Here is a 72,089-nt window from a genome sequence, read left to right as displayed (position 1 = left end):
ACTGATTTGGCTGATGCAACTAGAGTATATGTCAAAGCCTCTATATCTAGTGTTCGCTTCCTCATAGCTGAGAATGAGCGAATGGCAAAGGAACTACAGGTGGTCGAGCAGGAAGGAGACTTGGTGACAATGTCCACCCAAGCAGAACTGAAGAAAGAAACACTGGAGGAAGTGTTGTCCTTGGATAAGGTTATGCAAGCATTGCACTCCAAGTTTGGTACCATGCATCAAGTAGTCGTTCATCTTCATGGATGGCAGCATCCATGTGTGAGAAGAGCTCGCATCTTGAAGAACATACATGCTGTCATTGATAGCATGTGAGCATGGACGATGAAGTATAAAGGAGCCCCGCTTCATTTTCCAAAGATGATGAAGGCCAATGCAGTCGAGCTGCAAGCACGTATCTGGAGTCAGATCTGGAACTATGAGGACCTACCGCAACTCATCACTAGCATACAAGCTTCCCATGCATGAGTATTCAAGAGCATGGAGGTTGTTGTGCACACATATGTGATTCCATCACTTGGGACTCTCACCCAAGCAAAGACCAAGACATAGGTTCAACAAGAGCTTGACTTGTACTTTGACGAGTTGATGTGCATCACCACCAGTCCAGACTTTCCTATCAGTCTAGAAATCACGCGCAAGTATGTTGCTGGTACAGCCACATTGAAGACAATGATGTGCATGCTTTCAGATGAGTTGGAAAGAGGAGCCCAAGTAGTCTACCCGGATGCCATGGAAGTAAGGTTCAGGTTCCAAACGGATGTCACAGCAAAACACATGGACATTATCGGAGACTACCAATCTTGGCACCAATATGTTACTGTTGATCAGCATGAGGATGTCGAGCAGATAGACTTCTATAGTTGTCTAAGTCAGAGTGGTGTCTACCCTGACTCTACAATTGGTATCAAAGTTGTTTTGGCTTCAAGGGGATGCCTTTATTGCTGAGGGATTTCGCTCGAGCCTATGGTAGATCCTATTCAGAGGGAGATATACAAGATCGATTTTGGTGGTGAAAGAAGATGGCAAGTAGTGGAAAGATAGAGATCGAGAAATTTAATGGTCAAAATTTTGAGTTATGGAAACTCAAGATGGAGGATCTGTTGGTGGATAAACCAACGGGATGTCTGATGAAGAATGGAAGAAGTTGGATCAAAAGGCAAAGAGAAAAATATGATTGTGTTTCTAAGATTCAGTATTGTTGAATGTATCAGGGGAAGCTACGGTGAAGGCTTTGTGGGACAAGTTAGAGACTTTGTACCAATCTAAGTCTCTGGTGAATAAACCGTTCCTATGGAAAAAGTTGTATAACCTGAGGATGAAAGATGGAGACTCGGTGATAGAGCATCTGAATGTGTTTAATACTGTGGTAAGTCAATTATCCTCTGTTGATATTAGAATTTCAGATGAAGATAAGTGCATTAGTTTGTTGTGTTCTCTACCATATTCGTGGGATAGTCTGGATATTGCAATAGGTAGCAACACAACTGCCTTGTAGTTTGATGAAATAGTCTCATCCTTGCTGACGGAGGAGATGAGATGGAAAAATATGGAGAGCCAGAATGGCAATGCCTTGTTTGTACGGGGATGGTCCTAGAACAGAAACAAAAATAAGTCATTGAGTGGGAGATCTAAATCTAGAGGGAGATCTAATTCTCCAGGAAAACCTGTAAAGGTGGTGTGCTGGAAATGCGGAAAGGAAGGGAACTACAAAATGGACTGTAAATCTAAAGCTCTTGATAAAGGAAAGGGCTTTGATGATGCTCCTTCTGCAGATGCGAAAACCACCTCAGACGAAGGTGGGGATGTTTACTTGGCTTCTTCAAGTACACAGGTAGATTATGAGGCATGGTTGATTAACTTAGGTGCATCCTTTCACTTCACTCCCCATAGAGAGTGGGTCTGCGGGTATGAGAAATACGATGGTGGTGATGTCTTCTTAGGGGATGATAGGAAGGCTAGAATCATTGGTCATGGAAAATTCAAGTTGAATTTGCAAGGTGGAAGGCTTAGAACACTTCCGGGTGTTCTACATATTCCTGCATTGGCAAGAAATCTAATTTCTGTAAGAAAGCTGGATGATCCAGGTGTAAAAACAGTGTTCGAGAAGGATACCTGCAAGATGGTTTGGGGGGCACTGGTATTGATGTGGGGAGTTTGGATTGGAACTTCGTACAAACTGCAAGGTAGCACTATTGTTGATGGGTGCAACAGTTCTGTGGTTCTTGAAAGTGGAGCAGAAAATCTAGTGGTCTCTGGAGAGAAGACTATGTTGTGGCATCAAAGGCTTGGACATATTGGAGAGAAGGGCCTTCAAATACTTCATAGTAAAGGTATGGTAGAAGGTATGAGTAATAGCTCTCTGGATTTTGATTTCTGTGAAAATTGTGTATATGGAAAGCAGAATCAGGTGAGTTTCCCCTCTAGTGGTAAGAGGGCGAAATAGATATTAGAGCTTGTGCACAGTGATGTGTTTGGACCTATGAAGGTTCCATCACTGGGTAATTCTATGTACTATGTATCATTTATAGATGACTTCTCAAGGAATACATGGATATATTTCCTTAAGAAGAAATCTGAAGTCTTTGACAGGATTAACGAATTTAAGGCTCTGGTGAAAAACTAGACAAAGAAGAAGATAAAGGTGCTGAGGACAGAAAACTATGGAGAGTTTTACAGTAAGGAATTTGAAGAATTATGTAATAAGTGTGGTATAGCATGGCAGAAGACTACTCCATATACACCTCAGAAAAATGGAGTTGCAGAAAGAATGAACAAGACGTTGATAGAAAGGGCAAGAAGCATGCTCAATGGTGCCGAGTTAGGACAGGAATTCTGGGCAGAGGCGGTGGAGACAGCATGTTACCTCATCAGTAGATCACCTTCATCAGCATTGGAGGATAAGACTCGATAAGAGATATGGACTGGTAAGAAACCCTCTTTTTCACATCTGAGGGTATTTGGATGTGATGCATATGTACATGTTCCAAAGGAGAAACGAACCAAGTTGGATAGTAGATCTGAAAAGTGCATCTTTATTGGGTATAAGGATGGTTTAAAGGGTTATAAGCTTTGGAACTGAGTAACAAGGAAGGTTGTGTACAGCCGAGATGTGGTGTTCAGAGAGGTGAACGATGTTATTAAACATGAAGTTCCAATCAAAGGAACCTGAGAAGATAAAGTTTGAGCTAAATGAGGAAGAATCAGACGCTACAGTAGAGGAGGAATCAGAAGATGAAGAGCCACAAACTCTGGGTGTGAGAAGATTAGTTCGAGAAAGAAGGCAGCCAGAAAGGTATAATCCATCTTCTTTCTATTCACATTTTTCTTTATCTATTACTGATGATGATCCCAGAACTGTGAAGGAAGTAGTAGATTCAGAGGATGGAAAACTCTAGAAAGAGGCCATGGTTGATGAAATGGCATCTTTGCACAAAAATAAGGCTTGGGATCTGGTGGAGTTGTCGGCTAGAAGGAAACCCATTGGCAGCAAATGGGTGTTCAAGAAGAAGACAAATGCAGAAGGAAAGGTGGAGAAATTCAAAGATCGGTTGGTAGCAAAAGGTTATTCCCAGGTGCCAGGAATTGATTTTGGTGATATTTTTTCTCCTGTTGCTAAGGTAACTTCTATTAGATTACTTTTATATGTTGTTGTTGCTTTTGATTTTGAGGTAGAACAGATGGATGTGAAGACAACATTTCTTCATAAGGATCTGAAAGAGGAGATCTACATGAAGCAACCTGAAGGTTTTGCGGTGAAGGGTAATAAATAACTGGTATGCAAGTTAAAGAAGTCTTTGTATGGGTTAAAATAGTCACCAAGGATGTGGTATCAGAAATTTGATACATTTGTACGGGGATTTGGCTTCACTTGAAGCAAAGCAGATCACTGTGTGTATTTTAAATTAATTGGTGACCGTGTTATTTATCTGGTCTTGTATGTGGATGATATGTTGCTGGTTGGAAATGACAAAGAAATTATCCAGGATTTGAAGACCCATTTGTCCTCCAAATTCGACATGAAAGATCTTGGTGCTGCAAACTATATTTTGGGCATGGAAATTAAAAGAGATCGGACAAAGAGGAAGCTCTGGTTAAACCAGAGGAAGTATGTTGAGACAATATTGCAGAGGTTTAATATGCAGGATAGTAAACCGATGAAGGTTCCTATTCCTATAGGTGTAAAGTTATCTATTGAACAGTGTCCCAAGACACAAGAAGAGGAAGAGGGCATGTCTTGTGTTCCATATGCAAGTGCAGTCGGTAGCCTGATGTATGCGATGGTCTGTACTAGACCAGACATTGCACATGTAGTGGGAGTATTGAGCAAGTTTATGTCAAAACTAGGGAAGGAGCACTAGACAATAGTGAAGCGGGTTTTCAGGTATTTGCATGGCACTAGTGATTATGGTTTGTGCTACCAAGGAAGACTAGGATTGGGCAAAGTGTTGGATATTCGTGGCTTTGTTGATGTAGACTGGGCTAGAAATATGGATCAGAGAAGATCTACAAGTGGGTATGTGTTCAACCTATTTGGAGGTGTAGTCAATTGGATGAGTAAGAACCAATCTGTAGTGGCACTATCAAATACAAAGGTAGAATACATGGCAGCGACTCATGCAAGCAAGGAAGCAATTTGGTTGCAGATATTGTGTTCAAGTATGGGGTTAGTGCAGGGAGCTATAAGAATATACTGTGACAGCCAAAGTGCAATTTTCTTGGCAAATAACCCTGCATATCATTCAAATACAAAGCACATTGATGTTCAGTATCACTTTGTGAGGGATATGATAGAAGACAAAAAGGTGTTGCTGGTAAAGGTGGCCACTTTGAAAAATACTATAGATGCATGACAAAATCTATGAGCTCTGAGAAGTTCTCTTGGTGTAGAGAAACAATGGGCATTGCAGGGCTGGATAAATGACTAAGCTCTCTTGTGGCCCCCTGTGGAAAGAAAACAACAAGTGGGAGAATGTTGGGTTGTGTTATATTCTTTCCACGACTAGCCCACATAGTTAACCAGGGGGTTAGAAGGGGGGCAGAGCCCCCCCCTTCGTTGTGCCGATTGCGTAGTGGGGGGGGGGGGGGGGTCACAGGGGGTTTGAGGGGTTCAGGTAACCCCACTCTATGGGGTCTGGGGCAGCCCCCTAGAAAATTTTGGTTTTGGACCCTATGTTAGGTTGGACGGACCTACCTATGGTTTTTTGCATGATTTTTCGCACATGGTTTTGGATGTGTTGTTTTCGGTCCATGGTTTTGGACACGATGGTTTTTGGTCCATGGTATTGGATGCTTCGGCATGTATAAATATGTATTGTAACATTGAAAGGAACATAATGAAAAATCAAGATGGTAGTCTCGGTTTTTGGATCCAGGGGAAAATCTATGTGTATATGTGTTTTATATGTTATGCTCTCACATTGTTTATTTTATGTGTTCTAGAATCATATTCAGGTAATTTCTATACGGGGTTAAAACCTACAAGTTGGACAGAGGAGCCCAAGTAGTGTACCCGAAAGCCATGGAGGCAAGGTTCAGGTTCCAGACAAATATCACAGTGGAACACACGGACACTATCAAAGACTACCAATCTTGGCACCAATATGTTACTGTTGATCAACATGAGGATGTCGAGCAGTTAGACTTCTATAGTTGTCTAAGTCAGAGTGGTGTCTAGTTTGGCTTACTCAAGCCGTTGTTCACAAGGGTACATGTGCATTGTAATGTTGAGTCATGTCAAGTGTAAGTTAAGTCTCAACAATGAATGTAACAGTCATAGAGTAGGTGAAGAGTCATGAGGGTAGTTGAATGGTCACAAAGTGGAATGTCAAGGGTCACCCCACCCTTTGCTATAAATAGTCATTCATAACTCATTGTATATGCTTTTGGTTAGCCAAGCTTCTACTAAGACTATCTTGAAGAAGGCTTGGACAGTATTGTAACCTGCCTTGGCTTCTCCACTACAAGAAGTTAGTACATCTCTTTGGAGGAGCAGGCGGATGTGGTTGTAACATTCTACTGATGGGGCTAGCAGGTTTACATGGTGTATTGTATTATTGTGACTTACACTTCTTTATATAATAAAAGCCAACACATTTTCATGCATATGTTGTTATTGTAGTTGAAATGCTCTGGTTTCCTTAATGATATATGTTGTTTAACTTACATAATTGTATATGAACTGATTTGTATGCAATTATATGAATCTTGTTGTTAATGTGTTGCATATGTTGTTAATGTTGTCACCATCCATGTCAACTGCTCTACTAACATCAGATAGACCTTTATCTGAACCTTGTTATATCAACTGTCACACTCATCTCGGACCGATTCATGAGTGTTGTTCATGTTATCTTACCTTCTATGTTTTGACTGTCGCATCTGTGTTGACTTCTCTGCGAGAAGTTGTGCATGTCCTTTTTGTTGTGTATTCCTAATCGAGTTGGGACTGATCCCTTTCAACCTGGAACTCACCTTCACCATCCTCTCCCTTTGAAGTGTTGGAACCTCTCATACTCATTCATTGACTCACTGCATCAGTCACACCCTTGCCACTGACAGAGTTATCTTAGTTGTCTCTGTGCGACATCACGGTCAAGGCATTACCTTACGACCAACTACTGTGACTCCTACACCAAACGATCTGAGGTGTAATTGGGACTTCATACCGGGGAGATCCCCTTGACATGTTGGTGGGTCCAACACCGTCAACAGGCTTTAGAATAGTCAAAAACCCCTGTTTTGACTATTTTTTCTCTTCATTTGGTTAAAAAATGGTTGAGCAATGCCTCTTTCCTCCCTTTTTCCAAGTTCTACAGCTAATCATCCTAAAATTTGGCCAAAACCTAGCTCATGCACCCCAAACATGGAAACAATGCTCTAAAACTAGCACAATTCCTGCTTGGCAGGTAAATTTATAGGACAGATAAGGGTGCCCCCAATCCCAAAAAGTAAAGTCATGTGGTAGCCATATGACCACAAAAGGTGCCAAATTTTGGGGCTATTGTCTATCCCCCTTCGTTGGTGTGCCCTTGATCATATGCTCCTGCCTGTGACCTTGGCTCGGCCACTAGGGGTTGGCCCCTTTATATCCCCACGCTCCTGGCCATATGGTGACATGTGACTATGGCTAGGGCTAAAGCCCAACACCTTCCGAAATGGCACCTTTTCCCACGTTGTTGGTCACGTGGGGGTCTATATGACCCAGGGCTAGACCCCTTCAAACTGCATTACGCTCGGTCATGGTTGCTACTTATATGGCTCTGCGAGTCAGTTGTTTGTGTAGTGTTGTCGGGTTATGGCTATGTTAATGGCCGTGAGGCTAGGCTAGGCCCTAGCCCTCCACCCCCCGCACATGTTTCTATGGTGTAGGGGTGGCTAGGGGCTAGGGCTTATCCCAACCCCTCCCCCCCCCCACCCCCCGCCCCTTCTAAACGTGCCTTTATCAAAAAATTAAAACATGTTTTTGCAATTAGTTTTAACAGGTAACACACGTGGTGCAGTGGTAATGTAGATGGTTCGTTGAAATGAGGTCTTGAGTTCAATTCCTGGGAGGTACAATTCTTCACTCAACAAAATTAGGCCACCCTAATAAGGCCACATGGCAGCATTCGATAGGTCCACGTGGCACTCCCTCATTGGCCTACCTGTAACCAATCAAAACTTTCCATGTACATCAAACCTGTTGCACCATGTGTTGATTCACCATTTCCTAACAAAGTCCAGTCAACTTGTACAATCAGGGTCCAGTCAGCAGCACGGACTGTTGACTATGTAGCCCTGTACAACCAAAACCCAAAATTTTTAATTGTTTCCACAAACGAACAGAACTCATTTCCGAGAGCATACGACTTCCGTTTTTTGCAAAATGAATTGCGCTAGATTCCGAATGACGAGATCTACATGGTCATTCTAGTTTCAATCCATTCTGACAATTTTAAATTTTAAGCATAAAATTGATCCGACAGATCACCTTCTCCTTTGTGAAACTCATACAAGTTAACAACATTGAATATCAAAGAAATATCAAAATTCTCTAGTAACCCAAACTTATAAGAATTATCAGAAATCTTCTTTAGGTCTTTTCTCATCCATTTCCTGCATTTCCTCTACTAACTTGAATCAATGTTCCTTCTCCTTCTATCCTCTAGATTTAGAAAATTGGCTAAATCCACAACTCCCCTTAATTACATGCCATAAAAAAATCAAAATGCACTCTTTCCAACAAACATGTTATTAGAATCATTATAAGTGAATTCAACCTGGGCCAAAACCAAATTCCATTGTCCTATTTTTTCTCCACTCAAACTCCTCAACAAATTTCCAAGGATCTGGTTAACTACCATGGTATGTTCATCTATTTATGGATGGTATGCATAACTATACAATAACTTGGAGCTCATTTTCTTCCAAAGTACCCTCCAAAAATGTTCAAGGAATCTTCTATCTTTATTGGAAGTGAGACACTTTGGTAATCCATGTAATATCACAAATTATCAAAAGAAAAAATAGTCATTTCAATAGCATAATTGATTATCTCGCACGGTATTAAATGTGTTATCTTCAAAATCCTCTCTACTGCAACCATCAAAGAATCATGACCTCTCTATGTTTTTTACAATCCCAAAATGAATTCCATACTTACATCTTCCCATGGTCTCTCAGGTACTAGTAGTGGCATGTATATCCCTATGTTCTAACTCCTTCCTTTCATTGAATGAAAAATGTTACATCACTCATAAAATTTCTTAACATATTTTTTAATGTTGGGACAAAATTAGTTTTCATTTACTAACAATGTGGTCTTGCTAACACCCAAATTTCCACTGAAACCTCCACTATGGGGCTCTTTAACAAGACTCATCTGTAAAAAGCTTTATGGAATGTAGAAATTTTGATTCCTAAACAAGAATCCCTCTTGGATGTAGAAATCCAATATGAATTTATATCAATCCTCAAAGGTGCCTTTGGATGCCTTCCAAGCTTTTGCAAAATATGCATCCTCTTGATATAACTTCTTCATACATTCTAGGCTCACAACTTTAATTGACAAAGTTTTTTATATCATTATCCTTTGATTTGCACATTTGCAACCTTATTTTATTTTCTAGTTTTTTGCTTCGAAACAAACATCTAAATTTGCAAAAAGTCTATCCATTTGGAATGATTTTAATTAATCTTACCTTGAATATTGATGTACTATAGTGCTTTATGATCTAGTAAATAATACAAACTCCTTTTGCAGTAAGTAATGTCACCATTTATTCAAATCTTGTGTAATATAAAAGTACTCTTTGATCATAAACATAGTACTTATTCTTATCATCATTCAACTTCTCGCTAAGGAATGCAATTGGTCTTCCTTCTTAATTTAATATTGCTCCAATCGTTGAACCACTTGTATCATAGTCCACTTGAAACACTTTATTAAAATATGGCAGTGCCAAAACTGGTTCTTTTGCTACCTTCTTCTTCATGTTTTAAAATGATATCATGGTTATTGTTGTCCATTGGAATATCCATTTATTCATACTTTCCATTGGGCCTCAAATTCGACACCATTTTCATTGTCAGTAAAACCTTTTTTTTCCTTATCACAATCGTTCCTTTCATCACAATCACCACTCTTTCTAGTACTCTTTGCTACAAATATCATTCAAACGCACATAAGTTAACATTATTGGTTATCTAATCATTTTTAATGAATTAGAATGATTAAAGGTATTTGTTTTGTTAATAATCATGGATTTTTCCTAGTCAGTTCCTATAGCCTCTATGCAGATATAGAAACCAATCTCGAATTTTGCATATCCACATGGTTTTATTCCTAGCATCAATGAAAAGGTTTGAATTTTCTCATTTTGAACCTAGGTTAATTCTAGAGTTCTCTAGGCAAGTGGTCAATGGTAATGATAGCTCATTCTAGGAAAAATTGGGTCATCAAAGTTGGGTACGATTTTTTAGGAAACAAAGCAGTATTTGAAAAATATTAAACATGGCTTTTTCATAAAATCCTAAACTATGTTGTTTGTGAGGATTTCCTCTAGAAAATGCATAGTTTGGGAGATATCAAAGCTTCTTTGAAGGGTAAATTTCAAGTTATGTTTATGGCTCAGTCATGCCCAAATTAAGCAATTAGTTGGTAAATTGAACTAGACCAAGCTATTTTCACAGGATTTTCAGCTAAATTAATTCTATCTAACTAGATATCTAGCTGAGGATGTTAATCAATTAATCTTATGTCAGATTAACCAAGATTTGATGAGTGATTTTTGGGGAAATTGACCAAATTCGCCCTTTATCTTCCTTTTACAAATACTTGGGAAAAAGTTGATTAAAGGGGGAGAATTGGGTAGCTAAAGGAGAGAAAAAATTGTTGCTCTAATACAATGGGATGATCCTTAGAGGGGACCACTAAATTCACTCTCTACTCTATCATATCTTCATGTAATAGACTTTAGGTTTCAATAAAATTTGATGCCAATTTTTTATTTTGATGAAGCTTGTGATTCAATTTTCCTAAGGACAATGAGATGGTCGATTTCGGCCCACCAACCTGACATGTTTTCCTATTCTCTCTATTTATTCTATGATCTGGTATGTAGGTTTAATGCTATGAATTGATCTGATTTTATGGTGTGTGGAATGTCTCTATTATTTTGAGATTTAGGATTGAATGATCTAAATACTATAGGTACTTATTTTCTATTCGATTCACAGTAATATTCTTTTCATAAATGGAAAGGTGTGACTAGATCTCAAGCATACACATATTCCTACTTGTGATGTATCTTATGGTTTGATATTTTGGTGTTTCATATTATATGAATGGTATCTTATTATTTCGATATATGTTTTATTGTTTTGTATATTTTATCATGTATACAATATGAAATAGGGTCAAATTCCACAATGGAAAGCTCAAATGACCTAGATGATTCTTGCATTAAATTCCTCTTTTCAAGAGTACCAAAATCGATGTAAAGATCACCCAATTTGGTTAAGAGGAAGTTAAGTTTTGAATTATTTTATTCATACATGCATTATGGAATGGGTCGTCCCTAACCACATGGGTAATTGCTTAGGTTGGCCTTAACCCCAAGCGAACTCTCATAAAATACTATAAATAGAAGTGACCTCAAGCTCATTTCATCACATTGGTCAATCCATCTTATGTTCTTCTCTTTTGTCTTGGTTCGCATAGGTTCGACGGAAGGAGTTTCTGCAAGGGTCTAAAATCACAAGTGTAAGGTTCACTTTGACTTAGGGTTTTCTAATCCTTAGACACTAGCACAGAACTAGGCATTTTAGTCCCTAGACAATGGCATGCGGGCTTATGGGAGCGTCCAAAGAGCCCTCGATGTTGGCACATAGGCTTAAGGGAGCTTCCAAGGGTTTAAAGGCAGATCTGAAGGTGTCGGTCCCTGGATGCTCACATAGAGTAGTCCTGAGAGTGTCCAGGTCATCCTGGATGCACGTATGGCAACTAGAAGAGAGAGTTTGTAGGTTGTTTTAGAATATATGGTGTCTTTCTAAGAGCGTACGAACAACTATACACACTCTCACACGGTAGCGTAGAGAGAGCATCTAGAGAGTTTCAGAAGAAGCCAGACAGTTTTGTTGAGAGCGTCCAGGTTTTGATCTTGGGTTTATCAATTGGCTTCAGTTGGCTTCAATGATCTGGTATATATAGGTTTATCTATATTGTTATATAGATCTGTAGACCTTATTTATTAGTATCTGATGCAAACATTATATGTATTGGGCTCATTGTACTCTCCGTTGAAAACGTTTTATGACAATCTATTAAAGAAGAAGATTTGAAAGGGTTTCCCACTTGTGGGGTTTTTCCCTAGTCTTGGACCAATTTTTTGTCTCTTATGGTTGTGTTTTTGTCTTCTTTGTCACTACATATATTTTTCTTTCTTCAGTTATATTTATGATTGGTGCTACTACTAATAATTGAATAATTGTTAATGAAGAAGTAAATTGGGCTAAAGTAAATGATACAACATAGAACAATTAGAAAATTTAACATGGTATCAAATCTGAGGTGAAGGATAAGCCCAAAAGAAGACAAGCATTGAATCCCTCATTTTCAGAAAACAGATTTCCTGGTCAAGGTCAAGATGTCATCGTATACCTTCAAGAAGCATGAAAAGTTGGGTGATGCATCAAACTTTGTTGCATGGAAAGTCAGATTGGAGATCACAACTGACAACAATGATGTGTTGGAATACATTCAAGGAAGGATGCCTGATCCTCCAGAAAATGCTTTCGCTTCCCTCAACAACAGGTACAAGAAAGGTGATTCCAAAGAAAAGAAAATTATAGTTGATGGTTTACAAGATCATTTACTTGCCTATGTTGGGAATTTAAGAAAGTCCAAAGATATGTATGACAAGATAGTCAGCATGTATAAACAACTTGAATGAGATCATTATATTGAAATATCAACTCAAGGAAACCAAGATGAACAAAGGAAAAGTTTTTCAATCATACATTATGAGGATCTCTTGCCTTAGGGATCAATTCCATAGAGTTGGAGAAAATGTGTTTGACAGGGAGCTAGTAGTTGTGACTCTTAGAGATCTCCCTCCTATTTGGGAAATGTTCATTACTAGAATCAAAAATAGCGATGTCCTTCCTTCATTTAATGAAATTTTTGGCAAGCTCACTCAAGAAGAATCGAGGATGATAGCAAGAGGAAGGATTCAAAAGCATGAAGAGGGAGAGCTCACTGCATATATCACTTATGGCAAAAGGAATAAGGCAAAAGGAGGTCCATCAAAGAAACCTCTTTCTCAAAATACAAAAGGAATGAATGACATATCATTATCTCATATTGAATGCTTCAATTTCCACAATATAGGTTAGTATGCTTGTGATTTTCCTGAGAAGAGAAAAATGCCATGTTACAACACTAGAGGCAACTATAATAACAAAAGAAGAAAAGAAAATCAAAGAAATAACCATGATAGAAGATATGAAAGAAGAAGAAGAGACTCCTCAAGCAACCATGAAAAATATCATCCTCCTCAAAACAAGTCAAGGGCTCCCAGGTATGAAATTAATGTTGTAAATAAATCTGAATACATTCTTATTTCTGCTCTTACTAGTTCTTCTCCACCAGATTCGTGGGATGGTTGGTTAAAAGTGGGGCCACTCATAATTTCTCTAGATACAAGGATGTCCTATCTAATTTGGTAGAGAGGGAGACTAAGTTGAAGATCATTCTTGGAGATAACTCCACTCATCCCATGAAAGACTTTGGGTCCGTCAAATTTCAGCTGAATTTTGGGGAATCAGTTATGCTGCATGATGTTATGTATGTGCCAGGATTAATGAAGAATATGGTATCTATATCCACATTGGAAGATAAAGGGATGAGAATTTCCTTCATCAAAGGAAAGGTTTTGACTTAGTCTGTTGATTCACCTATGAGAGATGCATTGATATTAGGATCAATATTTGAAGGACTCTATAGAGTCACTGGAAGACCTATTCTAGCATTGTTTCATAATACCAGTCATCTAAGCGAGTTATGACACCGCAGGATGGCTCATCTACACTATGATGCACTTTTGAAGTTGAATAAATTGGTCTCAGGTATTCCCAATGTTCAAGCTCATCATGATGGAGTTTGTCCAGGTTGTGTTAGTGAAAATAAAACAAGGGGACCATTTCCCTCTAGTAAGAACAAGACAAATGACATCCTCCATCTCATACATTCCTATATATGTGGTCTGAAGCATATACATTATGTTGGTGGTCATCTCTACTACATCACCTTTATTAACAATTCATGGATATACTACCCTATGCACAAGGATGAATCCTTTGAAATATTCAAGGAATTCAAAGCCTTGATCAAAAATCAATCAGGAAATAGAATCACAGTCTTCAGGTCTGACAATGGAGGGAATACATGTCAAAATAATTCATATCATTTTGTACGAAAGAAGAAATCAAGAAGGAAATTATTGTGCCATATACTCCTGAACATAATGGCTTGGCTAAAAGGAAGAACAAGTCTATAGTAGAAGATTCCTATTCCATGCTTCATGATCAGAAGATTCCAAAGTTCCTTTGGGCCGAAGCTACATCTATTGATGTATATGTTTAAAATTGGGTGCTTCATCAAGCATTAGAAAACAAGACCCCAAAATAAATATTCACAGGTATCAAGCTTGATATTAGCCATCTTCATGTATTTGGATGCCTCGTATATTTTCATGTGCCGAAGGACAAAAGGAACAAATTGGAAGTTATAGGAAGAAAAGGTAGGTTTGTGGGTTATTGTGAAAATTCTAAAGCATATAGAATATATATTCATAGTCATAGGAAGGCCGAAACTAGCAGAGACATAACATTCGATGAAGATGCAGCTCTTGGAAAAGAAAGAGATCTTCCTCCACCTCCTCCTCCCAAGAAAGATAATGATGACTAGATATTCTAGATGGTCCTTGTGTACCTGAGTTTGACATTGATGATAATCCCACAAAGCCTATGGATCTGTTAGATCCTCCTCCAAGTGATCATCCTACTAGGAAGAGACCACTTTGGCTCCATGATACTTTACAGAATGCTGAAAGAAATGTTCCCATTCGTAGATCATTCAGAGAAAGAAGGCAACCATGCAGGTATTAAGGATATGTTTCAGCCACGAGCAGTATGATTCAAGCCGAACCATCCTCATTCGAAGAAGCTGTAAAAGAACAAGTTTGGAAGTATGTTATGGATGAGGAATAAGAATCGATTGTGAAAATTGATGTATGGGATGTTGTACCTAGATCGAATGGGAAGTCTATTGTGACTTCAAAGTGGTTATTCAAGATCAAAAATGGAATTGATGGCATCATTGAAAACTAAAACGAAATGTTTGTAGCTCAAGGATTCTCTCAGAAAGAGGAAGAAGATTATGATGATATATTTTCTCCCATGGCTCAATATACAACCATCTGTTCTATATTTTCCCTTGCTATGAGTCAGGGATGGACTCTTCATCAGATGGATGTAAAGACTGCATTCCTTCATGGCATGTTATAAGAAGAAGTATATTTCGAACAACCACAGGGATTTGAATTGGAATATCAAAGAACACGTGTTTGCAGGTTGAAGAAGGCATTGTATGGGTTGAAGCAAGCTCCCTGAGCTTGGTATGAACACATTGACAGTTACTTAGTGAAGTTGGGATTCGCAAGAAGCAATGTTGATCCCAACTTCTATTTCAAGGTAGTCCAAGGTTTGCCATTGATTTTGGTTTTATATGTTAATGATCTATTCTTGACAGGTAGTGAGCCTATGATGATTGAGTGTAAGAGGAATCTATCCTGTGAATTTGAGATGAAATACCTTGGTCTTATGGACTACTTTTTAGGCCTTGAGGTGTGGCAAACGTCTAGTGAGATTTTCATTTCACAAGGAAAATATGGTGTGAAGCTATTGGAAATATTTGGAATGTCTGAATGAAAATCCATGGTTACACCAATGGAAATGAACTTAAAGAATTTATGTGGATAAGTTGCAGGACCAGACTTGGAAAATCCATCCAAGTACAGACAACTAATTAGGGCTATGATGTTCCTTGTGAACACCCGTCCATACATATTATATGTAGTAAACACATTAAGTAAATTCATGACTAAGCGCCTCCATGCACATTGGATAGTTGCAAAACACATATTGAGATATTTTCAAGGTTCGATCACACTTAACCTGAGATATTCTATCAGATATATGTTCAACTTCATGGATACATTTATGTTGACTGGGCCAAAAATGTTATCGACAAAAAGAGTACATATGGATGTTTTTTGAGCCTTGGATCTTCCATGATATCCTAGATGAGAAGGAAACAAAAGTTTGTAGCATTGATCACCGCTGAAGCAGAGTACATTGCTACTAGCATGGCTAGATGCGAAGTATTTTGATTGCGAAAGCTCTTTGAAAATCTATTTAAGCAGGTCCTAAACACTACAGTGACATAATTTGATAACAAGATTGGGATCCATTTGGCAGAAAATATCATGTTCCATGAAAAGTCCAATCATATTGAGATTCGATATCACTTCATTTGAGACATGGTGCAGAGAGAAGCTGTCAAGCTCCATCACATATCAATGGATGAATAGATTGCAGATATTCTCACTAAGGCATTACCAAAAGGAAAGTTCTTGGTCTTCATAGATAAGCTTGGACCTATGGATGTGGCCCCTCTAGATAAGGGGCAGCACTAAACGCGGATATTGAGCCAATTCTTCCTACCCTGTTTGAGCTCATAGGGTGAGGAATCGAGATAGAGGGCTCTTAGGGTTTAGGGATATCTGGACAATAGGGTACTCCCCTATCTGTTACCCATAGGGTTGAAGAATTTTTCTCCCATATATATATAGGTTCGGAGAATGTTGCTCCAATGTCTGTTCTTTGCAGAGTATATCCCAATTGGCATCATACACACAAGCAAGGCTTATTGGAAATACTGCTCCTTGTTTGGCCAACGAGTTGAGAGTGTACTTAGGGTTTACAACCCAAGGTGATTATGATGCAGGTGTTATACCACATGACTACTAAGAGTCATTGATGGGAAGATCAGTATGAAATAGGATTAGGTTGAGAGTTACTCCCCTTTTGTGATTCTGGGTTGAGGATGAGCTCCCCATTGAGATTACAAGGTCAAAGATGTGCTCCCTTGTATGATGAGTTATCCTATTACTCAATATGGGAGGAAGCTATTGCTCCTTGATTCTTCTTATTTTATATCCAAGAAATTTTCATAATATAGAGTTGAGCATAGACAATGAAATAATTATAGGATGATGGGAAGACAAAATGATACATATTGATTGATGGAATTATTCCTAGTTGAGAGGGAGTGTTAATTTTTACAAATAGGGTCAAATTTCAAAATGGATGGCTCAGATGACCGAGATAATTCTTTCATTAAATTCCTCTTTTTGAGAGTACCAAAATCGATCTAAAGATCACCCAATTTGGACAAGTGGAAGTTAATTTTATTTTATTTTATTCTTAAATGCATTATGGAATGGGTTGGCCCTAACCACATGGCTAACTACTTAGGTCGACCTTAACCGAAAGTGAACCCTCAGAAAATCCCATAAATAGAAGTTACCTCAAGCTCATTTCATCACATTCATCAATCCATCTTTTATTCTTCTCTTTTGTCTTGGTTCGCACAGGTTTGATGGAAGGAGTTCGCACAAGGGTCTGAAATCATAAGGGTAAGGTTCGCTCTGACTTAGGGTTTTCTGATCTCCATATGTTGGCACAGAACTGGGAATTTTAGTCCCTACGCACTGACACACAAGCTTATGGGAGTTTTCAAAAAGCCCTAGATGCTAGAACATAGGCTTAAGGGAGCATCCAAGGGTTTAGAGGTAGATCTGAAGGTGTTGACCCCCACGCGCTCGCACAGAGTAATCCTGAGAGTGTCTAGGCCATCCCTGACGCATGCATAGCAAATGGAAGAGAACATACGAAGTTTTTTTTTTTAGCAAATTTGGTTGGTTTGATCCAGGATGCATGCACGGGGTCTTCTTGAGAGCGTTCGAGCAACCACAAACACTCTCACACAGTGGCAGAGAGGGCGTCCAAAGAGTTTCGGAGAGCGTCAAGGATTTTGATCTTGGATTTATCAGTTGGCTTTAGTTGGCTTCAGTGATCTTGTAGATCTGGGTTTATCTCTATTTTTATACAGATATGTAGATCTATATATATGTATATCTGATCTACTGAAAACGTTTTATGACAATCTATTAAAGAAACATATTTGAAATGGTTTCCCCCTTGTGGGGTTTTCCTTGGTCTTAGACCAATTTCTTGTCTCTTATGGTTGTGTTGTTGTCTTCTTTGTCACTACTGTTACACTAAAATTCGTCACCATGACTATTTGCAGTTAGTATGGCTCTATCAACTGTCATACTATCCTCCTTGGCAAGTCTCATACCTCTGCTCCTCATGTCAAACTCCAAGAAAGAGAGAAAGTCCTTAAAAAGTCAATTAACTCTGGTTACACGGTTTCTCTTAGCCTTACCTGCGTGTACGCACCTCCAGTTCATAAAACCTGCGTACTTGTACGCTCTGTATGTAAAGGGCTGGGTGCGTACTCCTGTAAAGGTCAAAAGGCGCAAGTTTCACTTCAAAAAAGTTACTTGTGGTCATTTCTAGAGTATTCTAGAAGATGGTTTGACGTGGATTGGGCGTCTCCAGATGGTTCATGCATCCCTATGTAAGAGGAACTTATCCCATGAAGAGGGGAGCTATCCCATTGAAAGAGGGGCTCATCCCATTCATGGTGGACCTGATTAACTTCCTCCAAAGCACTATAAATACAGGCATTGGGCCAGAGGGAGGGGAGGTTGAAAGCTGAATATTCCTAAGGGTAGATGCTGCTGGAATTAGGACTTCCTTGTAGAAGCTTGTGAGGAGAGATTCCCATCCTTTCTTGTTTCATTTGGAAGTGGGTGAGCTGATCAAAGTAAAGGAAAACTCTTGCTGGACCCTGGGAGGAACTTGCACAACACCAAGGCTCAGGTTGTAATGGTTTCTTTTGTTTCCTATTAATACAAATAAGTCCATTCTTCTCAACAATTTGTTATTTATGAGTTGTTTCATATACTCCTTGGTCTGTACGTTAAATATGTTTTATTTTATGAGATATTCAGGTGCTATTTAATCGTTTGATTGTTAGTGAATGCAGGTTTCGAAGAGGAGGAGCTCATCCGGATCGACGAGGCTGGACTACTACAACAGCATTGGACTACAGGTAGGATCTAAACACTTGATTTCTTATATGGTAAATGCATATTTAGAGAAGGATTTTTCTTAATTGTCTTGTTTGTCACTAGAAAGCCTTAAGCTTCTAGGGAGGTTGGTTTTGTCCGCAAAATTGACTCTTTCCGCATGACAAAATGGCGACCATACTGGGGAACTCCATTGATGTGAATGATTTTTCCTTTGAGTGAAACTTTGATTTGAGATTATTCATTTTATTTCTGGTTTTTGGCTGTCTGACTGTGCATTTGGGTGGCTTAGCTTAGGGTTAAATTAGATTTTAGTTTTTCTTGGTTTTGCTAGCAGTACGCACCCTCTGCGTTAAGCACAGTGCGTACTTGTACGCACTTTTGCTGTGTACACAGAGCATGGCCGCACCTGTGCAAACAGGCTGCCTGCGTACCCCTGTCAAAAGCCTAGAAATTTTCAATTTCTTCTTTTTTATCTTTTAGATTTTGTTTATAGCTTGTTTTTGCTGCCCGGATCCACTGTTCATCTGTCAGAAGTTTTCATCTTGGCTAATTTCATTGGCATTCCTGCTTTAAGCTTTTATCAATTGGGTGTTTTGAGTCTCTTTTTTGAGAAATTCTAAATTTGATTTCCTTTGTTCATTACTTGGAGGTTTGTCTCAGTCCTTTCACAATTTTTCATCTTTTTGCTTTTGTTTTTGCAAAACAATTCCCCCTCATTCGCTGTGGGGGGCTAAATTGTGTATGAGTGTTAATCGCCTTTGAGTGTTTTTATTGATCTTTGGAACTCTCACCTAATTTTCTCGACTTGCACTTGATTGGTTCTTAGATTACATTAGGATCATCTTGTGTCTGAGAATTCTCTTGCATAGATCACATTTGCATAATTAGAATTCTCATTTTCAGAATATTAATGAAAAATGTGCATAGATTACATTTGCATACTTTTCAAGTGAATTGTGCATAGATTACAATTGCATAGTTTACATTCTGAAAAATCAATTGTAGGTTTAGATCAGTTTTCTTTGATTTGAATTTACACAAAAATAAAAATAAAAAACTATTTTGGAATTGATTTGCATTAGTTTTTCTTGATGAAATTAGTGCATTAGAGAATTTGTTATATTTTCTCTTAGTGATCAATTTTTTGCATTGTTGGAAGTGAATGGAAACTCTCTCCTTACATTAGTTAGGATTACATTATCATATTCGATTGCATTCAGTTGAGTCGGGTCATAACACCATTGGTTTCATATCCATTTACCCATTTGAGTAATAACAACCTTAATAACACAGCACTTAATTAAAATTCATCTAGTAATTTTTACATTTCTAGGGCTCTGATACACCAACATAGCTTAGGCTAGTGTCTTGGAGTAGGAGAGTAATTAACTCTCCAAGACAGTAAAACCAAACAAGTAGCTTATCTTGTGGTAGGATAAATCCAACTGTTTCATTTGTACTCTAGGAAAGCTCCTCTTAAAGGAGAAGCACGAGACCGTGTCCGAACCAGTGAGGGGATCAATCCTCCTTCATTGGGAACGATGCCAGATACGCACGTACTACAAACGGTAAACCTCATATTAACCATTGTCGAGGAGCCTGGGGTCACTTGTCGGTAAACCTTGGATTATTGAAGGAGCCGGCAAGGGGATTGAGCTTGATACTCTGCCCTTGCGTGCTATCGGATCATAGATTGTTCCCCCAGGTATATTTGTTGCTGTTGGTGACCTTAGTGACCATTGTCTTTAGGGTTCTACCCAAGGTGACGGTGGAGGGAAGATCCCACTGTACCTGGAGCAGACGTCGGCTAGACTCACTTGGATTTTCTGGGGGGGTCACTTCACTCGAGACGGTTAAAGTGGAGGAACTTGGTCCAGTCTATTCATTAAGCAGGTTTCCGGGGTAACTGTTCCACCCGCCATTTCTGTACTGAATTCTGCGATGTTGGATTTCATCACCAACTAGTGTTTTTGGTCCGGAAAGTTACTGTTTGTGTGTGGTTTGACTCCTAGATTTGATAGCGCGTGTTAATTTGTTTGTCTTTACTTTTAGAGACCATAGGTGTGAATTGTGAATTTTAATTGTTAGGTGTGAATTGTGAATTGTTAATTTTAGTTATAAATTGTTAATAAAATTCACTGAAGTTGAATATAATGGCAAATGTTCCGGAATTTACCAGCCTAGGAACCCCTCCTAACGAGACTCCTAGTACTTTTCCTTACTTTGGAAATGTTGGTCCTCCTTATATGGCTACTTTGTCATTACCTGGATTTACAATAGGTTTACCGATATGGTTATTTTCAACTTCGTTGGCCCAAAATACTCCAATTGTTCCACCTCAACCGAATGCTTCACCTCAACAGAGTTCACCATCTCAACATCACCAACCTTCTGTTGACCCTTTACCTTCTTCGCCTAATTTTTCTTCCTCCATTTCTTCCTCTTCGCTTGGTAAAAGCCTTGATGCTAGTAACCAGGTGTCTAAGAAGAAGAAGAAAGGGAAGAAGAAGAAGAAGAAGAAGAAGCAAGATAAGAAAGAAGTCAACCAACCAACCGTGGCTGTAAGTGTTAGTTGTGTTGAGGAAAACTCCGACATGCATCGTAAACCCAAATACCCTTGCAGGCTTTGTAAGGGTGACCACTTCCTTATCAATTGTCCTGGCATTCCAAAGGTCTTGGAAGTATGGTCAGAAAAATCTCATCAATTTTCCATTGATCCATCAACCAGTGATAGTCAGGTTCCTGGGAAAAAGGGTACAGTTAGGTTTCCTTGTAAGTTATGCAAAGGGAGTCATCAAACTCACATTTGCCCTCACATGGATGAAGCCTCAACATTGTTGGAAAACCTTACTGTTCCACAGCAAGAATTTCCAACTGGTTACCGTAAACTTTCTCCCAACCGACCGTCAACTGACGGAGTGATTGATCTAATTTCAAGTACAGTCAATCACACTCTTCCATTGGAGAGTGGAACTCATGTCACTCAGGTTGATGATCCATTAGTTGATCAAGTGGTCGATTCAATTTCACATTCGATCGATCCCACTTTCCCTTTAGAGAGTGAACTTCATACCGCTCAGGTTCTTCTTGTTACATCAGATTCTTCTATGCCGGGGGGCATTTCACCTATTTCTACAGAACCCCCTCCAAGTACTGAAGTCTTTTCCTTTGATTGGAATAGACTGACAGAACCTCGTCTTCCTTCCTCCATCCCTTTCCAAATCATTGTCAAGGCTGGTGGTAGGGACATACATCATACTCAGGTAGATGAAGGTGCTTCTGTTAGTATTTTATCCTCAACTGTTTGGAAAGCTTTGGGTTCCCCTCAGCTTGCACCTATTACGCAGAATCTGAAAGCCTTTAACAGAACCATTAGCGAACCTTTAGGGATCCTTCCTAAGTTTTCTATTACCTTGGAAGGTAAAATTGTCTGTATTGATCTTATGGTAGTTCGAGGTCCCTTGGATTTCAATTTACTCCTTGGGCGAGACTATGTTTATGCAATGCAAGTTGTCGTATCGACACTCTTTCGCGTGATGTCTTTCCCTCACAATGGCAGTATTGTGACTGTCGACCAGCTTTCGTTCCCTAGTCTTGTCTCAACTACCAATAATATGACACCCCTAAATGTTCCTGATTCTAAAGTGGTATCTACCCTGCCACGGGTTAATTATGTGGCAACTGGTCCCATGTTTTCAGTTACCGATGTAAGTGAGCCTCTCTCTATGTGCTCATCTTCCTTTGATTTAGATCCGGTAATTGACATGGAAAACTCTATGGGATTACTTGAACGCGATGTTCTTATCCCTTTTGAGTCCCTTGACATGTGTTCCTTCCAGAGAAGTATTCTTCCTTCTGATGAAGATCTCTTGGCAGCCATGATCAAGGTGTGTCCATTGACATGTCTTTCTTCCAGTTGGAAGCCATGATCAGGATGTTGTGAGGATAGTTTTTTTCTGTATCAACCTCGTTAAAAAATGAAACAGGTTGTCGCGAGGATAGTTTGTTCCCGTCTCAACCTCGTTAAAAAATGAAACTGGATGTTATGAGGATAGTTTTTTCCTGTATCAACCTCGGTAAAAAATGAAACAGGCTAGCACGAGGACAGTTCTTTTCCTGTGTCAACCTCGTTAAAAAATGAATCAGGTTAGAGGATAGTTCTTTTACTGAGTCAACCTAATTAAAAACTGAATCAGGTAGATTTTAGGATATGTAGGTAGATTGTAGAAAGTAGGATTTTGAGGATAGTTCCTGTTACTGAGTCAACCTCGTTAAAAAATGAATCAGGTATGAGCATAGTTCTTTGTCTTGTGTCAAGCTCATTAAAAAATGAATCAAGGATTTTAGAGCACAGTTCCTTGTCTTGTGTCAAGCTCGTTAAAAAATGAATCAAGGTTTTTTAGAGTAAAGTTTTTTGTTAGGTAGATTGTAGAGAGTAGTTATGAGCATAGTTCCTTATCTTGTGTCAAGCTCGTTTAAAAAATGAAACAAGGGTTTGAGGATAGTTCTTTTCTTGTGTCAACCTCACTAAAAAATGAAACAACTCCCACAAGTCTTTCCAAGATCTTGCAAGTAAAGCTTCATTCCATCCACCTCATTGAATGCAATGAAGCTTGGGGGGCATGTACCTCGTTTTGCGTCATTATGCTGGGGACATGTGAACTTATAACAAGCATAGTTTTTTCGTTTCAAGCTTGCGTAAACATGAAACTGAATCCGAGCATAGTTCTTTTCCTGTGTCAAGCTCGTCAAAAAATGAAACAAATCCTCCTCTAAATGAGTCGAGAGTTTGACTAGATCTCATATCTGTTAAGTTGTATATTTAATTTAGTTATTTTATTTTTTGCATAATTTTCTTAGAGTTTTAGGTCGAGTCTTTCAAATGATCTCGTACATGAACCTTCATTCCATCCAGCTTGTACTTAGTTGAATGAAATGAAGCTGGGGGGCATGCGCTCTAGCAGTTATGCTTAGGGGGCATCAAGCACATTTTTCTCTCTGTTTCAAGCTTGTGTAAAAATGAAACTACTTTGAAGCATAGTTTTTCTCTGTTTCAAGCTTTTGTAAAAATGAAACCTATTTCGAGTCAATTTCAGTTATTTTCAAGACTCGTTAAACTCATGAAAATACCGAGATTATTTTGCTATCTTTCATTCTCGTAAAACAAATGAAAATGCCGAGTTCTTTCCGTCTTTTCCTGCTCGTAAATTAAATTGAAAGTCGGTCATATGAGTACATTTTTATCATTTTTTCAAACTCATTAAAACTTACGAAAAAGTGAAAACCATGAGTACATTTTTATCCCTTTTTCGAACTCGTTAAAACTTACGAAAAAGTGAAACCTCAGAGTCATCTTTTAAGCCCTTTTCTGACTCCTAAAACATGAAAAGATTGCCGAGCGTTTCTTTTACACTCATTAAAATGGAATTAAAAGACGGTCCTCTTATAGCCCTTTTCTGACCGTAAAAACACGAAAAGATTGACGGGTTTTTGTCGTTTCAAACTCGATACTGGAAATAAAACGACGTGTCCTTGATCGCTTTTTACTTTTCAGGTCAAAGACACTAATCATGAAAGTACTCCTTGGTCACAAGATCAAGCGGTTCTCTCAAGTATTATTTTATACTTTTTCGGGCTTGGGAGACACAAATTTACGAAAAAGTTCAACCTTGGAGTCTTCTTTAGTTTTTTCAGACTCTCTAAAATTGAAAAACACCGATTTTCTCCTATACTGGACCCGTTAAAATTTCACAGTAGAGGACCTGTTTGATTACAAACAGGAACGGACCACTCCTTCTTAGGGTTCGAATCTAAACTAAGTTGGACTCATCCGAAGGATGAGCTTATAATCAAGCATATGTTATCCTCCTCAAGCTTGTAAAAAATAAAGAGGTACTTGCCAGAAATGGTGGGGGAAAAGAGAGAAGAATGAGCCTATTTGTTATCCTTTGTCACAGAAAAACCTTACTACCACTCTTGAACACGACACTTTTCATTCACCTGGGTTGGGAAATCCTTTGTCTTAAAGTTGATTAAACCACTTTGAAAGTCTTCAACCGTTTCTGGGTATTAACTTTGGGTCAATCGTCGCCAAGCCATCTGTCGTGTCGTTATGTGTTCAAGAGGTCTCTGCAAATAAACCATTCATATGCAAAATACTTGTCATCCATTTTGACCATCCCTGAGTCAGTCCTTACAGCAACATTTCTTCAACTTAAACTATGATTTCGTGTTGTGGGCTTGCCTGCAACGGGTCGCTTTCTATCGACATCAGCACATTATCTAGAGAGATGACTTAGAAATCGTCAGTACCTTGAAGTCTGCATGCATCAATGGCAGGTTTCTCGCCTTTGACGACAGTGTACATCATTGACTTTCGATCGAAGGATTCCATGACGTGTTCGACATCAACTCATTCATTCACATCTCATGGATTGTACTGGGTACTTTGAGAACCATTGACATCACTGGTGGTCTCTCTCACACTTGTTAACAGTTTACAACAGTGACTGGTAATCAAGTGGTTTCTACCATGTTCGACATCAACTCATTTATTCGCATGGATAGAATCGTACCAATTCGGGAAGTAGAAATCAAGACCTTGGATCTAGTTTCCACCATCCAGGCTGTGAGGAGTTTTGTATTCATTATATAGTAGACTAATCATAAACAGATGGCTGCGTCCATACTGTGTCTACATGAGTCTATGATTATGATGTACTGCGAAATCATTCCTGTATCAGAGCAGTAGTTAGTTTGCTAGTTAAAGTTTTCAATCTGAGTATGGGAATGCCTACCTCAGCGATGATATCATCTTATATATGTATTTTGTGTTGAATATTTGCAGGTTCTGACCGGGCTCTCCACAAGATAATCCTTGAAATGATAAAGTACTTCACCCTTCCTAGATGATATGAAACCCTAAATCTACTACAGAATTTGCACTTTAGGGGGCAATCTGTTACACTAAAATTCGTCACCATGACTATTTGTAGTTAGTATGGCTCTATCAACTGTCATACTATCCTCCTTGGCAAGTCTCATACCTCTGCTCCTCATGTCAAACTCCAAGAAAGAGAGAAAGTCCTTAAAAATTCAATTAACTCTGGTTACGCAGTTTCTCTTAGCCTTACCTGCGTGTACGCACCTCCAGTTCATAAAACCTGCGTACTTGTACGCTCTGTATGTAAAGGGCTGGGTGCGTACTCCTGTAAAGGTCAAAAGGCGCAAGTTTCACTTCAAAGAAGTTACTTATGGTCATTTCTAGAGTATTCTAGAAGATGGTTTGACGTGGATTGGGCGCCTCCAGATGGTTCATGCATCCCTATGTAAGAGGAACTTATCCCATGAAGAGGGGAGCTATCCCATTGAAAGAGGGGCTTATCCCATTCATGGTGGACCTGATTAACTTCCTCCAAAGCACTATAAATACAGGCATTGGGCCAGAGGGAGGGGAGGTTGAAAGCTGAATATTCCTAAGGGTAGATGCTGCTGGAATTAGGAATTCCTTGTAGAAGCTTGTGAGGAGAGATTCCCATCCTTTCTTGTTTCATTTGGAAGTGGGTGAGCTGATCAAAGTAAAGGAAAACTCTTGCTGGACCCTGGGAGGAACTTGCACAACACCAAGGCTCAGGTTGTAATGGTTTCTTTTGTTTCCTATTAATACAAATAAGTCCATTCTTCTCAACAATTTGTTATTTATGAGTTGTTTCATATACTCCTTGGTCTGTATGTTAAATATGTTTTATTTTATGAGATATTCAGGTGCTATTTAATCGTTTGATTGTTAGTGAATGCAGGTTTCGAAGAGAAGGAGGAGCTCATCCGGATCGACGAGGCTGGACTACTACAACAGCATTGGACTACAGGTAGGATCTAAACACTTGATTTCTTATATGGTAAATGCATATTTAGAGAAGGATTGTTCTTAATTGTCTTGTTTGTCACTAGAAAGCATTAAGCTTCTAGGGAGGTTGGTTTTGTCCGCAAAATTGACTCTTTCCGCATGACAACTACATATATTGTTCTTTCTTCAGTTACATTTATGATTGTTGCTACTGCTAATAATTGAATACATTGTTAATGAAGAAGTAAATTGGACTAAAGTAACTAATACAACATAGAACAATCAAAAAAATTAACATCTAGAGCATGCCAACCTTTGGAAATAATCTTGTATTTTAATATTCAACGAGAACTTCATAAACTAAGATCCTTGTGCATGAACTCATATATTCATACCACTTTTGGCATTAAGTTTAGCCCTGAATTCAAAAAATTGCATCCCTTATTTACCTGTGCATTTCGTTCTATTCAATTTATAAATGACACCCACATTGACTAATAAGATCTAATTTGGCTTGCATAAGTGTTCAAGTTCATCTATAGAAACAATGAATTTATGGACAAGTTCAGATATCATCATGTACTTGTTCACCTCAATAGCTTATTTCGTTCAAGACCACACAAATATATGATCTATAGATTGTGTTAGGTCCCTATAATACTAGTGTATTCCCTTATTATCATTGTCATTGTAGCCCCTTATTGTTATTTTTGTGCCCATGTTGTCCCCGTATTGTTATTGTTGTGCCCCATAGGAGCCCACTATTGTTATTGTTGTGCCCTTACATTATTATTGTTATGTTGGCTCTCATTATATTGTGACCCCTTAGACTCCTATATATAGAAAGGAGGTCTTGTCATCTGTATCATCCAAGAATTTTTCATTTCTGTAATGTAAAGGTGGTTTCCCACTCCAAAAGGCTACTTTTGAAGTCATTGATCTATCTATTTCTTCTATTTTGTGAGCTGGTTGCATAACAATTGGTATCGGAGCTTTGGATTCTAGGGTTTCGCTGCTTCAAACTGGTCATCTTGGAATTTTATCTATAAATTTTTTTATAAGAAGCTTTAAATACTAAAATTAAAACCCATTTGAGTTGAAATCATAATGAACATCATGACTGAATTTCGGATCTTTTCTTGAAATATTTGCAGAGATATGAACTAAGTAAATTAGGATTTTTGCACGCTCCAGAATTTGATCTCAAATAGGTCACCTTGGGAAAATAGTCATAACTTTCTCTCTGAGCATCAAATTCAAATTTCGTAAAAAGTTACAAAAATAAGACGGACTGTAATTTACTGGGTATTATTTACAGGGCTGAAGGTCGAAATAGTGACATGTGACACATGTACAAGTTCTCTCTACTGAACTAGTATATAATCCAACCATCGCGGGAGATTGGGCATAACACTTTCATGGAGAATCCAATCGTGATCAAAATGGTGGGGTTGGAAAGATGACTCATAGGGTTATCACAAGCAAAAATATCAGAACTTGGAGATCCAAAATTACAGAGTTACAATCGTTTCAAGAGCGAGCTCATACAAAGCAGAAAAATGAAGGTGTGTAGTTTTTTTTTTTAATTTGCATAAGTTTTGTTTGAGAAAGTAGTTTGAAGTGATTCAAAGAGCATTGTGAAGCATAATTATCATTCATTGATGACCCAATGAAATAAAATGGAAATGCCTAGTAAGCAACCCAAAATCTCTACTATGATACATGAAGAAGAGGAAGAAATGCAACATGATATATCAAAATTACGAGACCAAGTGCAACAAATTTTGTTCTCACAAAAAGTAACTGAAGCTAATATGGATGGTTTAAAGAATGGAATGGAAGCTAAGATGGATGGTATAGAAAAAAAACTTAAAGGCAACATGGAAGATTTGAAGATAGATTTGACAAAGTTGCTACAATAAATGCTTACTAATGGTGAAAGAGTAGTAAAGGAAACTCATGATGAGAAAAAAAGAAATGTTAATCATGATTTGATAGACTCTAATGTTGGATTGAATACCCACCATGTTCAAGAGATTTATATGAGGAAGTTTTATGGCAAGGATCTTGTAACATGGATACTACATATGGAGCAATATTTCGATCTCCATAATGTGCAAAACACACAAAAGGTACACATTGAAACTTTATATTTTGAACCCAATCAGTTTGTATGGTATCGATGGCTTTTCTCTTGTAAAAAAATTGTCACCTGGTCAATTTTTCTGGAAGAAATGATAGTACATTATGAGGATACAAGAAGCAACACCTTTTGTAGCCAATTGATAAATCTCAAACAAAAGGGTTTAATGGTGGAGCATAACGAGGCTTCCAAAAATTGAATATAAGGGTAAAAGAAATTCCAGAGGTTCATAGGATTGATGTGTTCATAGGGACTTTAAAGGATAACATCCAACATGAGGTTCGCCTTTGGGAACCTGATTCATTAGAGAAGGCATTCAGGTTGGCAAGAAAAATTGAAAGCAAAATTATGGCAACAAGGAAGCCTACCACTCACATCTATAAGGATGGAAATGTTGTTGCCCCTAGCCTTCCACAACCTACAAGGTTGACACCACAACAATTGGAAGAAAAAATAGAAAAAGGGCTTTGTTATAGTTGTGATAGAAAATACACTAAAGGTAATAAGTGTGTTGAGAAGAAATTATTTTACATAGATTGTGAAGAGGAGGAAGAAAAGGAACAAGAAACATCAAAAGAAGAGGATATACAACAGGAACAAACCCTATAGAAAGAAGAAATGAATCTAACCATATCTTGTAATGCATTGGATGAAATTACCACTCCTCAAACTCTCAAGATAGAAGGACATATCAAGAAGAAAAAGGTAACAGTGTTGATTGATTCAGGCAGTACCCATAATTCTATTCATTGTAAGATAGCCAAGGAATTGAATTGCTTCATATATCCAGCACCACAGTGTCAAGTGATGGATGCAAATGGAGGAAACATAAATTTCTCTGGTAAGTGCCATAATATCAAGCTATCCACAGGAGAATATGTATTTAATAAACCAATTCTTTTCATTCCAATGGGTGGTGTTGATGTTGTACTAGGACTCCAATGGCTACGATCTTTGGGTATGATAGCTTTTAATTTTCAAGAACTTTTCTTGATTTTCTTTTCAAAAGGAAAGGAAGTTTAATTAAGGGGTATTGTAAGGAAACCAAGAAAGATAATTAGCTCTAATGACATGACAAAGCTTCTAAAGAAATAACAATGAGGCGTAATTGCACAATTATGTTCACTTGAGGTTCCCCCATTGAAATCATGTATTTATCCATATCTCCAAAAGGTCTTGGACAATCATTCCAAGGTATTTGAGACTCCCAAAGGCCTCCCACCTATTCACGATCATGAGCATTCTATTCATTTGATTCCAAGAAGTGTTCCTCCAAACATCAGGCCTTACAGATATCCCTATGCACAAAAGAGTGAACTTGAACGTATGGTTGTAGAAATGCTAGAGGTTGGTATAATTCAACCTAGTCAAAGTTCTTTCTCTGCTCCAGTAGTATTGGTGCACAAGAAGGATGGATCATGGCGCATGTGTCTGGATTATAGTGATATCAAGAACCTCACTATTAAAGATAAATTTCCCATTCTTCTCATTGATGAATTATTGGATGAATTACATGGAGCAATTTACTTCACCAAGTTGGATCTTTGTTCAGGATATCATCAAATCAGAATGAAGAATGAAGACATTTTGAAAGCAACATTTAGAACTCATGAGGGTCATTATGAATTTTTGGTCATGCCTTTTGGCCTTACCAATGCACTTTCTACATTTCAAGGTTTGAAGAATTCCATTTTAAAACCCTTCCTTAGAAAACTTGTGTTAGTGTTTTTTGATAATATACTAATCTACAACAAGTCTTGGAAGGATCATGTTCAACATATTGACAGGGTGCTCAAACTATTGGAGGAGAAACAATTATATGAAAAAAACTCTAAATGTTTCTTTGGAGTACAAGAGGTGGAATATTTGGGTCATATTGTATCTCATGAAGGTGTTAAGGTAGACCCTAACAAAATTAAAGCCATTAAGGAATGGGAAATCCCCACATCCATAAATGATCTGGATTTAAATAGGAACGCAACAAATTACAGAGATAACCATAAACAGAGATGCAGCAGAAATAATACTTCATTTCATTAATGTAAAATACTGAAATATGCTTACAAACAAAAATGGAAATAAACTAGCTCATGCGATGGTATCTTATCTCTGAGGAGAGATGTGGTGGCTACATGCCTCTGAACTGTCTTACAATGAGGCTCAAAGGCCTATTTATTGTTGAGAAACAATGGAAAACCCTAAACATCCAAAAACTTAACCCTAGGAGATGAAGCGCCAAACTATGGGCCCCATTTTGGGTAAATTGGTACATCAACTTCCTGGGGTCATAACTTTTGCATACGATCTCCGTTTGACGTGCACAATACCCCGTTAGAAATATCTATCCCAAAAAAACGTCATTTAGGGCCTCAAAATGGCTCCGAAAGTTTAGGACCCAAAAAGTTGCTAAAAATAGTAAATTGTGCTACAATTAAGGAAACTGAAAAACTGAAAGAGACAGTTGTGGGGGTCCAAGTGTCATAGGTGGGTGGCCACCAACATCCACCCGGATCATTCCTCCCCCCTTAGGAATAAATGGTCCCCATTGCATTGAGTTCCTCCATGAGATGAAGAACCTTCTGCTGAACTTGATCTCTCGTGAGTTGTTCTACAACCTTTGGTGTGTCCACTAATGGTGGGAAGCATGGTCGAGGGTGGTCCACATTAAACACTCGGTGCAAGCGAAGGAATGGGGGAATGTTGTGCTCCAAAGCATTGTTTCCCCCAATCTTGGTAATGGTGTAAGGACCATATTGGAGTGGTCTAAGCTTCTGGTGGTCTCTTGTAAGGCATTCTTTCTGCAAATGCAACCAGACTTTGTCGTCCACCTGAAACTTGTGTGGCACCCGATGTTGATCATGTCGTTGCTTGTACTTGGCATTTTCCACAATGGAGTGGTGATAGATCGGCCCGTTGGGTAGAGGTGCTTTGGAAGTCAGATCGGACGAATGCTTGACCTGACAGTGCAACGGTACCCTTGTGGCTGAGGAGAGGATATTCCTGTATTCTTTCATGATTGCATCCATCTATTGTTGTTGTTGTGTGGAGGAACCCTTCGCGAGGGTCATGGATGTGGTGATGATCTTCCCCTTACTTTGGGAGCGAACCAAAAAGAAAATAAATTTCCTAATCTAGGATATGATCTTACTACCTTTCTTAGCAGAGATCAAAGAAGTTGCAGTACGTGGGGCTACCTCTGGTTTCCTATATAATGTATTACACGAATAAATAATAACAGTGTGAAGCCTTGACTCATACATAGCATGTTGCTTCCACAAGTATGGTTGACCTAATAATACATCACAAACATCAAGTGGTGCAACATCACACAATACCTCATCTGTGAAGGGCTTGATGCTGTAGGGAAGGCGGCACTGCTGGCAGACTCAGAGATCTCGTCCTTGGTGAAGCCACCTGATGTTGTACAGTTGCGGGTGTGGTATGGTTGGTAGTCCTAGCTGATTCACAACCTTTGCTGAAATGAGGCTTTTTTGGCTCCCACTGTCAACAATGAATTGCAACGGTGAACCCTTCACCCACATCTGTCAGTGGAAAATACACTCCCCCTCCTCTGGATCTTCGGGCTCATTCTTCTGGACCTTGGTGGTGGCAATAGTGGTGTTGGGTTCCGCATCAATGATTTGCTTCCCTTTGTCATTCCCCTTGTCGGGTTCTGACTCAGGGTTGGAACATGCATCTGATTCTAAAGCCTTCAACTCGACCACCAACGACTGCTTGGTTCGACACTCACTTGTGTTATGAGTGGGTCTCTTATGGAACTCACACCACCTTCCTATGTCCTTCTTTGACTTCGTGGTGTTGTTCTTCTCTTGCGGATTCAACGGTTTGTCTTAGGTCACCCTGTCTTCGCTTTTTCCTTTGTTCTTTGGATTCGCATATCCAAAGTCTTGCTTCTTTTGTTTAAACTTCTACTCGATCTTGACAGCATATCGTTATGTTGTGCCGAGCGAGGAGATGTTTTGGAACTCCATCTCGTCCTAGATGTACCTGTGTAGGTAGCTGCAGTATTTGAGTAGCAAATGTAGCTCAGAATCCTTGATACCCAACTTTGTGTGAAGGGTATGAAAAATATTGGTGAACTCTGGCACATCTTGGTCCCTTCCCTGCCGCAACGTGGTCCACTGTATGTATTTATCCTCATAGATTTTGACAGGGTAGTACTGCTCCTTAATGGAATCCTAGAATGAATTCCAAGTGGGTGAAACTGAAAACAGTGAGTTCGTACTTTCATCCTTCTACTCGCAGTAGGTTTCCCACCAATCCTTAACATGGGGGGATGCTTTAAGAAGAGCGAAAGAAATATTTTCCCGACTGGAAAAATCATGAATAGAAAAATAACCTTCTAGCAGATTTAACCATTTATCTATGGTATCTGCATCTATCTGACCCTCGAATATGGGGATTTCAAAGTTAACTTGTACCTTAAAGGGTGTGGCATTTCCAGAGTAGCTATTTGAAGCAGATGCATCACCCCTGGGTAGTCGTTGAAGGATTTGGGCAAATTTTTCCATCATCGCATTCCTTTGTCACTCGAGGGCTTCTTTGAGAAATATTTTGCTAGGATCTCCTGCCCCCTCGTCTTTCTTTTCATCCGCCATGGGAGGACATTGGGATTTGTGAGGCTTGTCTTGCAGGGGTTCGACCAGTTCAAGCCCTAATTCCTTATATCCCAACCTCGTTGGGGACATGCAAAGAAAAATAGAAAAAGAGTAGACCACTATGATACCGCTGATCTAGATTTAAACAGGAATGCAAAAAATTATAGAGATAACCATAAATACAGAGATGTAGTAGAAATAATACTTCATTTCATTAATGTGAAATACGGAAATATGCTTACAAACAGAAATGGAAATAACTAGCTTGGGCGATGGTAGCTTATCTCTGAGGAGAGACGTGGTGGCTACATGCCTTTGAACTATCTTACAATGAGGCTCGAAGGCCTATTTATTGTTGAGAAATAATGGAAAACCCTAAAAATCCAAAAACCTAACCCTAGGAGATGAAGCGCCAAACTATGAGCCCCGTTTTGGGTAAATTGGTACATCAACTTCCCGGGGTCGTAACTTTGCCATACGATCTCCATTTGATGCGCACAATACCTCGTTATAAAGATCTATCCAAGGACTAGAACATTGTGATGCAAAACATCGGTCCATGGACCCATGTTTCTCCCACTTTTCCCAAAAAAAACGTTGTTTAGGGCCTCAAAATGACTCCGGAAGTTTAGGACCCAAAAAACTGCTAAAAATAGTAAATTATGCTACAATTAAGAAAACTGAAAAACTAAAAGAGACAGTTGTGGGGGGTCCAAGTGGGATAGGCGAGTGACCAACATCCACTTGGATCAATAAAGCATCTGCGAGGATTTCTCGAGTTGACAGGGTATTATTGCAAGTTTGTTAAGAATTATGGGAGAATAGCAGCACCTCTAACAACTTTACTAAAGAAAGATGCATTTTCTTGGACTCCAAAAGCAACAAAGGCCTTTGAACATCTTAAAGAGGTAACATGCCAAGCACTGGTCTTAGCTACGCCAAACTTCACAAAAACCTTTATTGTGGAATGTGATGCCTCAAGAAATGGAATTGGTGTTGTTCTGATGCAAGAAGAAAGACTCATTGCTCTCGAAAGTCGTCCAATCAAAGGAAATTATTTACACAAAACTATTTATGAGAAGGAAATGTTGGCAATACTACATGCACTTAAGAAATGGTGACCTTACCTAATGGGAAGACACTTCAAGGTAAAAATGGATCATGATAGTCTTAAATACTTTTTAGAACAAAGATTATCTTCAGAAGAGCAACAAAAATGGGTCACAAAGATGTTGGGTTATGACTTTGAAATCATCTACAAAAAAGGGAAGAAAAATGTTGTTGCAGATGCACTCTCAAGAAAGGATGAGGATGTGGAAGCATTGCTTTGTGCCATTTCTATTATCCAACTAGATTGGATAAATGAAGTAAGGGATGAATGGAAGAATGACGAAGAAGTGTGGGCACTCATTCAAAAGTTGCAGCAAGATCCCAGTACATATGATACATTTAGCTGGAAAAATGATTTGTTATGGTACAAAGATCACTTATACCTCTGTAATAATTCCCAACTCAAACAAAATATTCTTTTGGAATTGCACAACTCTCCCTTAGGAGGGCACTCGGGATTTTTAAAAACTTATCACGAGGTTAAGAAGGATTTTTTGGGGACGGCCTTAAATCTTATATTCTAAAGTTTGTGGCAAAATGTTTGGTTTGACAACAAAATAAAGTTGAGACAATTAAGACCCTAGGTCTATTACAACCTTTATCCATTCCAGGTCAACGTTGGGAGGAGGTTTCAATGGATCTTATCACAGGTTTACCCAAGTCTGAAGGAAAGAGTGTCATCATGGTGGTAGTTGATATACTTACCAAGTATGCACACTTTTGTGATTATCTCATCTATTTAAAGCCAGTACAGTTGCTACTGCATTTTTGGAAACAATTCAAAAGATACATGGAAACGCAAAGATTATTGTAAGCGACAGAGATCCCATTTTCACTGGAAATTTTTGGACATAATCATTTTCTTGTCTTGGTACTCAGTTAGCTCATAGCTCATCTTATCATCCTCAATATGACGGGCAAACTAAGATAGTGAACAAATGTTTGGAAGGATATATTTGTTGCTTTGTATCTGATAAACAGACACAATGGGTCAAATGGTTTCCTCTGGCTAAATGGTGGTATAACACTTCCTTCCATGCTACAGCCAAAATGACCCCATATATGGCACTTTATGGATATCATCCACCATCCATCACATCATATTTAAAAGAAAATTCTAAGGTTCAAGCAGTGAAAGATCACATCAAGCATCAACAACAAGTTCTCTAACTCTTAAAGGATAACCTCACTTTGGCGCAGAATAGAATGAAACAATAGGAAAATCAACACCGCAATGAAAGAAGTTTTGATGTAGGTGAGTGGGTATTTCTACAACTACAACCATACAAGAAAATGTCCCTCAAGCAAGCTAAGAAGGATAATAAATTATCACCAAATTATTATGGTTTGTACAAGGTGTTGCAAAATATTGGTACTATGGCATACAAATTGGAGCTTCCTACATCTTCTTGAGTGCACCTAGTTTTCCATGTTTCATGCTTAAAGAAGGGTATAGGTGACAAGCTCCCAATTCAAACAATATTGCTAGAACTTGAAACAGAAGGAAAAAATCATATTGGAACCTAAAGCAGTCATAGAAACAAGAACTCAACAGCTACGAAATCGATCAGTTTTAGAGTATCTCATCAAGTGGAAGAACTTACCCACTAAATATTCCACATGGGAGGATGACAATTTTACATAGAAACGTCTAGAACTACTCAAGCATTGAGGAAAACACATTTTTGAAGGAGAGGGGCATGTTAGGTCCCTATAATACTAGTGTATTCTCTTATTATTATTGTCATTGTAGCCTCGTATTCTTATTGTTGTGCCCATGTTATCCCAATATTGTTATTGTTGTGCCCCATAGAAGCCCACTATTATTATTCTTCTGCCCTTAAATTATTATTCTCATGTCAACTCTGATTATATTATGACCCCTTAGACTCTTATATCTAGAAAGGAGGTCTTGTCATTTGTATCATCTAAGAATTGTTCATTTGTGTAATGTAAAGGAGGTTCCCCCCTCAAAGAGGCTACTTTTGAATTTGTTGATCTATCTCTTTCTTCTATTTTGTGAGCTGGTTTCATAACAAACTGTTGGTAACACATAATAGAATATTTTTTCTCAAACTTATATAGTTTTCAATAATATTGAATTTGATTTTTTCGATATGTATGTTTGTGCTTTCTGTTTATATAATGAAGTTAGAGTTGACTATGAGTAGATCACACAATCTGCAACAATCATTTAATCTTAAACAAACATAGGTGGTCTTTCTTTTTCAGAGCATTTTTACCCTAGCAATAAGAGAACTTCGTAGAAGAACTTAGGACAATTTTGTTGTTAGCTTTGGTTTCCTATTTTGTTTCCAGGATGATTATTAGCTTGAATATTTTTATGTCATAGGTTTGCATGAGACACATGGTCCTTTTTTCCCTTGACAGCTGAGTAGGCTTTGTAGAGAAGTTTCTCAACCCAGAACAAGAGTCAAGACTAGGATATCTACTCTTTTCTTTCCTTGAAAGTGTGAATATCATTAGGGTTTGATTTTAATTTTCATTAGATTATAGGATTGGTGTTTACAGGAACCTGAGATTGTTAATAGATAGTTTTTGGGTTAGGATAGATTTTGGTTTTATAGGTCTCTGAAGACTTCCTATGGCACATATTATGTTGTGTCTCCAATTCTACGGACCCTGGATTAACGTTATGATATTAGGTCATTAGTTAAACATATACTGCAACCAACACATTATATAATTAGTGCATAAATCTCGTTAAATTTTTGGATACATTTCTTGTAGAAGCTCACTAAATCATGAAAGCTTCTCACATCAAAGGTACACTTAGGTATTCTACCATTCAAAATTACCTTTACCTTTTTGGATCCATATTCAATCCTTCCTTGGAAATTAAAAATCCCAAGTACTCTAAATCCTTCATCAAAAACATACACGTTTTCAAAATTATCAACATTTCTCTTATCTCAATCATTGTAACATTTTTCTTTCATGCTCTAAGTGTTCCTCCTTGGTCTTACATATGATCAAAATTCCATCCAAGTAACAACAATAAAATTTTCCAATATTTGTTTCAAGAATTCATTCATAAGTCTCATGAATGTGCTAGGATAATTCATTAACCAAAATGGTATGATTAGTGATTCAAACAATCTATCCATTTTCTTAAACATTATCTTCCATTTGTCACCTTCCTTTATCTGAATCTAAAGATATCCACTCTTTCAATCAATATTTGAAAATAAATTGGATCCACTCAAACAATCCATGAGGTCATCCATCCTTGCTATGGTAAATCTATACTTGATAGTGATATGATCGATAGCTCATGAATCTGTACACATTCGCCATTCACATCCTTTCTTGGGTTCCAACACTGTTGGTACAACACATATACTTAAATTATCAATGATCATTCCTCTGTCGAGGAGCTCTTTCACCTTCCTATTCAATTTGCTTTTTGTTGGAGTCAAACATTAAGGAGATTTGTTAGGTGGACTTGACCTCAATATTAAGTCAATCTGATGTATATAATACTCATGGGAAGCAAACCTACTAGCTAATAATTTGCAACAATCTATTTAAATGCTTTCAATAAAGGTTGAATCTTCAGTGGTATAGATTTCACTTTCCCATCTTCTTGGACTTGTTTAGGCTTTGTGACCAAATATAAATGAACCTTCATGTGTTCCTTCAAAAATTCCTTAGCTAAAGACATAATAACTTAACTAGTCCTACTACTCACATCTTGGTTGTTACTACTTCTAGTTGTTGGCAGTGCATTTTCCAACATTGGTTCCAACTTGTATGATTTTCTAGCCTTTGTGAATTCATAAATATTTTTCTACCATTGTGTAAAATATTCCAATAAAATAATTGTGGTATTTCAAGTTGTACATGGCATGCATCGATCCTTACTACATCACATAGCACCTATTCATTGAACCTTCCAATCTGAAAATTTAACAAGCACTGATACTTGTTGTCCATTTTGTAACTATGCAACCAAGTATGGATTAGGATGGAGAATACATTTTAAATTTAGTTTCCATATTACTTCTACAGATACAATTTTTTTTTTACTTCCACTGTCTATGACGAGATTACAACATTTTCCCAAAATTTTACATTTATTATTAAAAACTTTCCTTATTTGTTTAAGTTCTTTTGTTGTATCTTTTTTCAATTTTAAGCAACACCCTATGGAACATAAATTCTCACCTTCCTCTCACATAAGGGCCAATACCTTTTCTAGACGGTATTTCATCAATTGATAATGGAGATACTGAGCTCTGCAATCTGAACTAGGGTTTTGTCGCTGGTCACCATGGCAGGACGCGGAGGAGGGAGTTATGCTCCCTCCTACAGTCAAGTAGTTGTGGATAGGAGTTGGATCACATTGCTTCGAGAAACCAACGGAGGTGGAAACAAAGGCTATTAACACAGAAAAAACAGAAAATATCAAACCTCATGGATAGGAAGAGAATCATGAGGAAGCTAGTAGGGAGAAGAGGACAGGGGGTAGCAGTCAGAAAGTTGCTCCTATGAGTACGACAAGGGTCTGTAAACCCAAGTGACCCAGCGCTACAGGTGCACAGAGATCACATGGAAAAATATGCGGTTATATGCAAATTTATGGGGATTTGGCCAACGGAGAAGGCTTTGCACGCATGGATAAGGAACCATTTGAAACCAAAGGGGGAATAAACCTTTACCATGGATCCAAGGGCTTATTTATGGTGGTGTTCACAAGCTTAGAGGATAAAGATAGAGTGTTCGAGGGAGGACCCTATTTTTACGTTGCTGCAGGCCTTTACATGCGACCATGGGTGATGAATTTTTTCCCAAAACGAGAAACGTTCACATCGGTACCGGTATGGATAAGACTTTACTCCCTTCCTTTAGATTATTGGCTGCCAATGTCTCTAAAGGCTATCAGCAACAAGCTAGGGCATTTTATAAAGATCTCAGATGCGACTCTAAGAGGCAAATACACTTCCTTTGCCTGGATATGTGTGGAAATGGAATTTTTTGGGGCACTTCTAGACGTGATCATTTTGGAAGTGTACGATGAAGAATGGGTGCAGGTGGTGGACTATGAACACGTCCCATTTAGGTGTTGTAAGTGCCATGAACATGGACACCTATATAGAGACTGCCCATTAAACAAACTGGAGAGCAACACGAAAAACGCCATAGGCAAAGATCCCAAAGGTTTTACTAAGGTTTGGGGTAAAGGGAAAGGAGGAAAGCGGTACCAAAAGAAAATTAATTAGGATGGAAAACCAAGCCACAATAGTTTCAATATCTTAGAAGAAGAAGTTGGAAACAACGGGACAAACCAGGAATTGGAGAATAATCCCACAGAGAAGGAATGGGATGCTAGCATGGAGGATATACCGGAGAACAACCAACAAAAGGATGATCTGCTGAGCATTATGGAGCTCGGTAGGGACCATGAGATGACCCCAAGTGAGGCTGGAACAAAGGACCATGAATTGCAGGAGATTCTAGAGAGGGAGAATTTAGATCTAGAAAAGTTTCTAGAGCAGGGAATCACCAAAGGGGTTGACTCCCTGCCAAAAGAGGAGTTTGACAGGGTTCAACAGCTCTTCCTCTGGAGATCCCAATCGAAGGGTTCTAGAGTCAAAAGAAACCATGATATCCAGGAGAATAGAGGGGTGAAAACGATGGAGGATACACTAACGCATTATTTCAAGAACCCGGGTAGGAAAAGAGGAAGAAAAAGATAGAATGAGTTGTTGACCGAATGTGGGAAACTCATGATTAACTCAAGTAAGATGAGAGATCTTACCAGTTACTCCTTTACAAACCTTTCTTAATGAAGCTTACAACCTGGAACATTAGGGGTCTAGGAAGTAAAAGGAAACAAAGAAATCTTAGCAGTAGAATAAAAGAAGAAAAACCAGATATGGTTTTTATTCAGGAAACAAAGTGTTCGATGGACAAAATTAGAGAGATACATAGCAAATGGTTAATCAAGTATGAAGAGGTTAAAGCAGACAGCTCAATTGGGGGGGTTCTTATGCTTTGGGATCCCTAGAAACTTGGAATCTTGGATGCTGAAGCATCCAGGAACTATCTATCATTAGTGATTCAACCTTTGGGGGATAAGGAGATCTACATGATCACAAACGTCTATGGTCCTCAAAAACTAGAAGACAATCTCAAGCTTCTCACCTCCCTTGAGGAGCTGAGAGAGAGATACCTTGATATGCCCTAGATTCTAGCAGGGGAATTCAATATGATCAGATCTCTTACAGAGAAAAAAGGCGGTACCAAAAATCTAGGTAGAGACTCCATTGCCTTCCAGAACTTCATAAATAACATGGGGCTAGTGGACACTAAAACAATAAATGGAACTTTTACCTGGAACAATAAGAGGGGAGAGGCTTCTCAAGTCGCCTCTAAACTAGATAGATTCATAATCTAAGGGTACCTCCTTCTCCCAGGCCTTGACGTGTCAACTTTAATCCTTCCCTTTGGAGGCTCGGACCACTAGCCTGTCCAGCTTGAAGCCACTTTTATGGGTACACCAAGGAACAGACCTTTTAGGTTTGAAAATGTCTGGCTCTCTCACCCTGACTTCACCAACAATATTGACAAATGGTGGATGGAAGATATGCCCATTCAAGGCACTAAAATGTTAATGCTTAAACAGAGACTTAAACACATCAAATATGGGCTTAAATATTGGAAAAAAAAAGAGTTTGGTAGTAGTTTTAAATCCAAAAGAGAAGTTGAGCAGAAACTCCAAGAGATTAATCAGATCATCATCATAGATGGTTTTACCGAGGAAAGGAAAACTCAAACTGACTCTCTTCAGAACGAATGGGAAGATCGGTGCATGCAAGAGGAGATTTTTTGGAGACAGAAATCGAGGGTGCAGTGGATTAAAGAAGGGGAAAGAAACACGAAGTTTTTTCATAAATCAACCTTAGATCACAGGTCACATAATAGAATTTCAAAACTTAAAAATTCTCCAAGGGAAAGAGCTCGTCTCTCACAAAGAAATGGAATTTGTCTTATTTCAACACTTCCTCAGCATAGAAAAGGAGCCTCTCGTCGACAGATCTCGGTTCATTAACAATTTCACAAAGTACATTCCTAAGCTTGTAACCAGGGAAGACAATCACAATCTTAATAGGCCAGTGTCTGAAGAGGAGGTTAGTGAAGTTATCAATCAGATGAAAAATGGGAAAGCTCCTGGCCCGGATGGGTTCAATGTGGAATTCTTCAAAGCTTGCTGGAAAACAATCAAACAAGATATCCTTGATGTTGTGGAAGACTCAAGAAGATCCAAAACGGTTTTGAAGGCTCTTAATGCCTCTTTCATAGCTTTGATTCCAAATCAGGAAAAAGCTATGGCACCGGATAGATTCAGACCCATAGCTTTATGTAATGTGGTGTACAAAATTATTTTCAAAGTGATCGCTAACAGACTCAAGCCCCTTCTTCCAGCTCTTGTCTCAGAGGAGCAAACTGGTTATGTGGAAGGAAGACAGATTCTCAATAACATCATACAAGCTCACGAGGTGGTACACTCTATTAAGAGCAATAAGAAAGTTGGTATGGTCATACAGCTTGACCTAGTGAAATCTTATGATAAGATAAGTTGGTCTTACATCAAGGCAGTGCTAAAAGCTTATGGCTTCAACCACAACTGGATAAGATGGGTTATGGCCCCTGTATCCATGTCTAGTTTTTCCATCATGTTTAACGGCTCTCCCTCTAGAACCTTTATACCTTGTAGGGGTCTCAAACAAGGGGATCCACTCTCCCCCTTTGGTTGAAGGGAAAATACCCCTAGGGTCCTTTGGGCTAAGACTCTACCAGACTGAAAATTGCTTATTCAAAGAAACACACACACACAGCCATCTTTTTTACTTTTAAGCAAATTCTAATGTTTAGGGTACATACCTAAGGTCCTACGTTCGAGAAGACCGTTAGGGTGCAAACCCTTCTTGGAGTTCCCTTCTTCTTTCTCTGACCTGCAAGACAAACAAATCAAAGAACACAACAGTACATGTATAGAAGTTTATGTATAAATCATCTTTATGCTATAAAGTTAGTTATAAAAAATCTTTAAGTAACTACTTTCATAAGAATTCAACACAAGAATCTCATAAGCATAAAGAAAGATTATTCGGGAACAAAGACGTGTTTCTTTATATATAAAGGCAAATAAAGTACATATATCGGAAAGATATCACCTGAACACCTTCAGCAGGCTCCAAGCAAGCTTCCTCCCGGATTCGTTCCAGCCTCCAGCCTCCAACAAGAGCTCCTTCCAAGTCTTACTCAATGATGATGTCAAGGATGAATGATCACCAATACACATGGAAACAAGGGTTTCCTATGCAAAATGGGGGAAGTGCAGAATGCACCAAGGACTTCAGACCTGGTCTAAGGGAAAAATCTCAGCATAATAATCTTGCTCTCCTCTCTCTCTCCCCTTGGCCTTCCCTTTGATGTCTTTTTATACCCTCTCCAAAGTAGTTTTTTAGTTAGGAGTTGGTTGGGAACAGTTGGGCCACGGGCACTAACAGGTGATCCAGCAGGTAAACCCGCGATCACCGCCCGAAAAAGAGGAATTTATTATTTTTTTAAGTGTTTTAATAGGTACACGCGGGTTGGGTATGACAGACCCGCGTGTACACGCGTTTAACACAGGGCAAAGTCGCGTATAGGGAATAAAACACTGTTTTTTAAATTTTTGGACCAGGTCTGGAAGGAGGGGTTGCCCTAGGCCATAAGTGCAGCATCACAAACCATAAGAGTGAGATTTGGAGCTATAACACCCTTCCTCTTTGTTCTCATGATGGAAGGGCTAGGCAGAGCGATAAAAATGGAAAATGTTGAAGGAAGAATCCAGGGTCTGAAGCTTACCCTAGATGGTGCTGCTTCTACTCATCAAAAATTTGTGGATGACACAGTGTTGCAGGGTATTCCCACCACCAGGGAAGCCAAAGCCTTCAAACAAATCTTGAACGACTTTGCTATGGTCGTTGGTACAGAGGTAAGCTGTGACAAATCAAAGGTTTTCTTTTTTAACACTGACATTGTTGTTTAGAGGAACCTCGCCAAAATTCTCAGGTTTCAAAGGGATCAGTTACCTTCCAAGTACCTTGGAATGCCTCTTATGGACAAGCCTCTAAGCAAGGGAGTGTGGGAGCCGGTAACTAACAAACTTCAGGACAAGGTCAGGGAATGGACATGCAGTTCTTTTAATTTGGCAGGGCATCTTGTGCTTACAAAGGTTGTCCTGTAAGCTATTCCCATTTTCATGTTTTCAGCTCTTCCTGCTCCTAAAGGAGTTATGCAAAAGATCAGGAATATTCAACGAGATTTTCTTTGGGACAAAGGGGAAGAGAAAAATAAGTGGGCTTTGGTAGCTTGGGACAAGCTCTGCAAACCTAAGGCCCATGGTGCTTTGGGGCTTCATGACCCTGAAACCCTCAATAGAGTTTCGGGAGAAAAACTTTGGTGGACGTGGCTTAAGGAATCGAAAACCCCTTGGGCCAAGCTTTGGAAATAGAAATATGAAAATAATTGGCAGGAGAGGGATCATATCCGGATGTTAGGGCTCATCAAAGGCTCCCACATTTGGAACCTTGCTTGGGAGAATAGAGCCATTGTCCAGACCTTTTAGGTTTGAAAATGTCTGGCTCTCTCACCCTTACTTCACCAGTAATATTGACAAATGGTGGATGGAATATATGACCATTCAAGGCACTAAAATGTTCATGCTTAAACAGAGACTTAAACACATCAAATATGGTTTTAAATATTGGAACAAAAAAGAGTTTGGTAGTATTTTTAAAGCCAAAAGAGAAGTTGAGCAGAAACTCCAAGAGATTAATCAGATCATCATCACAGATGGTTTTACTGAGGAAAGGAAAATTCAAGCCGACTCTCTTCAGAACGAATGGGAATATCGGTGCATGCAAGAGGAGATTTTTTGGAGACAGAAATCGAGGGTGTAGTGGATTAAAGAAGGGGAAAGAAACTCGAAATTTTTTCATAAATCAACCTTGGATCACAAGTCACATAAGAGAATTTCAAAACTTAAAAATTCTCAAGGGAAAGAGCTCGTCTCTCACAAAGAAATGGAATTTGTCTTAGTTCAACACTTCCTTAGCATAGAAAAGGAGCCTCTCGTCGACAGATCTTGGTTCATTAACAATTTCACAAAGTACATTCCTAAGCTTGTAACCAGGGAAGACAACCACAATCTTAATAGGCCAGTGTCTGAAGAGGAGGTTAGTGAAGTTATCAATGAGATGAAAAATGGGAAAGCTCTTGGCCCGGATGGGTTCAATGTGGACTTCTTCAAAGCTTGCTGGAAAACAATCAAACAAGATATCCTTGATGTTGTGGAAGACTCAAGAAGATCCAAAACGGTTTTGAAGGCTCTTAATGCCTCTTTCATAGCTTTGATTCCAAAGCAGGAAAAAGCTATGACACCGGACAGATTCAGACCCATAGCTTTATGTAATGTGGTGTACAAAATTATTTCCAAAGTGATCGCTAACAGACTCAAGCCCCTTCTTCCAGCTCTTGTCTCAGAGGAGCAAACTGGTTATGTGGAAGGAAGACAGATTCTCAATAACATCATACAAGCTCACGAGGTGGTACACTCTCTTAAGAGCAATAAGCAAGTTGGTATGATCATACAGCTTGACCTAGTGAAAGCTTATGATAAGCTAAGTTGGTCTTACATCAAGGCAGTGTTAAGAGCTTATGGCTTCAACCACAACTGGATAAGATGGGTTATGGCCCTTGTATCCATGGCTAGTTTTTCCATCCTGCTTAACGGCTCTCCCTCTAGAACCTTTATGCCTTCTAGGGGTCTCAAACAAGGGGATCCACTCTCCCCCTTCCTCTTTGTTCTCATGATGGAAGGGCTAGGCAGAGCGATCAAAATGGAAAATGTTGAATGAAGAATCCAGGGTCTGAAGCTTACCCTGGATGGTGTTGCTTCTACTCATCAACAATTTATGGATGACACGGTGTTGCAGGGAATTCCCACCGCCAGGGAAGCCAAAGACTTCAAACAAATCTTGAACGACTTTGCTATGGTCGTTGGTACAAAGGTAAGCCTTGAAAAATCAAAGGTTTTCTTTTTTAACACTGACATTGTTGTTTAGAGGAACCTTGCCAAAATTCTCAGGTTTCAAAGGGATCAGTTACCTTCAAAGTACCTTGAAATGCCTCTTACGGACAAGCCTCTAAGCAAGGGAGTGTGGGAGTCGGTAACTAACAAACTTCAAGACAAGGTCAGGAAATGGAAATGCGGGTCTTTTAATTTGGCAAGGCATCTTGTGCTTACAAAGGTTGTCTTGCAAGCTATTCCCATTTTCATGTTTTCAGCTCTTCCTGCTCCTAAAGGAGTTATGAAAAAGATCAGGAATATTCAACGAGATTTTCTTTGGGGAAAAGGGGAAGAGAAAAATAAGTGGGCTTTGGTAGCTTGGGACAAGCTCTGCAAACCTAAGGCCCATGGTGGTTTGGGGCTTCATGACCGGAAACCCCTTGGGCCAAGCTTTGGAAATAGAAATATGAAAATAATTGGCAGGAGAGGGATCATATCCGGATGTCAGGGCTCATCAAGAGCTCCCACATTTGGAACCTTGCTTGGGAGAATAGAGCCATTGTCCAGCAGCATGGTTTCTGGGACATCCGAGCTGGGAACCTGGCATGGTTTTGGGAGGATAACTGGCAGCAGGAACCAAATTTGTTTAGGGAAGAACTAACCTCTCTCAAGAATGACACTGGCAAAAAATTTTTACTTATGGTAAGTGACTTCTAGGATAAGGTAAGGAATAATGGTAAATGGAGAATATGGAAGGATCTGCGTTATCATAAAGAGAGCCCTTTGAAGGCGCAGGTAGGCTCTCTAGCTTTGGACTTGGAACAGAGAAAGATTTTGGTGTCATCCTCGTCTGACCAACTGATATGGGGAAGGAACACCGAAGGAAACTTTAACCTCAAAGAAGCTAAACGAATGGCCCTAGGGTTTGATTATCAAAACCCTGATCAAGTATGGAAGGACCTTTGGCAGAACCCACATTGGATGAAAATAAAGTTTTTTATGTGGCTGGTTCAACAAAAGAAAATTCTAAGTTGGGAGAATCTTTTGAAAAGGGGTTTTTTTGGCCCATCCAAATGCCATCTATGTAGCTTACAAGAGGAGACAATGGAACACTTACTCAACCTCTGCCATTTCACCTCTACCTTGTGGGATTGGGTGGCCTCAGTCTTTAGGCAAACTGACAGGCACAGACTCAACATCACCAATGCTTTGAAGAATTGGAGGAAAGACTTCTCAGGTAATGAAATCATCAACAAAGCTTGGACTCTGGTTATAGGCTTTATAATCTGGGATGTCTAGAAAGAACGCAATGGCAGGATTTTCAAGAACAATACTGGCTCGACCGAGAACATCTTTGCACAAATATTACGACAGCTCAATGACACTGTTGGAGCCCTTTTGTGGAAACTTCCTTTGAACCCTCCTTTGCCCTAGGATGCTCACATACTGCTGTAGTTGGGTCTCCATTCACTAGTTCGCTGGGGCATAAACAAGGGTGTGAGCCAAACAACTGCTGGTAAGGACATCTAGCAGCCTCGTCCTCATGGTTTTCTGAAAACCAATATAGACAGAGCCTCTAAGGGCAACCCAGGGATGGCTAGATTTGGCGGGGTCATAAGAGATGAGCAAGGGCGCATAAAGGATATCTTTCACAGTCATTTAGGGACTGCCACTAATAACATGGCGGAATTCATGGCCTAATCCGAATTGGATCCTAAATAACTCTCTAAGTTTTCATAACTCTGTAAAATTCATGCCAAAGTTTCAAAGACTTACAAAGGTTGAGCTTATCGGAAATATCCTCGAACAGTTGTAATTTGTGAGTAGCGCCAAGCAATGAGGACACTCGATCAAGCGCGCCGAACGTTGGCCCATGGTAACGCCTCATTTTCGGCGCGCTTGATCGAGTGTCCTCATTGCTTGTGAAATGTGATGATTCAGGAAATCAGTATGACTGGACTTGGATCCCCCAAGTCTCTAGAGTGCACAAACTCTCCTTACTGAAGCTCGACCTCTATTGGTCACAGTAGTATGAACCTAATTTGAGACTCATACATGACAGATATTATCAGAGGAGTTTGCTTCCGGAGTCCATGAAAATGCATATTTCTTCAATAATGTTGTTAGAGGTGTTGCTATTCTCCCATAATTCTTAACAAACTTGCGATAATACCCTGTCAACCCGAGAAATCCTCACAGATGCTTTATGGATGTGGGGATTTTCCATTCCTTAATGGCTTTAATTTTGATAGGGTCTACCTTAACTCCTTCATGAGATATAATATGACCCAGATATTCCACCTCTTGGACTCCAAAGAAACATTTGGATCTTTTTGCATATAATTGTTTCTCCTCCAATAGTTGTAGCACCCTATCAACATGTTTAACATGATCCTTCCAAGACTTGTTGTAGATTAGTATATCATCAAAAAATACTAACACAAATTTTCTAAGGAATGGTTTGAAGATTGAATTCATCAAACCTTGAAATGTTGAAGGTGCATTGGTAAGGCCAAAAGGCATGACCAAAAATTCATAATGACCCTCAGGAGTTCTAAATGTTGTTTTCGGAATGTCTTCAATCTTCATTCTGATTTGATGATATCCTGAACGAAGATCCAACTTGGTGAAGTAAATTGATCCATGCAATTCATCCAGAAATTCATCAATGACAGGAATGGGAAACTTATCTTTAATAGTGAGTTTGTTGAGCTCCCTATAATCCGGACACATGCACCATGATCCATCCTTCTTGTGCACCAATACTACTGGAGCAAAGAAATAACTTTGACTCGGTTGAATTATACCAGCCTCTAGCATTTTTGCAACCATACGTTCAATTTCACTCTTTTGGGCATAGGGATATCTGTACGGCCTGATGTTTGGAGGAACACTTCCTGGAATCAGATGAATAACATGATCATGATCACACATAGGTGGGAGAACTTTGGGAGTCTCAAATACCTTGGAATGATTGTCTAGGACTTTTTGGAGATCTGGCGAAATAGATGATTCCGATGTGGAAACATCTAGCGAAAATAATTGTGCAATTACACCTCCTTGTTCCTTTTTTAGAAGCTTTGTCATACCATTAGAGCGGATTATCTTTCCTGGTTTCCCTGCAATACCCCTTAATTCAACTTCCTTTCCTTCCGCAGAAAATTTGATGAAAATTTCTTGAAAATTAAAAGCTATTGTAACTAGGGATTGTAGCCATTGGACTCCTAGTACAACATCAACACCTCCCATTGGAATGGAAAGCATTGGGCTAGTCAATACATATTCTCCCATGGATAGCTTGATATTATGGCACTTTCCAAAGAAATTTATTGTTCCTCCATTTGCAATCATCACTTGACACTCTGGTACTGGATATAGGAAGCAATTCAATTCTTTTGCTACCTTACAATGAATAAAATTATGGGTGCTTCCTGACTCATTCAACACTATTACCTTTTTCTTCTTGATTTTTCCTTCTATCTTGATGGTTTGAGGAGTGGTAATTCCAGCCAATGCATTACAAGATATGGTTGGATTCATTTCTTCTTTATCTAGGCTTTTTTCTTGAAGTATATCCTCTTCTTTTGACCTTTCTTGCTCCTTTTCTTCTTCCTCTTCACAATCTATGTAGAATAATTTCTTCTCAGCACACTTATGACCTTTAGTGTATTTGCTATTACAATTGTAACAAATCCCTTTTGCTCTTTTTTCTTCCAATTGTTGTGGTGTCAACCTTATAGGTTTTGGAAGACTAGGGGCAACAACACTTCCGTCTTTATAGTTGTGAGTGGTATGCTTCCTGGTTACCATAATTTTGCTTTCCATTTTTCTTGCTAACCTGAATGCCTTCTCTAATGAATCAGGTTCCCAAAGGAAAACATCATGTTGGATATTATCCTTTAAAGACCCTATGAACACATCAATCCTATGCTCCTCTGGAATATCTTTTACCCTTATGTTCAATTTTTGGATCTCCTCAATGTGCTCCATTATCGAACCCTTTTGTTTGAGACTTATCAGTTGACTAAAAAAAGTGTTCCTTTTTGTATCCTCATAATGTGCTATGAATTCTTCCGTAAAAATTGCCCAAGTGATAAATTTTTTACGAGAGCAAATCCATTGATACCATACAAATTGATTTGGTTCCAAATATAAAGTTGCAATACGTACCTTTTGTGTGTTTTGCACATTATTGAAATTGAAAAATTGCTCCATCTGTAATATCCATGTTGCGGGATCCTTGCCATCAAACTTCCTCATATCAATTTTTGGAATATGGTGGGTCTTCGATCCCACGGTAGAGTCTATGATATCATGATTAACATTTCTTTTGTTCGCATCATGAGTTTCCTTTACTACCTTTTCACCATTAGTAAGTATTTCTTGTAGAAAATTTGTCAAATCTGTCTTCAAATTTGCCATGCCTATCTTCAAATTTGTGTTCAAATCTATCTTCAAATTGTCCATCTTAGCTTCCATGCCATTCATCTTAGCTTCCACGCCATTTATCTTAGCTTCTGTTAACTTTTGTGAGCGTGAAATTTGTTGCACTTGTTCTTGTAATTTTGATATATCATGTAGCATTTCTTCCTCTTCTTCATGAGTCATGCTAGAGCTTTTAGGTTCCTTACTAGGTGTTTGCATTTTCTTTCCTTGGGGCATAAGTTACCGATAATAATTCTCTACTAACCCTTTGAATTCCTTCAAAATAAATTTTCAAACCAATCTTAAGCAAAAATTTAAAAGAATCTACACACCTTTTTTTCACTTTGTAGGAGCTCGATATTGCCTCTGATGTATCTCTGTACTTTTAGAACATCTAGTTCTGAAATTGCGACCTATGGTAGCCCTACGTGTCCTCTTTCCAATGCCACTAGTCTAATCCAAATTGGATTCTCGAAGGAGGAGTTATGTGAAATCTCCCATAGTGACTTGATTATAGACTAGTTCAGTAGAGCGAACTTGTACGACGTGCCACGAGTCACTGTTTCGACCTTTAGCTCTGAAAATTATATAGAAGAAACTATAGTCCATCCTCTTTCTACACCTTCTTACGAAATTTCAATCCAATGCTCAGATAAAAAGTTATGATGATTTTCTCCAGGTCACTTGTTTGGAATGTAATTCAGGATTCTGTAAAAAGACCAACTTCCTCAGATCATATCTCCACAAATATAGCGCAAAAAGCTCTAAAATTGGCACCCGAGATTTAGCGTGATGTCTTCTCAAATGGGTTTTTTTCAACTTCTGAAAAATCTCAGAAAACAAGTTATAGCGAAAATGCCATGATGACCTGTTTGGAGTAGTGAAACCCTAGAATCCAAAGCTCTGATACCAAATGTTATGAAACCAGCTCAAGAAAAGATAGAAAAGATAGATCAACGCCTTAGAATTCAGCCTCTTCGAGGGGGAACCTCCTTTACATTACATAAATGAACAATTCTTGGATGATTCAAATGACAAAACCTCCTTTCTATATATAGGAGTCTAAGGAGTCACAATATAACCCAGCCGACCTAACAAGAATAATATAAAGCCACAAAAATAACAATAGAGGGATTCTATGGGGCACAGTAATAACAATATGGGTACAATAGGGGCACACAAATATTAATAAGGAGTATAACTACAATAGTAATGGGGTAATCACTAGTATTATAGGGACCCAACAGTCTGCCACCCAAAAAGGAAATAGTACATGATATTAATTTGCAGTAAGATGCTCCATTGCCTAACATCGGAATGTACAGGTTGTCCACTTTAGAGAATGCAAAAATCAAGAAACAGGTACAAGAGCTACCCGAGAAATGGTTCATAATACCTAGCACATCGCCTTGTGGGTCTCCAATTGTCTTGGTGAGAAAGAAAGATGGTTCATGGAGAATGTGAATTGATTCCCGAGCACTGAATAAGATAATGATCAAAAATCGTTATCCCCTTCCTCACATAGATGATCTATTAGATCAGTTGAAAGAATCTATTTATTTTTCCAAGTTGGACTTGCATAGTGGCTATCATCAGGTCAGAGTTTCATAGCAAGATGCATGGAAGCCTGCTTTCAAAACAAAGTAGGGATTGTATGAGTGGTTGGTTATGCCTTTTTCCTTAACTAATGCTCCTGCTACTTTCATGAGAATAATGAATGATGTACTCAGACCTTTTATTGATGATTTTGTCATTGTATATTTGGATGACATTCTTATATTTAGTAAAACATAGGAAGAACATTTAAAGCATGTCAAGCAGACTCTAGATGTTTTGAAAAAAGGGAATCTTTATGTTAAGCTCTCAAAATGTGAATTTGGAAAAACATCTTTGAATTATTTGGGTCATATAGTAGGGGGTGGTGAATTGAAGATAGATCCCTCTAAGGTTGCAATCATTGTAAACTGGCCTAAACCGAAATCTGCTACAAAAGTTAGAAGCTTCTTAGGAGCAGCACAGTATTGGAGAAAGTTTATTTCTAACTTTTCCTTGATTGCAGCTCCCTTACATGCTTTAACAAGATTGAACAAGGTGATTTAGTGGGGATGCAAACAGCAGAAAGCCTTCGACAAATTAAAATAAAAGATTAGTACAGCACCAGTACTAGCACTGCCCGATTTTCAAAGACCATTTGAGATTGAAACGAATGCCAGTGACTATGCCATGGGAGAAGTGTTGATGCAGCACAATAAACCCATATGTTATCATTCTGAGACATTTAATTCTGCAATAGTTAATTATCCCACATATGATAAAGAATTGTATGCATTAGTACAGAGTGTGAAAAGGTGGAAACATTATTTAATGGGCAAAGAGACAGTTATACATATTGATCATCAACCACTTCAATATTTTCACTCACAAACTAAGTTGTAGCAATCAAGACACTATAGGTGGATGGGTTTTCTACAACAGTTTCATCTTGTGATCAGATATAAAAAGGGCATACACAACAAATTTGCAGATATGTTTTCCAGACCAATCATAAATGCATCCAATATACTTAAGCATAATTCAGTATTGCATGAAAGATACATTGAACAGTATGCTCAAGATATAGATTTTAAAAATGTATATGCAACTTTAAGTCATGGCAAACAAGTGGAAGAATTGGATTATCATGTTAAGGACCAACTCTTGTATCATTTGGGAAAGTTATGCATTCCTCAAATAGAAAGAGTAAGGATAATTTGAGAAGCACACACTTCTCTAATATCAGGTCACTTTGGTGTAAGTAAAATAGTTGCACAACTGCAAAGATTTTGTTATTGGCCAAAAATGAATGAGACAGTTTCTAGATATGTAAGAGGGTGTACCATGTGTGCTAAAAGAAAACCCAGCAATAGAAAACTAGGCTTGTACACTCCACTACCAGTTCCTTCTCAACCATTAGAAAGTGTTTATACGGACTTAATTGGGGGATTGCCTAAATCTAGAAAAGGTCATGACTATTTATATGTTGTTGTGGATAGATTCAACAAAATGTGTATTTTAATACCTTGTAACAAACAGATTACAGCTGAACAAACTAAAAAGTTGTTCTTTTAGCATGTATGGGTTCATTTTGGATTACCCACTTCCATTATATATGATCGAGAAACCCGATTTGTTGGGAAGTTTTGGTCAAGTTTGTGGGAATTGATAAACACCAGACTGAAGAAGAGCACAGTTTTTCATCCGCAAATAGATGGCCAAACAAAAGTGATCAACAAGACAGTGATCCAGTTGCTCAGAGGCTATTGCAGCAAGCATCCCAAGCTTTGGGATGAACATTTATTTTATGTGCAACATGCTTAAACCGAACTAAACATTCTTCTACACAGAGATCTCCTTTTGAGACCTATTTTGGTTTCACACCAAGGTCTCCCTTGGATTTTGTCTTTTGTAAAGACATAGTAGTTGATGGACATAGTGATGTGGACAAGGAAACCAAGTTCATCGAACAAATCCAAGAGATTCACCAGGCAGTACAGGAATAGCTGGAAAAGAGCCAAGCCAAGTACAAGGCAAGGCATGATAAGCATCGGACTGAGCATAGTTTCCAAGTTGGTGATCAAGTCTGGATGTATATCAGCAAAGACAAAATGCAAGGTGAAGGTAAGAAGCTAAAGCCAATAAGGTATGGACCTTTCAAGATACTTGAGAAAATTGGTGAGAATGCTTTTCGCCTTGATTTACCAGCTTACATGCACATCTACTCAGTTGTTAATGCAGACATCTTGAGACTATTTGAACCTTCATTGATTGAAGATCCCGAAGAGCAGAGTCAGTTGCCTTCTATTGATGATCCGTTACCTGAATATCTCAATGAGTTGAAGGAATATACAGTTCTGGAGAGGAAGGTAAGAACTACGCAAAGGGGGGATGTTGAGTACCTAAAGATTGGACTCAAAGGTTCAAACCCAAGCAGTACGAAATGCATAGAAAATGGGCAAGCGAGGAATCTGTACCCTCACTTGATTGATGCTTAAAAACCAACTTTTGGTGGTCCAAAATATTTTCAGTGGGAAGGCCGTGATCCGAATTGGATCCTAAATAACTCTCTAAGTTTTCATAACTCTGTAAAATTCATGCCAAAGTTTCAAAGACTTACAAAGGTCGAGCTTATTAGAAATATCCTCAAATAGTTGTAATTTGTGAGTAGTGCCAAGCAACGAGGACCCTCGATCAAGCGCACTGACTGTTGGCCCATGGTAATGCACGTTGCCACGAAACAGCAAAACAGGAAGCCTTTTTGAGAAACTGGGGAGGTTTCTGATATGTGATTAGTGCTAATCGCATATCACCGGGCAAACCCCTCAGAGAAGAAAAAGCCCCGAGTGACCCGAACCCAAAAAGTCAAAAACCATACGGAATTCGCCAATCCCGCCAACACGAAAACCGGCAGGATATTGGAAGGGCTTCAAGAAGTAAGCGGTTTCAACCAAGTCCCGCCCAATGCCACACACTGGGTGCCACGCGTCCGGCGGAAGAGAGAGAAAACCGTTCACATCGGACGGGTAAACGTCATGCAACTTACCCGCCCGATATGGACGGAGACCATATGATCTGGAGGCTCCAGATCGAAAACGAACATGCAATCTTTCGGATGACTGGATTCAATGGGGTAAATAGGCTGAGTTGTATAAAGGTTTGAAGTCGACATGAACGATGAGTTGGCAGAGGAATCATGTTCGTGGGCATTTTGGAAAGTTAAACAAAAATAACGACAGTTCAAACATCTCCAAGAGAACTGACACTCAGTTCATTATGAAACAGGTGGCCACCTCCCTGTGAGGCGTTACATAGTGATGATGACGCAAAACAGAGGAATTCAAATGGACAGAGGCAGGAAAACCATAACACCGGGAAGCAGAAATGAATAGTCAGAAAGCAGATTGACTTTAAAGCCACGAACTGACGAAGAAGCAGGGGAGAGTTAGTCAAGGCAGAAAGCCAAGAGCAGAGAACAAAGAGAAGAAGTCGAGCTGACCTGAGGGCAGCATCGAGCCAGACAGAGCCATAGAGAGTCAGAGAGTCTGTGTACTCCAGAGAAGGCTTGAGAGGTTCAAGCAAACTCCTCTAAAAATATCTGTCATGTATGAGTCTCAGATTGGGCTCATACTACTGTGACCAGCAAAGGTCGAGTTTCAGTAAGGAAAGTCTATGCACTCCAGAGACGTGGGGGATCCAAGTCCAGTCCTGCTGATTTATATATGTTGAGTGAGACTCAAATTGAGCTCACTATTGTAAAACTCTGCTTCGAAAACATAATAGAAAGGCCACCACTGAAGGCTGGACCAGGAGACGTAGCTCAGGAGTATTGGGTGAACTCCTTATTAAACTTGTCGTGTTTACATGTTTGCCTGTTATATTTTCTCTAACTGCTTCAGTGTCTATGTATTTCGCAATCTTATTGATCTGTTGCATAATGTAACATAGGCACATCCATGAACATGAGTCTGTAATACCTTTAATTCTTTATCCTGGATAAATTCCAGATCATGGCCTTAGAGCAGTGCCTGGAAATCCTTATCGAAGCAAATTTACAAAACGCCATCATTGAAGAAGACTATGGATTGGTCATTAATGCAGCCAAGAAGATATGTAATGGAATGGCACCTGGAAAAGTTTTGAAACATTGGTGGCTATCACAAGTCTTTCAGTGTATTCATTCCCACTTGTGAACCCTGAGAATTGTTAGCTTTGTTCATGTGTGAAGAAAAGCCAATATGCTAGTTGATCATCTGGCGAATGAAGGAGTGCTTTGCAAGGAAAGTTGTAGTAGGTATGCTTGGGATTCGACACCTTTGGGGAAATTGCATGATGATTGTCAAAGACATGCAGCCAAAGGCATGGAACACTTCCATACCATGAGGAATGAGCAGAAGGAAGACTAATGGAAGCGGGAGGGAGTGGAAGTAGGAGTCAATCATAACCGTTGATCCCAAAAAGAATGCTTAAGACAGAGCTAATTACAGGGGAGGAGTACATGGTAAATAGCGGGCTTGTTGGAAGACCGTTGACCATAGATTTTGATGGCCTTCGTCATCGAATAGCTATCGGGTTGGAAAATGATCGAAGGTTAAGTCTTCAAGCGGACTCGAAGATTTATAGATTAGTGGTTTATAATCTTTATCGGCTCCGTAAAGCGGGTAAAGTTCGTGCTAGTTTCCAATCCGATATCTCTATAGACTGTCAGATCAATAGGGGCTTGATCGTATGGATTTCGGGTTTTAAAAGAGATCAGCGGTTAAGTCTTAGACCAGACCCGAATTTATATAAACCAATGGCTTATAATCCTTATTAGATCCATGAAGTGGGTAAGAGTCACGCATGTTTCCGGGGCAGTATCATTAATGACAGTCGAATCTTACGAGATCTTGATCGAAAGGATATCGGGTTTCAAAATGGGAGGAGGTTAAGTCCAAGAACGAACCTGAAGTTTTATACATTAATAGTTTATTTTCTCTGTCGGCTCCGTAAAGCGGGTAAGGGTCGCGTAAGTTTCCGATGTGATTTCTTTAAGGACCGTTGGATCACTGGGGTTCTTATCGAATGGCTATCGGGTTGGATAATGGTCAGAGGTTTATGTGTAAGGTTTCAAGTTTTGTTTCAGGTTTTGTTGACCTTGTTGACGGTTAATCATCAACAGGTTTGTCTTTTGTTGGTCTTTACACTTGTAAAGACATGTAACATATGTAATATTTCTTGCGGTTAATTGAAGGCTCCACTCTTACTTGACCAAAAAAAAGGACCAATACCTTTTAACCAACAATAGCTTCCTCATGTGCCTAAGTGATCTGTATTTGATCTTAACATCTTCTTCTCACATTACACTTTAATGGACATTCAGGTAGGCTTATACTCATGTACTCCACATCTGTAGCAAGTAATAATATACTTATATTTTCCTCTTCTAAATCATTTTCATCTTCTAGTCCCATCTCCTTGTTTATTATTTTTTCTACTCTGCGTTTAATTTCCTTTTCATTGCCTCTAGTAGTATTTTCTTTGCCCCTACCTTTAGGCCCTTTTCCTCTAATTATGGTGTTCTTTAATTTCAATATTTTCTTCCACCTTCAAGGAAAATTTATACGCTTCATCTACATTATGAAATAAATGTGTGATCATCTCATGTCAAATTTGATATTTTAACCCATTCACGTTTCTCTCCACTCTTTGATATGCTAGCTCTTTAATCCCTAATCCGAGTGATAATTTAAAAAATTCCTCAATCTACTCACATAAAATTAGTTTTTTCTACCTTAGGTCTTGTACTTGTTTAACAAAATTATGTTGGTAATAAACTGAATAATAACTTATCCTTTATTTTTGTCACCATCTTCCTCCAATTTCTATTCTTCTCCTATCCATTTTTTACCTTATCCTTCTGTATCATATCCCACCAAAGTGCAGCATGCCCCTTTAACTTTTTCATGGAAAATTGGATGTGATTGGGGCCCTGGAAATTCTTGTACTCAAAGTACTTTTTGAGATTGCATATCCAATCAATAAGAGTCTCAACCTTTAAACTATCATCACAGTATGCAACTTCCACCTTTGGACTACCTTTGTCCTTTAAAAAAGATATCAAATGTATTGTTGGTTCCACGTCCTTAATATTTATCTATTCTTCATTTTCATCTTTCAACTTTGAGACTGCTTTAACATCCTCTAGATCTTCCATTCTCCTTCCCAAATCCTCTAATTGTATGTTCCTTGCACCTCCTCGTGCTAATCTTTCTCTACATGGTGGCATTCCTACAAAGTGTCTAATGGTTCTCAACCTAACCAACATTCATAGACCCTATCCAATCTTAATTTCTCATGGCTTAACTTCTAGCAATTTCATTAAACAACCCCTCTTAGGTCCTTCCACAACCACATACTATAGAAGCACTAACAAGAAACAAATGTTATGGGATTGATACCACTTGACATAACTGACCATATAATCTTGTACACAACCAACTATAGGGTATTATCACATAGAGAACACAATTACTTGTATGCTAGCATTAATAGATATTTAAAACTAACAATACAACGATGAAATGATAGTTACAAGAAACAAGATAATAGATAACATCGCAATTTACTTCTTATTTATATAAACATAATTTTCTTAATACAATTTATGTGTATCCCTACTCTAAGCTATGGCTTTCTATAAACATGTCCTTCTCACCACAAGACACACTCAACTATTTATCTTACTCTACTCCTAGATTCCCTCTCAGCTTCATGATCTCTTATTTTCTTCTCCTCCCCCAATCCTCTATCTATACCTTGCTCTTAAGTAATGATTTGGAAATTGAAAATTCATAATGGTTCAACTTCCTCATCTATTTCATAAGCCAAATATTATTTCTTCGCTTAGGTGTCCCACTGATATACCAAAAAGTCTTGTAAAACATGTGGATTTGTATTAAAGCGTGATTCATAGTTTTGTAGGAGACTTGTAGCATTATAATAGAAAGAGAAAGTCACAACATTGTAACAACAAGCCAAAGTCACAACATTCTAACAGTAAAGCAAAGTCGCAGTGTTGTAACAACAATGGTGGAGTTGCAACACTATAAAAATTAAAAATTTCACAACATTGTATCAACAATATTGGAGTTGCAACACTAACAAAAATGGCATAGTTGTAGCACTGCAATAGCAAGGTGGGGTTTCAATATTGTAGCAACACTCTTATTTCATCCTCTCACTACAAACATAAATCAATTGATGTGGATTGTCTTAGGCCAAATATGGTATGAATATGAATAGTAAGGGGTGACCCTTACAATGGGCTATTTAGTCCTTTCTTAATCCTAACTATAACCAAGACCAACTCCTTAGAATTCACTAATGTCAAAATAATTGACATGGTGACCCATAATAAAATCAACCCATAATTTACATAAAAAAGAAAATGGAACCTCCTTGTTATTACAAGGAGGCTCATCAAATAGCATAAGCCACCTATCCATTTAGTTACCTTTTAATGGGTGGTATGTGCACTAGTCCATGCAATAATGCTTCTTTCTTGGATCAAGGGGGTGATTGGTTTTAGGGTTAGTTAATAGTTGAACAATCATCTCTTTGTAATATGTAGATATTTCACCTCTTTTTTAAGCATGTCGCTTGAATAATATTCTCTCTGCTTATTCACCTATTCATATATATTAGATAAGTGGTCATAGATATAGCTAATAGAAGCTACAATGATGTTGAGAAAAGTAGCCTAGAAAATATGAGATCGCTCTTTAAATGCTAAACTCACATATTAGATTTTTAATTTAATTTAGAGATTGATTAATTTCCAAGTGTGGGTTTCATGGAGATGTTGGGATTAGGTTATGGGTTTAGATCAAAGTTCCTCCATTCTAATAGAATAAAAAATGCACATAAAGAATACTAAACAAAATTTACAAATTATTTAAATTTATATAATTTAACATATATAAAGGAAAATTTATAATAAAACTTATCTAAAAAAGGGAACATCTCTATTGGAAAGATTGATTGGGAATGTTGCTAACCTTTTTCATGCTTGTTATTGTGAATATGGATTGAATTAACATGAAAATGTATGCATAGGTTAGAGAAGAAATGGAGAAAGACATTGTGCATACGAGAAAATGAATAAAAAAAGGCCACGATTTTGTTAAATGCTTTTCAACTAACAAATGCATGTCTTAATAACATGTGCACACTTTTAAAAACATGCACATTGTGTTCCCAACACATTCATTTTTATCACTTAGAGAAAAATATGTGTGTGGAATTGAATATGGAGGTGAATATGGTAAATACATGAATATTTGATAAAGGTCATAGCCATTTAAATATGAATGTTTGCACATTCTTACAATGTTTGTGCATTATTGATTTTCACAATGAACATACATTCTTATTGTAGCAATTTTGAGAACTAACTTTGTGCACTTACCCTAAAATTCCCTTATGTATTATCTTATTGTTTATTAATTGATTGAACACATGTATGTGGAAGTTTCTCAAATTGGAACTTCAATAGTGGTTGGGGTTGAGTATACATCTACTAGTGTTTAATTTTAAATTATTAATGGGCATAATTCATTCAAATACAGAGTTATATTCATTAATATACTTTGCAAACACAAATTTATATATATTGTTGTTAATAATGTTATTGTTGTTAACATCTTCTTGTGAATTCAAAGCTCATTTTTTTCAATTTTTTTGTTGCTTAAACTTTCCTTGTGAAGTCAAGGCTTATCTTCAACAACTTTTGTTTGTTGCTTTAACTTTTTATGTAGAAATTCAATGCTTGTCTTTGGCAGCACTTTTTCTTTTTGTTTGGACTGCTTGATGCAAATAATAAGGTGAAATGCAAAGAAAGATATGTGCATGACAAATGTTTAAGATCTTACAGTACAGTTGCGCTAAATACAAGTGTGTTCCCCTTGGGACATATGGAAACACACAATTCTATCCTTGCTATGCCAATTGTAAATGCATGGAAGCAAACTCAAATGCTCTTAAATATGGTATATCCATATTTTATATATATGCATGGTCAGCATATAACCATCAATAGGCTATTGAGCTTTGAGATATTAGTTATTGGTATAAGCATATAAAAATCATCTCAAGCACAACATGGGAGAGTATTTTATAGGGATACTTAGATTGCAATGCAGAGTGGTGGGAAATCATGGAAATTCTGGTTAAATTTTGATAAAAATTGGTGGAAATTTTTATAAATCCAAATAATGCATCAAAATTCTAGATAAAATCTGGTAGACATTTTTATAAATCTAAGTAATCTGTTAGACATCCAGATTTTAAGTTCCCAATTTTTTTTTGATGGTTGCGACATGGGTAGACGACGCGGTGCTTATATTGACAACGCCCTATTTTATAGCAGTGCTTAAATTCACGATGCGGTGCTTATATTGACGACTCCCTATATATAGTGGTGGTTTTCTGACAGGGCAGTTTTTGAGAAAGATGCGAGTAATTTCCACATATTTTCAAAGCTAGGAAATTGTTGTTTTTGAAAAGGCCATTCGGGAATGTGAGTAATTTCCACGACTTTTGAGTAAATTGGAAGACCTTTTAAAGACATGACACTGCAACTTCCAAATCTCACTTTGTCATTTCGGCGTCCGAAGGGTAAAGAAATGCAGGGGAAAGGGTGAGGGCTGACGTAACTCTTCTCGATGGCCATGGCAAAATTTCGCCCAAATGCAAAATTATGTGGTTTTTTATTTTGGTTTAGTGATTTTTTACAAAAGGGGAAAAGGATAGAGATGTGACTATTCATTTTTTTAACGTTTATTTAAAAATATATATATATATATTTGTAAATTTTTAATCAATTTGTTAATTATTAATCTAGGGGAATTTAATGGGAGATTTGAAAAAATCATTTTAGTGTTGCAGAATTTAAATTATATTTTTTTATTTACTTAATTTTTTTTTTCCGATAATGGTAATTACTTAGATATATTTCACCATAGCTTCATGAGAATACTAATTATTTGTATTTATTTAGTTTTGTGGAATTTATCTTTATTTTATTCTATTTTTCCATTCAACTAGGTTTGTTGAAATGTGTTTTTTTCTTATAATTTTTTTCCCACACTTCAAGGAATGAGGGTATATATAAAAATTGGGAGTTATAGAGGAGTTATTCCATCACTATTTAAAAACCATGGCACTGGAGGAGTTGAGCCAAAAAGTAATTAGTTTTTGAATTCACTTATTCTACATCTAGGGAACACACAACTATTCTAGCCAACACACAACTATTCTAGCAACACACAACTATTCAACCTTCTACATTTTAATTTTGTAAGAACTCATCCACATCTCAATTCTTTCAATGCTCAAATGAAAAGACGCTCTCACATAAAAATATGAATATGATTATTTAATTGTACCTTGTTTTTTCTTTCTTTACATAGCTAAATTATTATGAATTTTTCATATTGTAATAGTACGCGCCATCACTAAAGTTTTATATAAATAGTAGGTGATGTACTATCCTTTTAACCCCCTTTTTATGAGTTTACCCTTGTACACTTAGCAATTATCCTAAAAACTGCCACCCTTTCCTAAACTATCAGAACTCTAATTGATGGGTCTCTCAATTAGGTACAACTCAAGGCCCATCTAATCTTTCATGGGTGCACTTAACCTCTTGTTTTGCACTTAAAAATGCATTTCTCAACTTTAATAAGTTCTTAGTAAGGTTAGACATGATCGTCATATCTTGTGTGCCTAATATATTTATTGTGCAAGATATTAAGAATATTTGGTGCAAATCATAAAGGATTCCAGCTAAGAAGAAAATATGGGACTTGTTCCCTACTAGAGGATTGGCTAGCTTAAGGAAATTACCATAATTCCCCTGAAGTTGTGAAGTTATCATGAAACAATATCCTCTTTTCTAGGATTTTTGGAGCGAAGCAACCCTCTCTTCAAGGAGGCTACCCGTCAGTTATTTTTGTATAAATAAGGGGCTCAAGTAACCCATTAGGGATTCAAACTTTTGGTGATTATAGTCAACAATAGTGAAGGCTTTTGTCCTAACACTTTTGTTTTATAACCTTTTATGTATGAGCACATTTCCTAATTAATGAGAAGCACCTTCGATTTCTATATTTCTCTTTCTTCAAGGACCTGAGTCTCCTTGGGTTAGGGCCCAACCCAGGTGCTCAAATCCTTTCTTTGTATTCTTACTTTTCATGCATTAGTTCAATTATACATTTCTACAATTTCATCTATGAAAATATTATCTTTGTAAGGTTAGTGAATGATCTTTTCTCCAAGTTTGTTTATGCATCTTACTTTAGTAAATTCAACAATAAATCATTTCATGTAATAATACTCTTTTCATGCAGTAGTCCAATTCATCATTTATGTTATTAATAGTGTTTCTTGTAGGTCAATAAGTTAGTTAGTTTATCAACCTAATTATGTGTTCTGTTTTAAATTTAGACAACAGTTCTTTGATGTAGTTAGCACTCTTTTTTATGCATTTAGATTTTTTATAATATTGTTTCTTTGCTTGTTGTGATACATTTCTGCAACATGTTAGTGCATGAATTATTGTCTTGCAGAGCTACAAGAAACTTCATAATCACTCTTTTGTTGAATAAACTGATTCATCATAGGCATAAGGACTTAGAAAATACTTCTTGACTCTCCTTTAACCCTCCTTCACCTTATCCACTCTTCAGCTAACATCTAAAACACATTTTCCTGCTCACAGGTCTATCCCCTATTACAAAATAGGGACACCTATAGCAACTCATAATTATAAAAAACTCCTCAAGACTTTCATCCAAAGCATGATCATCCTTCCTTAGTATGTTACCCTGTACAATAGACCTTGGGGACTAAATTTAAGTTTAGAGAGCCCCTAGAATCCTTGCCCTAGTTGTTGGAGCAAGATTGCCTTCTTTTCTACAAATTATGGTTTAATGTTTCAAATATTTCTTTCAGCTACAAGATTGTTTCCAATGTACAGTAGAGTATATTTGATTTTGTTTCAGCTTGTTTGAATTTGTTTGCCTTCTTTTCTCGCAAATATAATATATTTACTTATTGTTTTTTACTTTTTGCAATTTCTAAGTATTTCTTGTAGCATAAATAACAAAACGGTCTTTATGCAACCTAATTTCACTTTAGTTGCTTTTACCATAATGAGATCAACAAAAGAAGAATGCATTGCATGTTGCACAGTGTTTATCCCTCTTAATTTTGTATGAACCTTGGGTTGATAATTAAATTCGAGACCCCTAAGGAGTTGTAGCATTCTTACTGTAATATTGAGGGTCATCACTAATCTCTCCTTGGATAATGTTTGATAGGTAATCTTCCAAGCACTTGTCAATAAATCTCATATAGAAAGAAACCATGTGTAACCCCATATCCCTCAAGACATTCATCTTATCTCTAACCACACCCCTTCTTGTTACTTTGTAATCTACATAAAAATCGCAGTCTCACATTCTTGAAGTTAAAATCTTACTACTAGAACACCTTACTCACATTGTTTGATCATCAACGCAACATGTTGATTCCCCTTATTACATTGTTACACAAAGCTTCGTTCATGGTTTCGATGGCCCTTTTATATCCAAATGCTTTGGAAATGTGTTACCTTATGGATTTTATATTCCCTAATCAACGTCATCTAGGGCATTTCACTTCTATATTTTAATGTAATTTCCTATCCCTATGTCGGTCAATGTATACTTAACATTTCCCTTAACACAATTTCTGAAATCATCATAGTATAAGATACTCATTTTTCTTTGTTGGTTTTGTCTTTGAATGTTTTAGACATCCAACATAACAATATTGTTGATCACATGATACATTTGAAGGAACTTGATGGTTTCATCATGATTTTAGTGTTTGGTCATATTTAAACAAAGTTCACACATTATCATAAATTTTATTGTTTTCATGAATTTATAACCAATTGCTCGACATAACCCATACACACCATATTTTTTTAAAGGATTGATTCTTTTTAACATTTAGGTAATTATAGTTAGATGGTTTATCTCTTGCCTCACCATTACAATTGACAAACATCTCTTAAGGCAAGTTGTTGTATGTTATGTCATATATTTGACAACTATTGACAATGTGCTTGAACTTAGCTATGTCAATCTCAGGCATCCTTTAATGTTATGATTTGAATGAGTCATTTGAACTACTTTTTTAATCATTTTGGCATTTAATTTGTATATCTTCACTCCTGACCCATGATATAAGTATATTTCATTAGTTGAATAATTTCAAATCATGATATAATAAGTATTATTCAAGCATTTTTGCTTTAGTTGATGTAGATTAATTAAGTTGTGAGTGTTATAGACATATTTGGGCACATCAACCCCAAACTTATATGTCAATAAACTAGGGCTCTTCAACCTCTAAAAGAGTTGTTTCATACCCTAAAAGAACATAGTCATCTGATTACATCATTCGCCAAAATTTCCACCTGAGAAACCATCCAGAAATGGCCTAAACTGAACCATACTAACTGCTCCACTGGTACACTGTCAGCGTGCAATTCATACTGATTAGGCCTTCTATAGGGTGCAATGGGAAAGGATGGACAAATTTCTGAGATAGATTGCTAGGTGGTTGCTCATGGAATCTTCTAGAAACTTCTCCTATGCCACTTGCCTCTCTAAATTCGCCCAAGGATGAGTAAGAGATCCAAGAAATCTCCAAGTGGAACCAATTGTAACAAGTGGAATGAGACTAATCAAACCCCTTTGGATGACTCACACCCTTGTACACATTTATAAATGGATCCCTCATCTAAGAGATCCAGAGGCTGGAATATTGTGAATTGCAAGGAAGTGCTGATAGTTTGTAATTGAGGAAAGAGCATTGTATTGTTGGTGTGATCTTGCTATTTCATGAGGTGAAGAGGGATTGAAGCTAGGAGGATGATGTTGGATCATACAACTGAGTTGTAATTCTCCCTTCTATTTAATAAAGTTCTTCAAGTTTTCTTCCATATGATTGTGCAATTGTGAATGTTATCATTTGTGAATGCTATCATTTGTTCATTATATATCTGATTCTGTAATGTTTATGTTGTAATAGATCACGATGCTTTGAAGGTTCTTTGTTGCTATACTTGTGCAAGTACTCTCCAAGCGGGTTAAGTACGGAGAGGAGTTGTAAGCTCTGTCAAGGGGGAGAGAGATCAAGCAAGGGATTAAGTGGAAGTTCCAGGTTGATTCCCTTATCTTTCTCTTATCTATTGCATATAGAAGAAATTGTTGAATTACTTTAAGCTGTTGTTTCTAGGGTAGCTACCAAACCTAGAGGGCTAGTCGTTCGACAAGACACTAATTTTCCTAGAAACAAATTGGCGACTCCACTGGGGAGAGAACAGATGTTTGTTTGTTGTTATTGTTTGTTTTATAAACTATAGATAGAGCTTGAAGTCAGCCAGGTAGCCTTCGAACTGCTCTTGCTCTGCAATTGCATAGTAGATGAATGTTGCTTCAGTCAATCTCTGGTTTAGTTTATGAATTAAACATTTGACTTACAAGCATTATAGATGCCCTTTTGGTAGCTCATTAACCTCTCAAGTCCTTCCTCTATACTTTTCTCTTTATTGTCCATTAAAGCTCAGCCTAACTCATTGAAAACAACTGCATATCTGAGCCAAAACCCATTTCAGTTGCGCTCTCTGGCCCATCGCATTGTCTTCCACTGTAACCTAGTATGCATCGCACCTCCCGAGTGTAGTATGTGCGAGCATATCTGTTTCTATGAAGCCTAGGTGCAATGACTGACTGAACCCTTTTTCCATTCTATAAATTGGGAGTTTTTGACCTTGTTTTCAGTATTGTTTAGTTGTTTTGCTGCTTATGAACAGTGCCTCCTTACTGAAGCCTACCTGCATCACATGGATCAACCTCCATTAGATTAGGATTAGCAAATGTTTTTGTGTATTTGTTCATCATTTACAATCCCTTGTCGAAAAGTTGTTTAAATCGATCTGTCTCTTTGGTACAAAAAGTGTCGTAATCGTCGTTTTGTGTCGAAAAGAGAAGTGTCATGAATTCTTCCTTCCTTTGATAGTCGATTGAACTTTTCTTCATGTATTTGGTTTGATTTGTTTCTATTTGAAGTGTTGAAGGCATTTTTTTTAATTCCAAATTGAAAAGTGTCATGAAGTCTTCGTTTCTCTTTTTGAAGAATAAATTGTCGAAAATGTCATTTTGAAAGAAATATTTCAGATCTCTGCTGCATTTAGTTTTCCTTTTTGGCATTTTTCACATTAAGGAGAACGAAAACAAATACATGCATTTGAATTTAGCATTTTTTAGTTTGTGTGTGAAAAAATGATTTATGAAAATGCACTAGTGTGTGCTCTTTGCTCTTTGTTTGAAAGAATTGTAATCTTCTTTCCCTAGTAGCTAGGATTTTCATTGCTCAAAATAAACAAAGATTGTTTATCATTGTAGATTTCATTTTAGGAATTTCAAAATCATCATCACGTGGTGAACCATTGAAAGGAAAACTCTAAACAAGATCAACTCTAAAATAAATTTCAATGAACCTAACAATGCTTTGGAACTTAACACAACACATCTAGAAGTCTAGGCTAGAGACGTGTTCTGGCGTCATAAAAACTAGTGGCTATCGTTTTCATTGAAGGTTGGGTGATTCCTCCTCCTTGATATGACAAGCACTAGCACAGACTTGTGCTCCCCGTACCGTCACGTATATATTGGGAGACCATAATAGGCTTAAATCCTTTATCCATAGGAAGCCAAGTCTACCACCTTATTGATTGCAATGCACTGAACACAACATTCGGGAAGACTGACTACCGTACATAAGTCCTTGGTAATTTCTCTTTAATTTATCACCAAGGTGTCTATTGTAGTTTTGCGATTGGCTTGGTAATCCCTCTGTCTAGATTTTCCAGAGTAATCACTTTCGTTCCTTTTTGACTCTTTAAAAGAAAAGGTCCATCTAAGCATTTGTCACTTCAGGCTCATTAAAAATTGGAGACTAGAGTCATCTTTAGCTTTTTCTCGACTCTTTGAAACTAAACAAGAAAAGTTATGTCAAAGCGTCATTAAAATTAATTGAAATCGGAATAACATCCCTATTCTTTAGTTGATCTTAGGTTGATACATATGGCGTCGAATAGGAGTCCACTGATCAAGGAATCCCTTTTGAGGGGAATCCTAGTCCTTTTCCTTCTTGGGGAAATATTGGTGCTCCTTATATGGCTACATTGTCCCTTCCGGGACTTACCATTGGCCTGCCAGTATGGCTGTTTTCAACCTCTGTGGTTCAAAATGCCACTTCTTCTCCGCAATCAAATCAACCTCCAGTTGATCCTCAAGTTGACCCTTTGCCTTCTTCCTCGTTTGTTTCTCCCTCCCCTTCTTCCTCTTCACTTGGTGAAAATAGTGATACTAGTAACCAGGTGGCTGAGAAGAAGAAGAAAGGGAAGGAGAAGAAGAAGAAGCCAATTTAGCAAGGGGGCAACCAAGCAACCATTGCTTTGAATGCATCATCTAGTGAAAATCTGCACATTAAACTTCCCAAAGCCAAATTTCCATGCATAATTTGTGCAGGTGACCATTTTCATCGAGACTGTCCTTGCTTTCCTTGGATCTTGAAAGAATGGTCTCCTCGTTCACACCATCCCGTGTCATCAACTTCTGGAGATCATGTTGGTAACACACCTTCAACTAGTGATAGTAAAGTTCATGGACAAAGGAGAAAGGTTAGGTTTCCGTGTAGGTTATGTGAAGGTAACCATGCCCTTCACCTTTGTCCCTTTTTGCATGAAGCCAAAAGATTGTTGGACAGTCGTCCTGCTTCACCGCAGCGACTTCCATCTGGTTACAAGAAACTCTCCCTAAGTCCTTTACTAGTTGAAAAGCCGACTGACTTAAATCAACCGTTGGTCGAAACCACTCTCTCTAAAAGTGAAACTTATGAGTCTTTGCCCAACCAAAATCAACAGGTCGAGGTAGCAGTTGACCCAATTTCACCTTTAACTAATCGTACCTTTCCCGAAGAGAGTGGAAACGATACCGTTCAAATTCTCTTTGTTACTTTAGATTCGAATGAACTTGGGGGAAATCTGCCTGTTTCATCTAGACACGAGGAAAACCTTCCAGTTCTTGTAACACAAGGGGTTAATTCAGCCATTTATTTGGCACCCCCTCCAAGTAGTCTGGTCACTTCCTTTGATTGGAATCGACTAGCAAGATCTCGCCTTCCTTCTTATGTACCTCTCCGGATCATAGTACAAGTTTGTAAAATGATCATGTCTGGCACTATCGTAGATGAAGGTACATTAATGCGTGTCCTTTCCTCAACTACTTGGAAAGTGCTTGGTTCGCCACCGCTTATGCCTATTACATAGAATCCTTTAGGCTTTAAAAAAGGAAACAATCGACCGTTAGGGATCCTTCCTAAGTTACTGATCACTTTGGGAGGGAGAACCGTTCACCTGAACGTGATGATAGTCCTATCACCGTTAGATTACAATTTACTTCTTGGCCGTGACTATGTTTACAACATGGAAGCTATTGTTTCAACACTCTTCCGAGTGATGCGTTTCCCGCATGAAGGAAAGATAGTCACTGTTGACCAGCTTTCATTTCCCAGTACAAACATAGCTCCAAGTCAATCATCATCCCTAAATGGTCCATTTGCATCAACGATATCAATCAAACCTTCATTCCATCCACCTAATAACCATGAGTATTCTAGTGAATGTAATGAAGCTTGGGGGGCATGCACCTAATTGTAAAGATAAGTTTCCCTGTAGATTATGTGATTGGTCTATCATACTAGTCTGTCACACCATTCACCTTTGTCTATTTTGGATGAAGACAAAGAGGTGTTTTGTCTATTCTGGACGAAACCGCCCTACCTCACCGCAGTGATTTCCATCTAGTTACAAGAGACTTTCTTTTTCTTGCTAGGGGCATGTAAACCCATCTCAAGCATAGTTCCCCCATGGTTCAATCTTGTCAAAAAATGAACCCCTTTTCAATTTTTAGTTTTTTCATTTCGAGCTTGTGTAAAAATAAAACTAAATCCAAGCATGGTTCCCCCATGGTTCAAGCTTGTCAAAAAAAAATGAACCCACCTAGCATAGTTCCCCCATGGTTCAAGCTTGTCAAAAAAAATGAACCCACCAAGCATAGTTCCCCCATGGTTCAAGCTTGTCAAAAAAAAAATGAACCCACCAAGCATAGTTCCCCCATGGTTCAAGCTTGGCAAAAAATGAACCCACCTTCAGGTAATTAACCTCTGTGATTGCCATTCTATCAGCCTTTTGAACCTTGGTTGTGTACCTCCCATCACCTCCATCCCTTTGGCCGATCATATGCTTCCACTTGGTTGTTTTACCCCTTTTAAGGAATAGTTGCAATGAGTGGTCTTATTAGCCAGCCTCTTCACAGAATTCACCATGTTTTGAGAAGTTCCAAATTCACCAGAACTAGTTGCTACCCTAGACACCACTCGTTCCTCAAATCGAGTCTCCTTTAAACCCTTTTCAGACTCGTTAAATATGAAAATATTGTCGAGCGCCGGCCTTTCCAGCTCGTTAAAGTGATTGGAAATGTCATCCCTCCTGTATGATTTTATACTTTTTCGGACCTGAGGGATTATCTTACAAAAAAGTCGAGCGCTTGTCTTTTTCAGCTCGTTAAAGTGATCGGAAAAGTCATCCCTTTTGTATTATTTTATCCTTTTTCGGACTTGAGGGATTATTTTACGAAAAAGAACTTATGGAGTTTCCTTTTCGTCCCTTTTCAAACTCTCTAAACATGAAAAGGACCGAGTTATCCTTGTCGTTAAACTCGTTAAAACAATAGCGACAAACTTGTCCATTCTAGACGAGACTGAGTTTCACTGTCGCTAGACTCGTTAAAACATAGCGACAGGTTTGCTCGAAGGGCGAATTATAGAACAAGCATATGTTATCCTCCTCAAGCTTGACAAAAATAAAGAGGTACTGGTCAGCAATGACTGGGGAAAAAGGGAAGAAACTTGAAGAATTTATGGTAGCAGGTCGCTCTTAAACATGACACTTTCACTCCATCACCATTATTGAGTCGGGTTGGGTTATTCCGTTCACTAGTCATCTCACCATTGGTCTTTCACACCATCCATATTTTGGGTTAACACTACCAATCCATCTCAGTGTCACCGACATGTTCAAGAGAAGTCATTTAGTTGAGAAACCACAATCCAGTTAATGTCTCATCCACTGCAATACCTCCAACCTTCATTTTTCATGACCGCCATTCCTGTACCTTGTGTCATCAGTTCATTTTCACCTCCAAAAATCATTTGCTTTGTTTCATGTCGTAGATGTGGGATACATTAAGGCCCTCCTACGACAAGTCACTTCTTGTAGACATCAGCCCATTATCCAAGAAGTTGACTTAGTAACACCCATTTCAGTGCTTTGAAGCTTGCATGCATCAATGGCAAGTTTCTCACTTCCGACGACAGGTTGACATCAATGGCCTTCGCCCGAAAGATTTTGCGTGGTGTTCGACATCGAATCATATATTCACACCACGTGAATTGTACTATAGTACCTTGAGGGTCATTATCATTACCGGTGATTCCTCTCGTGTCTGTTAACAGCTCACATTATTGGTTGGTAATCAGGCGATATCTTTCCATGTTCAACTTCAGAATATCTCTTCACATGGATTGACTTGTACATCAGGCAAAGATTGAACGAGTTTGAATACCACTGATCTAGTTTCATCCATCCGGGCTGTGATATATTTAGGGATATAAAAACATCAAATGTACAAAGGCGCTACACAAATGGTCATCCGAACCAAGGATGATGACTCTACATCTGAAGAATCACCAGTCTACATCTACAGACAACTATCTGATCTATGTACATGAAATGAATTTATAAAGCTGAGCATGGGAATGCTTACCTCAGCTAGATCATGAAAATTATATTATGATGGTATTGTATTGTAACTTATGTAGGTCACCTTCCAGTTCAAAACCTCGGATCCTCATGATAAAGCATTTCACCCGACATCAATATTTACGACTTCATGCTTTAGGGGGAAACTGTTATAGACATATTTGGGCACATCAACCCCAAACTTATATGTCGATAAACTAGGGCTCTTCAACCCCTAAAAGAGTTGTTTCATACCCTAAAATAACATAGTCATCTGATTACATCATTCCCCAAAAGTTCCACCTGAGAAACCATCCAGAAATCACCTAAACTGAACCATATTGACTGCTCCACTGGCAGGGTGCAATGCATACTGAGTGGTACACTGTCAGGGTGCGATGCATACTGATTAGGCCTTCTATAGGGTGCGATGGGCGAGGATGGACAAATATCCGAGACAGTTTGCTAGGTGGTTGCTCATGGAATCTTCTAGAAACTTCTCCTATGCCACTTTCCTCTCTGAATTCAACCAAGGATGAGTAAGAGATCCAATGAATCTCCAAGTGGAACCAATTGTAACAAGTGGAATGACACTAATCA

Source organism: Pinus tabuliformis, chromosome 6, assembly GCF_031772625.1.
Source record: "Pinus tabuliformis cultivar Carrire ecotype Pingquan chromosome 6, CPIR1, whole genome shotgun sequence".
Classification (NCBI taxonomy): Eukaryota; Viridiplantae; Streptophyta; class Pinopsida; order Pinales; family Pinaceae; genus Pinus; species Pinus tabuliformis.
This window is presented reverse-complemented; position numbering follows the sequence as displayed.